Source organism: Schistocerca serialis, chromosome 6 (assembly GCF_023864345.2).
Source record: "Schistocerca serialis cubense isolate TAMUIC-IGC-003099 chromosome 6, iqSchSeri2.2, whole genome shotgun sequence".
NCBI classification, from domain to species: Eukaryota; Metazoa; Arthropoda; class Insecta; order Orthoptera; family Acrididae; genus Schistocerca; species Schistocerca serialis.
Genome location: NC_064643.1, coordinates 184,679,305 through 184,751,393, shown reverse-complemented (window position 1 = coordinate 184,751,393; position 72,089 = coordinate 184,679,305).

Genomic DNA, 72,089 nt, shown 5'->3' with positions numbered 1-72,089 from the left:
CTTCACTTCTTACATATTCCGACCTCACCATCGTATTCTGTGTACCAAGACGTTTCATTCGAGTCCAAACTCGATAGGGTACAGTGAATTTTACATATTTCCGTTTAATCGATAAGCAAATACAATAAATAAATCGCAAGTGCGCACCGAGATTAAAAAGTCGAGGCTGGCGTACACAAACATTCAAGACTCGACGGCCACAGGAGTTTTTGTTCGGCGGAGGCAGCCAGCCCGCTGGAAAGTCCGTAGGACGGTGAGGTAGCATGCAGCTGCACCGGCTGGCCGACCGCCCATGGACCAAAACACTTTTTGCACAGAAAAGTGATAATGGCGTGCATGTTCACCTTAAAAGCAAAATCCGCTGTATTGTTTGGGAGAGCCGTAGCATAATCATTTTTTGACGGGCCTAGTGAGCAGTTTCAGAGTTCTCACAAGTGGACAGTAAACACCTAATGCAGATGCTATATATTTCCGGATTGATCAGCTTAGCCATTTTTCTGTTTGTAAGAGTAACACTGATTGGTGGACTATTTCTGACACAATGACCCGGAGGAGTGAGGGATAGACAGCGGATGATATACCCTTTCGCTTTATGCGTGGACGGAAGTCGTTCCGGCGACGCTGTTGTAGCGGGAACATGTAGCAGGAGCGAGTGCGCTCGTGCGCGTACGCAGAGAGCGAGGAACAAAGTCTCCACTCAGTACTGTATCGGATTGATACTCCATAGTGAGTCGCTTGCGATTAAGTGTTTGTTCACTGTTTGGCCGCGACACTTAATGTACAGTGTGAACACAGAGTATTAGTTAGCACCTGTGAGCAAACATTGAGTGGCATCGTGGTGGACTGGTTATGTGAGCGGTGTACCACGCCAATCGTTAGACAAGGGGAGATAGGAGTCCTTGACTTCATCAAGGCATAGTGAGAGTTCGATTGGCGAAGGTCAATCCAGTTAGAAAGAGATAGTCTTGTTATTCTTCAGTGGCGAGCGACGCAGGCAGCAGTCGTCGCAGCTCGCGGTATTGTGTGCTACAGCGTAGGCGAGCCCCATCTTTCCTCCATTAGAAATAACATACTTCATTCACGTCACTCCGTTACATTTCTGATGCGACAGCCTCGACCGTAATTAGAAAAATTCAATCGGATAATTATTCAAGTTGAGTAGGCGCGGCTCTCAGCCATTCTGCCAAGTAAATAACAGTCTTAAGGAAAACAGATAAAAGAGCTTTCCCACACTTTGTATACAAATGTCATTAACAGGATTCCTAGCCATAAGAGGTGACCTCCTATTCCGAAAAGAACCCGGAAATTTGTGTATAAATAAAAGTTGATTTTCTTAAATTTTGCAATAAATAATATTTTCCGTTCGTTTAAGGTTTTTCTTACACTAGCTAGCAATACTCTAGTACCCAAGTATCCCACTAGTTACGTAAGAAAATAGAATATTTTTGTGTCTTTTCACTACAGTGGACGACTCCAGAAGATATTTATTGCTGAAAGTTTTTCAGGCATTTCTTTTTGGTGCCTTTAGAGCGTCTATTTGACTTCTGTAGTAGTGTGGGGCGGAAATTGCTTCTTGCAGGAGCCAAATGGTACTTGTCAGATCAATCCGTTGCGAACTCGTCAACATAACAGCCACGCACTGACATGGTGTAACAAGGAATGCCATTCATCCCAACAGGAGACACGCTTTCATTGATCTGTTGTCCAGTCTCGGTGATCCCGTGCCTACAGCTGTGGTAACTGGGGGTGTCGTTGGGTCTGTAAGGGAGCACGTCGGTGTTATCTTCTGTGGGACCCCGTGTTCAGCAGTGTGCGCTGAACGATGTGCTCCGAAACACACACTCCAGCAATGTCGTTTGCCTCTTTTTGGTTGTTACAGTATGAGGTATTCGATGAGATCTTTTGTGCAACTGCGGCTTGGCGTGGACTCGCGGTGCCACCACGTGATATACAGTTTTAGTTAGTCTCGTGTATCATCTGTGAATGTGTAGTATACATTCTGGAATGCTCGCGTTAAATTTTATTTAATTTACCGTGCAATTTGTATTTCATCCCCATAGACTTAGTAGCCCTTACTCTGCCGCACCACGTGCCTTTCTCTGTAAACCAGGAGGCTCCAATTCGACGTAACCACCTCTCGTGTTCGAACTGATGCCTCAGTTTCATCGCGGAGTAGATATGCTCATGCTGGATACATTCATTTACAAAATTACGGAATTTCAGAAGTGGATTTTGTTCTCTGAAATTGACTGCTAAAGCCAGTCGCGTTCTGACCCAGTGGGATAACATGCGGAGTAGGGAAGATTTTTTCTAAATTCTGTCTTTCGTTGTGTGAATGATCAGTGTGAACGTATTGTGTGAGGTCTTGATAAATAGTAACGAGTAATGTAGCAGACTTGCCCCACATGTATTGGTCCAGTTGTTGCGATGTATAACGTATCATGTGTCGAGATTCTCGCGCCAGCTTTCCAACTAGATGTGTTTAACTTAACGTCTGTGTGTGTGTTACTTTTAATGAGGAAATAAATCTTCACGGTAAATGATAACAACCAAACAGTTGCAGGATAAAGATGTATTGAAATCCTTGAGTACGGTTTCGGTATATCTAAACATACCTTCATCAGAAGCAAAAATACACTAAAATCACATCATGCAGTGTAGATACATAAACCAGTCGTGCCATAGGCGTCGTCAGTAGTTAAAATTAAAATATCACCTCCATCTGTACAGCATTGTTTTATGTATGTCCACTGCATGATGTGATTTTAGTGTATTTTTGCTTCTGATGAAGGTATATTTAGATACACCGAAATCGTGGTCAAGGATTTCGATAAGTCTTTATCCTGCAACTGCTTGCCTGTTATCATTTACTGTGAAGCTTTTCAACAGTTGCTGCTTCAGCCATGTTTAAAACTTTGAGGAAATAAATGTTAATTATTGCTCAACTCATTGTTATTGAATCTCACTGTCCCATTACGTTCCCTAGTCAGGATCCTTAAAATTGGTCAGTTTGCAGCTCCCTTTAATAATGTTTCAATGAAATTTATCATGATTATTGTACATCAAATACATGGACTGATATGTCAGGAGGCACCTTTTTATGAGTTCAATTAATTAATATCGAAATAAATTTGGCCAACTAATAAGAAATTTTGTGCTTGGTACCTGTTCGAGGCAAGCGAACGTATGTTCTATTTGTATAGTCTTCTTGGCATTTAGAAAATAAGAAAAGAGATTTCGCGAAGCTGATCCTACCATTACCTTGCACTCGTAAAAGACGACAGGTATCACTCAGTAGCTCTTTTCTTCTACTGTTTTTCATTTCAGTTTTTTTATGTGGAATGTTCAAATTGTTCCCGTTCAGATACTGAAAAACTAGAGACGGTACAAAATTATGGCACCTCCCATTTGTTTGCAGCTCGTGTAATGCAAGCCGCGTAGACACGCGTCGTTTACATTCTAATAGCAAAATGTGGGCCAACTCTTTGCATGCGGGTCCCGCGTGTTTCACGTTTACGTCATCGAGTGGGGGCGGCAGTAGAGTCACCTTAACGCAGGGCAATGATTTCTTCGCAGCTACGAAACGAACGGGACAGTTGTGGATTGTTATACAGAGGTATGGAACCCTGTGGGATTATCGCAGTAGCATGAGCATCAACAAATTGAGAGGCCCCCACATGCCTTGCTCATACTGTGGCATCAAGCAGTGAGGCCTGCAAGATGAGTGGTCTGCCAAGCGAGTGGATTTATTCTTATTTATCGCAAAACATCAATGACTGATTATGAGCTCTAGTGCTCACAATTAAGCTAGAAATTATTCTCATGTTTGAATACACTCCTGGAAATGGAAAAAAGAACACATTGACACCGGTGTGTCAGACCCACCATACTTGCTCCGGACACTGCGAGAGGGCTGTACAAGCAATGATCACACGCACGGCACAGCGGACACACCTGGAACCGCGGTGTTGGCCGTCGAATGGCGCTAGCTGCGCAGCATTTGTGCACCGCCGCCGTCAGTGTCAGCCAGTTTGCCGTGGCATACGGAGCTCCATCGCAGTCTTTAACACTGGTAGCATGCCGCGACAGCGTGGACGTGAACCGTATGTGCAGTTGACGGACTTTGAGCGAGGGCGTATAGTGGGCATGCGGGAGGCCGGGTGGACGTACCGCCGAATTGCTCAACACGTGGGGCGTGAGGTCTCCACAGTACATCGATGTTGTCGCCAGTGGTCGGCGGAAGGTGCACGTGCCCGTCGACCTGGGACCGGACCGCAGCGACGCACGGATGCACGCCAAGACCGTAGGATCCTACGCAGTGCCGTAGGGGACCGCACCGCCACTTCCCAGCAAATTAGGGACACTGTTGCTCCTGGGGTATCGGCGAGGACCATTCGCAACCGTCTCCATGAAGCTGGGCTACGGTCCCGCACACCGTTAGGCCGTCTTCCGCTCACGCCCCAACATCGTGCAGCCCGCCTCCAATGGTGTCGCGACAGGCGTGAATGGAGGGACGAATGGAGACGTGTCGTCTTCAGCGATGAGAGTCGCTTCTGCCTTGGTGCCAATGATGGTCGTATGCGCGTTTGGCGCCGTGCAGGTGAGCGCCACAATCAGGACTGCATACGACCGAGGCACACAGGGCCAACACCCGGCATCATGGTGTGGGGAGCGATCTCCTACACTGGCCGTACACCACTGGTGATCGTCGAGGGGACACTGAATAGTGCACGGTACATCCAAACCGTCATCGAACCCATCGTTCTACCATTCCTAGACCGGCAAGGGAACTTGCTGTTCCAACAGGACAATGCACGTCCGCATGTATCCCGTGCCACCCAACGTGCTCTAGAAGGTGTAAGTCAACTACCCTGGCCAGCAAGATCTCCGGATCTGTCCCCCATTGAGCATGTTTGGGACTGGATGAAGCGTCGTCTCATGCGGTCTGCACGTCCAGCACGAACGCTGGTCCAACTGAGGCGCCAGGTGGAAATGGCATGGCAAGCCGTTCCACAGGACTACATCCAGCATCTCTACGATCGTCTCCATGGGAGAATAGCAGCCTGCATTGCTGCGAAAGGTGGATATACACTGTACTAGTGCCGACATTGTGCATGCTCTGTTGCCTGTGTCTATGTGCCTGTGGTTCTGTCAGTGTGATCATGTGATGTATCTGACCCCAGGAATGTGTCAATAAAGTTTCCCCTTCCTGGGACAATGAATTCACGGTGTTCTTATTTCAATTTCCAGGAGTGTATTACGCAACGGAAACGGATAACACACATCTGATTATTAGTAATTTACACAACTGTGATTGTTCACTACGCACTGGCAATACCACATTTTCTTTCTTACTCAACGGCTTTGATCAACACGTGGCCATCGCACTGAATGTGAATGGCGCACACGTTATAAATTCTGGATATCATGACTACACACTATTCGAAGAACAAGGTCACCAATCTTTTTCTTTTCACTATCTTTTTTTTATTCCGATAAATTCTATTATTCTATTATTACATTTTTATACAATAATTACACACGAGAAACTCCGCCCAGTGGGCATGGCCTTACATTGGTGATTCTCTATCTTATGGTCTCGTAATTATCTAACGCTACAGTGCACTTTCTGGATAGGATGGTGGATCTTTTGCTATATCTCACACTTCGACTCTTACACCCATCATCACGAAAATTTACTCCAGACCGAGCGGTACAAAAAGGAACATGCATAACCCACTGCCTCTGAACCTATCTTGCTACTCTCCCATGGAAACCACACATACTTAAATTATATGAAATACATCACACTGGCAACATACATCACAAAGAATAGTCACAACGTTAGAATCACTTCACTTTCAGCTTTCCCACTTCAATTAGTATTCATCCCAGTTTCACACGACACTACCCCACTTCGTAATTCTACTTTCCTACTATGAACTCTGGAGGATATATGCACGTCTTCCTGTGCAATGCAAGCCAAGTGGCGTTGCTGGATAGACGGCTGACTCACCTTGCTTCTCTCTCAGAGTATTAGAGTTTGAATCCGGCGTCACACGGAAACATATCACGCAAAGTAATATTAAGAACGTATTCGACACACACGCAAGTCCTCAACTGATACCATGGACGAGTACTTCTCTTTATCCTTTGTCTCATGGACAGATTGAGACTCACACAGTACTCACCACGTGGAAGTACTCGTCTCTAATTTCAAGTCCTGTACACGCCTTTTCTTAAATATTTCCAACTTAATAGTACACACGCCAGTAATTCACCTTAACTTTAGCACTTAGTACTAGCACTCACAAGTATTTCAACTTATTGCTACATGTGGTTTCATTGTGACCGTTGGTCACTTCCGAAAATTACTACGATCCCCTTAATATTACCTGCCTGTCATTTAATTCTCCACCCAAAAGTTCCTGAAATAGAGAAATAATTATTCCAAACTACTCTTAAATATTTCACATGCATACCATTTTCTACACTCTTTTGTCTTTAGGGAGCACACCTAAGACAGGTCTTACCAACACAAGATCCAGCGCCAGAGTGCTGAAACATGGCCGTTCTTCAGGTCAGCTCACACCTCCTTCGAGGTGGGGGACCACCTTGCTACTGTATTGGTCAGCCACATTTCAGGCGCTCAAAGCTCAGGTAAATTTCATCTCTTTGGTTCCACCAAAGGTGACCAAGGGACCGTCTCAAAGATGATCATATATTGCACATTCACTATCTGCGGCTAGCAGACGACCATACATTCATTCATTTCACAAATCTCACCAAATTGGGTGTAGGGATTTATTTTGTGGGAGTGCACATGTGATCAATTAAATAAATAAATTGTCATTCTTTCCTACACTGGTATCCGGCTTCGGTGTATTAAGTGAAATTGAGTTATTATTACAAACAATATGTTGTTATGACAAGAATAACGAAGAATGTTGTACCTACTTTCAATGTCGGGCGGTACTGTACCCTTTCAAAATAAAAGTTCTGAATCGAACAACAGAAGATAATAAATTGTCGAAACATTCGAGCAATGAAGCTCAAATACGTGAGAAAGGCGTGCAAAAGCAACGGAAATGTTAGAGCAAAAAAGAGCAGAGTGTGAGAAATTGAACAAGTCCAACGCTGCACCGTCGAAGGCGATGGATAAAACTTCCCATTGCACTGAAAGTCACAGTCGATTGTGCGGTTCAGTTACCATTATTTCAAAGTGCACTGTGTGTTCCAATGGTCACGCTAACGTCATCATATGTATTTCGCTGTTTTATATATCACGGAATTTATTTGTGGCAACAGAGTCTGTTTGTCAGATGTAATACTGGAAGAAGGTTGTGTGTCTCTTGCACTAATGATAGAGATGGTTCAAATGACTCTGAGCACTATAGGACTTAACAGCTGTGGTCATCAGTCCCCTAGAACTTAGAACTACTTAAACCTAACTAACCTAAGGACATCACACACATCCATACCCGAGGCAGGATTCGAACCTGCGACCGTAGCAGTCACGCGGTTCAGGACTGCAGCGCCTAGAACCGCTAGACCACCGCGGCCGGCACTAAAGATAGAGAGAGAAAAAACATTTGCATTATTTGAAGCACTGAAATGCGTTTTACACATTTCTGCATGTATGTAGTTGTTGTATTATTTTGTATACTGCGATAGAGCACCCCATGCTTTTGTCAGTATAAAGTTGAAAACGACAGTATTTTGTAGCTCTAGCCGCGCGGGGTAGCCGCTCGGTTAAGGGCGTCTTGTCATGGTTCGTGCCGCTGCCCCCGTCGGAGGTACGAGTCCTCCCTCGGGCATGGGTGTGTGCGTTGTCTTTAGCGTTAAATTAGTTTCAGTAGTGTGTAGGCTTAGGAACCAATGATCTCATCAGTTGGGTCCCGTAAGACCTTACCACAAATTTCCAAACTTTGTAGCGCTACAATCGAATATTTATGGACAATGGCGACTGATGATACATTAAAGATGCTGCGACAAGCGAATGTTCTTGAGCCGTTAGTGTGACATGAGCAGTCGGAAATTGTTTTAAAGTAAAAGATCTGTGATGAGTCTTTATGTTTTAGTCCCAGTGCGTCATGGATTTATTCATTATCCTGTGTTTGTAAGAAATAATTATGAATCTCACTATTCAGGTTATTCACATATCTAACTTTATTATTCTAGATTTTTTATTTCTCCGTTACACGAAGAAATAATACGGTATATTGCGCAACTATACTTGGAGCGTACCCTCTCGAAGTTGCAACAGTGATGCATAACACATCTCCTGTATCATCTGCCTCAGCCTTAAGCTGAGCGTCTAAGTAACGTTTTCGGGCTTACCAAACGATCCTGTGCCGAAACTCACAGCTCTGCCTTATACTGTATACCAAGTTTGTTTCCAAAGTGTGATACGTAGACTTTGGTTCCGAAAGCTTGAGACATCCCCTTAGAAAAATTAAGAATGACTGTGCTGGTAAACGTCTTACGTTATTTGTTTTTCAAACAGCTGAGCAAAACTGAACGTACTCAGACATTTCGCTCTTTACTTATTCTGATCAACACTAAACTGACACACAATATTTTTAGCGCAACGCAATATGACTTTCAAAAATCCCTACAAAAGAATGGCCCTGACTAACAATAACCTATACCTTTCATGAATCACTTACCTCACAAAAATCTTCGTTACTCGAACTACTGCAATACAGCGAGCGCCACTACTGCCAATTAAATGTAAGATTCTAACTACTGAAGGCGCTAACTACTGATAGGCATAGTTAGCAAATGAAAGATTTTGATAGAGAACAAACAATGTATTTACCTTAATAGGGTTCAAAAGTCATAATATATATAGCAGTTCATGACATCCAGTTTTACAAATGTACTGTCTCTGATGGACACACGTCCAGATCATCCGCTCTCAAAATTCCGCCATCCCTCTCCCCACATCCACCACTGCTGGTGGCTCACCTCCAACGGCGCAACGCTACGCGCTATTCACATCCAGCTGCCCAACACTACAATAGCAAATATTCCCACAATGCTAACCAGCCACAGACTGCACACAGCACAGTCAGTGATTTTCATTCAGAGCGCTACGTGGTGTTACCAACATAAAAACCTAAACAGCTCACTTACAGGCTGTTGTTTTCCTCTAGCGACTAGAAAGTCACCGCAAATTACAACAAAGGCCTTCAGGAAAGATTTTACAGTCACTACTAGCCATGTTACGAAAGACAAGCACTAAAAGACAGAAAATAGATGTTATACCGTTACATAACGAACAGCTGTAAATACAGAGAAACGACCAAAAACACATGACGCACTGGTAACAATGTATACGACATCTGCAACCAAACGTCATCCATAATACCTCTTCTTCTCCCTTCACGAACAAGGTTCAGCCATTTTTGCTCTGTCTCGTTCTTCTAGGTTGATGATCAAGAATTTGTTTTGGAAGCCCGTTTTTATGCGTTCTACCAACGTGTTCCCGCCATCTGTTTCTGTTTGGATTTATTTGCTTGTGCTGTAAATCAACTCATAATTCACTTCTAATGTCTTCAGTTCTGAAGCGATCTTCGCTGGGGCACCCTTTTACACTACAGAGAAATATCATTTTCACAGCCTGGAAGCTGCTCTTATGCCTTTGTATGGGAACCGACTTTCCTCCTTAGAGTATAGCACGTGCAGCCATTACTTTGTAAACTTTATCTGTGTCTCTCTCGAGACTTATTTTTTAGGATATTTCTAATTGTTTCATAGATGGCGCTAAATTTAAGCAGCTTGTTATCAATTATGTTTCCGAAACGTGGGTTACCTATATCAGTATTAAATTATTACTTACAATTTTAGATCGTGTACGCGACTTTCCCTTCAATCCAATAACCTATGTTTTATTAGTGGAAATGTTGGTATTGTATGTAAATTATGGCGATAAACAGTTATTTGAAGACTATCTTCTTTTTCTGGGAGCTACGTATAGTAGGGAATTTAAACATGTCTTCCTGCCGATTGTATGCCGTAGATGATACACTACTAGCCATTAAAATTGCTACACCAAGAAGAAATGCAGATGATAAACGGGTATTCATTGGACCAATATATTATACTACAACTGACATGTGATTACGTTTTCATGCAATTTGGGTGCATAGATACTGAGAAATCAATAATCAGAACAGCCTTAATAGCCCTGGGCATTGAGTCAAACAGAGCTTGGATGGCGTGTACAGGTACAGCTGCCCATGCAGCTACAACACGACACCACAGTTCACCAAGAGTAGTGACTGGTGTATTGTGACGAGCCAGTTGCTTGGTCACCATTCACCAGACGTTTTCAATTGGTGAGAGATCTGGAGAACGTGTTGGCCAGGGCAGCAGTCGAACATTTTCTGTATCCAGAAAGGCCCGTAGAGGACCTGTACCTACAGTCGTGCATTATCCTGCTGCAGTGTAGGGTTTCGCAGGAATAGAATCATGGGTAGAGCCACGGGTCGTAACATGTCTGAAATGTAACGTCCACTGTTCAAGGTGCCGTCAATGCGAACAAGAGCTGACCGAGACGTGTAACCGATGGCACCCCATACCATCACGCCGGGTGATACGCCAGTATGGCGATGACGAATACGCGCTTACAATGTGCGTTCACCACGATGTCGCCAAACACGGATGCGACCATCATGATGCTGTAAACAGAACCTGGATTCATCGGAAAAAATGACGTTTTGCCATTCGTGCACCCAGGTTCGTTGTTGAGTACACCATAGCAGGCGCTCCTGTCTGTGATGCCCGTCAAGGGTAACCGCACTCATGATCTCCGAACTGATAGTCCTTGCTGCTGTAAACGTCGTCGAACTGTTCGTGCAGATGGTTGTTGTCTTGCAAACGCCCCCATCTGTTGACTCAGGAGTCGAGACGTGGCTGCACGATCCGTTACAGCCGTGCGGATAAGATGCCTATCATCTCGACTGCTAGTGATACGAGGCCGTTGGGATCCAGCACGGCGTTCCGTATTACCCTCCTGAACCCACCGATTCCATATTCTGCTAACAGTCATTGGATCTCGACCAACGCGAGCAGCAATGTCACGATAGGCTACAATCCGAACTTTATCAAAGTCGGAAACGTGATGGTACGCATTTCTCCTCCTTACACGAGTCATCACAACAACGTTTCTCCAGGCAACGCCGGTCAACTGCTGTTTGTGTATGAGAAATCGGTTGGAAACGTTCCTCATGTAAGCACGTTGCCACCGTCGCCAACCTTGTGTGAATCCTCTGAAAAGCTAATCATTCGCATATCACAGCATCTTCTTCCTGTCGGTTAAATTTCGCGTCTTTAGCACGTCATCTTCGTGGTGTAGCAATTTTAATGGCCAGTAGTGTAGAACACGCGATACAAAGGTTCCAGAACTGATTCGAAAGGATGCGACAGTTCAATAATTTAAAAGGCGAATATATTGAAGAACAATAAAACAAATCCTACAAAAAATCTTGTGCTTGACTTGCTTCGTATACAAAATTCATTGGTGACCTCATGTTCAGAAAAGAAAACAGATTAGGCAAAAGTATCAGAAAGATGGGAAAGGAAGACTCAGGCACAGATCTGAGTTAAGACAGCCATTACGGTCCACTCTTGAAACTTCGCCTCCCCTCCCATGAACGAGGCCTCCAGCCTCGAGCAACCAACGGCCAGGGAGGGATCCTGGATGTCCCGGGACCATAAAACACGCCGTCCTCTCCGCCTAGCGGACAGACACGTCATTGGTTGTCAGCTGCCAGCCATTGCCGGTGGTAAACAACACGTCCAGCGTGTGCCGAATGGACTTCCAAAAACCTTCACGTTTCTGAGAGACACCTCGACGAAGGAGAGCGTTCATACAACTGTCTTTTCTTGCATTCGGCACTGCAGATTTTTGCAGTAGGAGGGAGCGGGGGCAAGTAACGGGAGATGAAAGTAACATTCCACTTCCTCTCCCCCACCTTCCCATGTAGCTCCGAAATCACGTGATTCAGACAATCTATGTTCTTGAAGATTTCCCACTGTCTATCCGTCACTGGCCGGTACTGTGGAGGAACTGTTGAATATACCGTAGTAAAAGGTTTTTTCACTGCCCCGAGACAGTTTTATCTACTTTCGTAGTTTTCTAATAACGGTGACAGGATACTGTAAACCTAATTCTACGATAAAGATTTAACGATGTAAAACTCTCGGTTTTATGCAAGCAATGTAAATGTTTCTATTACTTGCATATACTGTGCCAAAAATACGAAGTAAACAGAAGATCGTGCTTGGGAACGAAAGTAACAGTGTCGCTTTTGTCTCCACCACTGAGAAAATGGTGTGAGACTCTTTCCCATTAGCGATGAGAAAAAATAAGATGTAATACTCTTAGGAGTAATAATATTTCATTATAGAAAATTATTCCACGAACACGGGTTAGGACGACTACAAGAGGACGAATAGATATCTCTCTGTATCAGACTGCTGCTGATGATATTGCAGTTTACAACATAAATGTTAGAGCAGCTATAATGAAGCGCAATATATGCCATGTGACGTTGTATAAAAAATGAAGAAGAAATGGAAGTGCACTATGTGATCAAAAGTATCCGGATACCCCCAAAACCATACGTTTTTGATATTAGGTGCATTGTGTTGCCACCTACTGCCAGGTACTCCATATCAGCGACCACAGTAGTCATTAGACATCGTGAGAGAGCAGAATGGGGCGCTCTGCGGAACTCATGGACGAACGTGGTCAGGTGATTGGGTGCCACTTGTGTCATGTGTCTGTGCGCGAGTTTTCCACATTCCTAAACAGCCCTATGTCCACTGTTTCCGATGATACTGAAGTGGAAACGCGAAGGGGACGTACAGCACAAAAGCGTACAGACCCGCCTCGTCTGTTGACTGTCAGAGACCGCCAACAGTTGAAGAGGGTCGTAATGTGTAATAGGCAGACATCTATCCAGACTATCACACAGGAGTTACAAACTGCATCTGAGTCCGTTACAAGACTATGACTGTTAGGCGGGTGGTGAGAAAACTTGGATTTCTTGGTCGAGCGGCTGCTAATAAGCCACACATCACGCAGGTGAATGCCAAACAACGCCTCACTTGGTGTAAGGAGCGTAAACATTGGACGACCGAACAGTGGAAAAACGTTGTGTGGAGTGAGAAACCAAGGTACACAGTGTGGCGACCCGATGGCAGGGTGTGGGTATGGCAAATGCCCGGTGAACGCCATCTGCCAGTGTGTGTAGCGCCAATAGTAAAATTCGGAGACGGTGATGTTATGGTGTGATCGTGTTTTTCATGGAGGGGGCTTGCACCCCTTCTTGTTTTGCATGGCACTATCACAGCACAGGCTGAAGCTTCCCCTTAAAAAAAATTCATGAATTACTGTGCTGATAAACCTCTACGTTATTTGATTTTCAAACAGCTGAGCAAAACTGAACGTACTCAGACATTTCGCTCTTTACTTATTCTGATCAAAACTAAACTGACACACAATATTTTTAGCACAACGCAATATGACTTTCAAAAATCCCTACAAAAGAATGGCCCTGACTAACAATAACCTATACCTTTCATGAATCACTTACCTCACAAAAATCTTCGTTACTCGAACTACCGCAATACAGCGAGTGCCACTACTGCCAGCTAAATAAAAGACTCAAACTACTGAAGGCACTATATACTGATAGGCATAGTCAGCAAATGAAAGATTTTGACAGAGAACAAACAATCTATTTACCTTAATAATGTTCAAAAGTCATCATATATATATCAGTTCATGATTTCCAGTATTACAAATTTACTCTTTCTGGCGGATACACGTCCAGATCGTCCGCTCTTAAAATTCTGCCATCTCTCTCCCCACATCTACAGATCTACATCTACATCTATACTCCGCGAGCCACCTTACGGTGTGTGGCGGAGGGTACTTATTGTACCACTATCTGATCCCCCCTTCCCTGTTCCATTCACGAATTGTGCGTGGGAAGAACGACTGCTTGTAAGTCTCCGTATTTGCTCTAATTTCTCGGATCTTTTCGTTGTGATCATTACGCGAGATATATGTGGGCGGTAGTAATATGTTGCCCATCTCTTCCCGGAATGTGCTCTCTCGTAATTTCGATAATAAACCTCTCCGTATTGCGTAACGCCTTTCTTGAAGTGTCCGCCACTGGAGCTTGTTCAGCATCTCCGTAACGCTCTCGCGCTGACTAAATGTCCCCATGACGAATCGCGCTGCTTTTCGCTGGATCATGTCTATCTCTTCTATTAATCCAACCTGGTAAGGGTCCCATACTGATGAGCAATACTCAAGAATCGGACGAACAAGCGTTTTGTAAGCTACTTCTTTCGTCGATGAGTCACATTTTCTTAGAATTCTTCCTATGAATCTCAACCTGGCGCCTGCTTTTCCCACTATTTGTTTTATGTGATCATTCCACTTCAGATCGCTCCGGATAGTAACTCCTAAGTATTTTACGGTCGTTACCGCTTCCAATGATTTACCACCTATGGCATAATCGTACTGGAATGGATTTCTGCCCCTATGTATGCGCATTATATTACATTTATCTACGTTTAGGGAAAGCTGCCAGCTGTCGCACCATGCATTAATCCTCTGCAGGTCCTCCTGGAGTACGTACGAGTCTTCTGATGTTGCTACTTTCTTGTAGACAACCGTGTCATCTGCAAATAGCCTCACGGAGCTACCGATGTTGTCAACTAAGTCATTTATGTATATTGTAAACAATAAAGGTCCTATCACGCTTCCCTGCGGTACTCCCGAAATTACCTCTACATCTGCAGATTTTGAACCGTTAAGAATGACATGTTGTGTTCTTTCTTCTAGGAAATCCTGAATCCAATCACAAACCTGGTCCGATATTCCGTAAGCTCGTATTTTTTTCACTAAACGTAAGTGCGGAACCGTATCAAATGCCTTCCTGAAGTCCAGGAATACGGCATCAATCTGCTCGCCAGTGTCTACGGCACTGTGAATTTCTTGGGCAAATAGGGCGAGCTGAGTTTCACATGATCTCTGTTTGCGGAATCCATGTTGGTTATGATGAAGGAGATTTGTATTATCTAAGAACGTCATAACACGAGAACACAAAACATGTTCCATTATTCTACAACAGATTGACGTAAGCGAAATAGGCCTATAATTATTCGCATCTGATTTATGACCCTTCTTGAAAATGGGAACGACCTGCGCTTTCTTCCAGTCGCTAGGTACTTTACGTTCTTCCAGCGATCTACGATAAATTGCTGATAGAAAGGGGGCAAGTTCTTTAGCATAATCACTGTAGAATCTTAAGGGTATCTCGTCTGGTCCGGATGCTTTTCCGCTACTAAGTGATAGCAGATGTTTTTCAATTCCGATATCGTTTATTTCAATATTTTCCATTTTGGCGTCCGTGCGACGGCTGAAGTCAGGGACCGTGTTACGATTTTCCGCAGTGAAACAGTTTCGGAACACTGAAATCAGTATTTCTGCCTTTCTTCGGTCGTCCTCTGTTTCGGTGCCATCGTGGTCAACGAGTGACTGAATAGGGGATTTAGATCCGCTTACCGATTTTACATATGACCAAAACTTTTTAGGGTTCTTGTTTAGATTGTTTGCCAATGTTTTATGTTCGAATTCGTTGAATGCTTCTCTCATTGCTCTCTTTACGCTCTTTTTCGCTTCGTTCAGCTTTTCCTTATCAGCTATGATTCGGCTACTCTTAAACCTATGATGAAGCTTTCTTTGTTTCCGTAGTACCTTTCGTACATGATTGTTATACCACGGTGGATCTTTCCCCTCGCTTTGGACCTTAGTCGGTACGAACTTATCTAAGGCGTACTGGACGATGTTTCTGAATTTTTTCCATTTTTGTTCCACATCCTCTTCCTCAGAAATGAACGTTTGATGGTGGTCACTCAGATATTCTGCGATTTGTGCCCTATCACTCTTGTTAAGCAAATATATTTTCCTTCCTTTCTTGGCATTTCTTATTACACTTGTAGTCATTGATGCAACCACTGACTTATGATCACTGATACCCTTTTCTACATTCACGGAGTCGAAAAGTTCCGGTCTATTTGTTGCTATGAGGTCTAAAACGTTAGCTTCACGAGTTGGTTCTCTAACTATCTGCTCGAAGTAATTCTCGGACAAGGCAGTCAGGATAATGTCACAAGAGTCTCTGTCCCTGGCTCCAGTTCTGATTGTGTGACTATCCCATTCTATACCTGGTAGATTGAAGTCTCCCCCTATTACAATAGTATGATCACGAAACTTCTTCACGACGTCCTGCAGGTTCTCTCTGAGGCGCTCAACTACTACGGTTGCTGATGCAGGTGGTCTACAGAAGCATCCGACTATCATATCTGACCCACCTTTGATACTTAACTTAACCCAGATTATTTCCCATTCGCATTCGCTAATAACTTCACTGGATATTATTGAATTCTTTACTGCTATAAATACTCCTCCACCATTGGCGTTTATCCTATCCTTGCGGTATATATTCCATTCTGTGTCTAGGATTTCGTTACTGTTCACTTCCGGTTTTAACCAACGTTCCGTTCCTAATACTATATGCGCACTATTTCCTTCAATAAGAGATACTAATTCAGGAACCTTGCCCTGGATACTCCTGCAGTTTACCAATATTACGTTAACTTTTCCTGTTTTTGGTCTCTGAGGACGGACGTTCTTTATCAACGATGATAATGTCCTCTCTGGTAAGCCGTCAGGTATTTTATCGTTTCGCCCAAGGGGGGGTCCCTCTAACCTAAGAAACCCCCGTGTGCACGCCACACGTACTCTGCTACCCTAGTAGCTGCTTCCGGTGTGTAGTGCACGCCTGACCTGTCTAGGGGGGCCCTACAGTTCTCCACCCAATAACGGAGGTCGATGAATTTGCAACCATTATAGTCGCAGAGTCGTCTGAGCCTCTGGTTTAGACCCTCCACACGGCTCCAAACCAGAGGACCGCGGTCGACTCTGGGCACTATGCTGCAGATATTAAGCTCAGCTTGCACTCCGCGTGCGATGCTGGTTGTCTTCACCAAATCAGCCAGCCGCCGGAAGGAACCAAGGATGGCCTCAGAACCCAAGCGGCAGGCGTCATTCGTTCCGACATGTGCTACTATCTGCAGCCGGTCACACCCAGTGCGTTCAATAGCTGTCGGAAGGGCCTCCTCCACATTACGGACGAGACCCCCCGGCAAGCACACCGAGTGCACACTGGCATTCTTCCCCGACCTACCCGCTATTTTCCTGAGGGGCTCCATAACCCTCCTAACGTTGGAGCTCCCTATAACTAATAGGCCCGCCCTCTGTGACTGTCGGGACCTTGCCGGAGAATCGGCCACTGGCCCAACAGGCGAGGCATCCTGTGGTGGCACGGAAACGATGTCATCACCACTAGGAAGCACCCCGTACCTGTTGGAAAGGGGTAAGGCAGCTGCCACGCGGCCAGATCCCACCTTCGCCTTTCGGCCAGGCACGCGCGAGCCCACCACTGCCCGCCATTCACCCTGGAGTGATGGCTGACCGGTAAGATGCTCACTGCCGGAAGACGCAGCGACATCAGGGGTTCCATGTGATTCCAAGGCCACCGAAGTAGGCATAGGTCTCACCACAGTTGCCCCAACGCCACTACGAGCCGACGCCTGCGCCTCGAGCTCGATGAGCCTAACAGACAAAGCCTCCACCTGCCCCCGAAGAGTGGCCAATTCTCCTTGCGTCCGCTCACAACAACCACAGTCCCTACACATGACTATGTTTACCCTACTCTATATGGTGACAAATTCCCAAGATAATCTTCTGATGAGCTACTCTGATAATCAAGAAACACTCACTGAAATACGAGACGCGAAAACTACGCTAGGTTTTCCCAGAAAAACTATTTAAAAGCTAAGCGCAGCAAATAAGTACAAAAACGCTTTATACAAACAGTACTCGCTGCTGCTGGTGCTCTCGCTCTGGCTGTCACAAGACAACTGCTGATTCAAGTGACTAGTGGCTAACGGCCGCGAAACAAACAAAAGACGGTTTTAGGGCGCTTTCTGTTCTAAACGATCAAGAAAACACTAAGAAATCTAACACGAAAACTACGTAAAGTTTTATCAAGAACTGTTAGTTACTATGCAGAGCAGATAAACACAAATAGAATCCCTTCCTTAGTGGAAGGTCGTAAACAAAATGCAAAATAAACGCTTTATACAAACAGTACTCGCTGCTGCTGGTGCTCTCGCTCTGGCTGTCACAAGACATCCACCACTGCTGGCGGCACACCTCCAACTGCGCAACGCTACGCGCTATTCACATCCAACTGCCCAACACTACAATAGCGAATATTCCAACAATGCTAACCAGCCACAGTCAGTGATTTTCATACAGAGCGCTACGTGGCGTTACCAACATAAAAACCTAAACAGCCTACTTACAAGGCCTACATTGATGTTTTAAGCACCTTCTTGCTTCCCACTGTTGAAGAGCAATTCGGGGATGGCGCCTGCATCTTTGATCACGATCGAGCACCTGTTCATAATGCACGGTCTGTGGCGCAGTGGTTGCACGACAATAACATTCCTGTAATGGACTTGCCTGCATGGAGTCCTAACCTGAATCCTGTAGGACTCCATTGAGATGTTTTGGAACTCCGACTTCGTGCCAGGCCTCACCGACCGACATCTATACTTCTCTTCAGTGCAGCACTCCGTGAAGAATGGGCTGCCATTCCCCAAGAAGCCTTCCAGCACCTGACTGGACGTATGCCTGCGAGAGTGGAAGCTCCAGCATTACCGACGGAGAGCGCCACGAACTTGTAAGTCATTTTCAGGCGACCGGATACTTTTGATCACGTAGTGTTCGTGAGTGATGGCCGCATACCGGTCCCTCGTGTCGGATATAGAAGAAGAAAACTAGTGTTTTCTGAGGAGCAAGAAAGAAATAACAGCTTAATATTTTATTAATGCGTCGGCCATCTTTTGCGAACTAGGGCTAAGGATTTCCGTAAATTAGTTCATCAACTGGCAGTGATAAAGAGTATACCACAATGATAAAGAGTATAGCAATTCCATCGACTTGGGTTAATAAACTAGTGGCCCACACTGGTTTCCAGCATTCATGAGAGGAATTCCCAGTTGTCTATTCGATCACCTCAGCCCACAAGTATCGCTCGAGCAACTAGTTTTAATCCAGCAAATGTGAATGTGGCTTTTTTTACAGCCTGGCTAAGGTTAGAGAGAGTTACAAGGGGGAGCCTATGGACATCTGGAATATGGACGAGACGCATATCACCACTGTTCAGAAGTTAAGCATCGTTGCCGCTAAACTGGCGATAAAGCAGGTAGAAGCAGCTAGAAGCTATTACTTTGGCAGCCTTGTCACAGTCGCTATTGCTGTCAGTGCTCAGGGAAGCAGTACTACCCCCCTCTTTGTTTTCTTTCGCTTGAGGTATGTAAGAGGTATGCGCTATATGCGCTGCCTGCAACAGGCAAGACTTAAGAGAGTCTCTGACCAGAGAGCAGTATGTAGTTAGTTGTTGCTTGTCGCTAGTCGGCATTTGTCTGTGTTAGTCTTGAGTAGTCTTCGGTAGTCTGCGCGTGTCTGCGCTTGTGTGCAGTCTGCCCTGGTCGGGACTCTGGAGGATGAGTATTATTGTCGAAGGTAAAGAAGCAGCCTTGCGCATATCTAGTAATGTATGTTAACTGTCATCCAATTTCTTTCAAAAAATGCCCCAATAATAATTTTTATAATATAAAGTAATTTTTTTTTTAAAAAGGCATTCATTTCAATTTAAAGATTTTATCCAATGAATAATTATTCCTTTTACGAATCACAAAGCATACGCCAGCGTAGCACGGAGCTGTGCCGAAAATTTTTTTAGGTAAGAGCAGATATATTCGCCGTTTTTATTGAGGTAAGAATTTTTTTTTTTATTCAGAATACAGGGCCGAGGCGCAGCGCCGCTGTCGCCATAAAATCTACCAGGTTACTGAATTTTTTTATTATTTTGTGGTTTCGGAATTTTTCTGTTTCGAACTTAACATTAAATGAGAAAAGAATTTTGTGTGTACATTGAATGTGAATGCATTTCTGCACGGAGATAATAAATGGGAGCCAATTTTGTTCAGAGGTTACAATATTTTAAAATTCATTTAATTATTATTTCCGTGGGAGGTTGCACTTGGTTCATTTAATATTTTTGTGGGGAGGTTACAGGTATCATAGCCGTTTTGTTCGAGATCGTACTGTTGGTTTCACTGGAACATGAAATGCGAATGGTTGGATGCAAGAAGTTGCATTTTTGGTGTTCCTGCACCACTTTAAAAAATTTGCTAAAACAATTCCTGAGCACATATGTTGGCTGCTTCTTGACAGTTACGGATCTCATATGTCCTTACAAGACGGAATTTTTGCAAAAGCGATGGGATTATTATGCTGTCATTTACACCACACCATACGAACAGGATGCAGCCTTCCGACCGTTCAGTTTATTGTCCATTTAAAAAGATTGTCAGCGCTTTTGGCGACAGCTGGATCACAAATCATCCAGGAAAGTGTTACAGCTACTTGCTGTAACACTCAAACACTGTAGCAAGTTTTCATTTGACAGGCGCGGTACCGCTCAGTAGAAATGTCAGTGAAACCGATTTTGCCCCATCTGCTGTCACTGTCTCAGCACCAAAAGCCTCCGACCACGAAAAGCGGACTGCGTCCTTAGCAGAGCAGTTAGCAATTTTCAGTGGGCCATTTGAAGCTATTAGGATTGTAACGCTGCTCCAGTAGCAATATGAGATGAATCACTTTCAGGTGACGCAATCTCGTTTACAATCATCTCCTTCAACCTGCCCAAGCCGGCCGAAGTGGCCGTGCGGTTAAAGGCGCTGCAGTCTGGAACCGCGAGACCGCTACGGTCGCAGGTTCGAATCCTGCCTCGGGCATGGATGTTTGTGATGTCCTTAGGTTAGTTAGGTTTAACTGGTTCTAAGTTCTAGGGGACTAATGACCTCAGCAGTTAAGTCCCATAGTGCTCAGAGCCATTTGAACCAACCCGCCTAGCTATTTCACTTAAAGCTCTTCGTTCGTTCCCAATAATAAGTCCGAGGCAAAACACAAGAAAAGGAAGGAAGAGGAGAAAATCTGCAATTTCGACCGACGCTACAGAGAAATTGGCTGTAGAAGGATAGCTAAAAGTCTGTTTCCAAGCGAAGAAAGTGAAGAAGCTAAATTTAAAAAGCAGCAGGCCATGGGAGCAACAGCAGAAAAAAACCGAAGAAACACCATCGGAAGATGAAGACAGCTACTGCCTTGGATGTCTAGATACTTACCGCCACAGTAATCGCAAAGAGAAGTGGATTCAGTGATGGGAATCTAAGGGCTGGTTTCAAGTTGCTTGTCCCAAAAGGGAGGACATTCGCGCGTGAGTCTCAACTGATAATCTGAAAAGGACTTAAGATAAACATTACTGACCCACTGATCATTTAGTCATAAAGTCTGAATTCATTCAGTGCTGTCAGCCGTTATTTCAGTTAAATTAAAATTGCAGATGTATGCAGAATTGAAATCTCATGCTTTTCTGCAGTTTTTTGATGTTTGTTCAAAGCTTTGTAATGATAGTTTTGTATTGTATTGTATTGTATTTTATGTTAACCGGGAACCTAGAAACGACGGAGAGGCTCCGTCCCCGCTGCAGCCGTAGTGGTCCACAGCCCCACGACGACTACCGCAGTCCACTTCACCCCTCCGCCGCCCCACAGCGAACCCAGGGTTACTGTGCGGTTCGGCCCCCGGTGGACCCAACAGGGAACGTCTCACAGCAGACGGGTGTAACCCCTATGTTTGCGTGGTAGAGTTTTGGTGGTGTACGCTTACGTGGAGAAATTATTTGCGCAGCAATCGCTGACATAGTGTAGCTGAGGCGGAAAAGGGGAACCAGCCCGCATTCGCCGACGCAGATGGAAAACCGCCTAAAAGCCATCCACAGACTGGCCGGTTCACCAGACCTCGACACAAATCCGCCGGGCGGATTAGTGCCGGGGTCTAGGCGCTCCTTCCTGTCCGGATAGCCGTGCGTTAGACCGCACGGCCAACCGGGCCGGTTAATGATATTTTACTTTAAGTTACTCCATAAATCATTTAGATTTTCTATACTCGCTATTCCTCCCCTATGAACCATAGACCTTGCAGTTGGTAGGGAGGCTTGCGTGCCTCAACGATACAGATAGCTGTACTGTAGGTGCAACCACAACGGAGGGGTATCCGTTGAGAGGTCTGACAAACGTCTGGTTCCTGAAGAGGGGCAGCAGCCTTTTCAGTAGTTGCAGGGGCAACAGTCTGGATGATTGACTGATCTGGCCTTGTAACATTAACCAAAACGGCCTTGCAGTGCTGGTACTGCGAACGGCTGAAAGCTAGGGGAAACTACAGCCGTAAATTTTCCCGAAGGCATGCAGCTTTACAGTATGGCTAAACGATGATGGCGTCTTCTTGGATAAAATATTCCGGAGGTAAAATAGTCCCCCATTCGGATCTCCGGGCGGGGACTACTGAAGAGCACGTCGTTATCAGGAGAAAGAAAACTGGCATTCTACGGATCGGAGCGTGGAATGTCAGATCCCTTAATCGGGCAGATAGGTTAGAAAATTTAAAAAGGGAAATGGATAGGTTTAAGTTAGATATAGTGGGAATTAGTGAAGTTCGGTGGCAGGAGGAACAAGACTTCTGGTCAGGTGAATACAGGGTTATAAATACAAAATCAAATAGTGGTAATGCAGGAATAGGTTTAATAATGAATAAAATAATAGGAGTACGGGTAAGCTACTACAAACAGCATAGTGAACGCATTATTGTGGCCAAGATAGATACGAAGCCAATGCCTACTACAGTAGTACAAGTTTATATGCCAACTAGCTCTGCAGATGATGAAGAAATTGATGAAATGTATGATGAGATAAAAGAAATTATTCAGGTAGTGAAGGGAGACGAAAATTTAATAGTCATGGGTGACTGGAATTCGACATTAGGAAAAGAGAGAGAAGGAAACATAGTAGGTGAATATGGATTGGGGCTAAGAAATGAAAGAGGAAGCCGCCTTGTAGAATTTTGCACAGAGCATAACTTAATTATAGCTAACACTTGGTTCAAGAATCATAAAAGAAGGTTGTATACATGTAAGAATCCTGGAGACACTAAAAGGTATCAGATAGATTATATAATAGTAAGACAGAGATAGATTATATAATGGTAAGACAGAGATTTAGGAACCAGGTTTTAAATTGTAAGACATTTCCAGGGGTAGATGTGGACTCTGACCACAATCTATTGGTTATGAACTGTAGATTAAAACAGAAGAAATTGCAAAAAGGTGGTAATTTAAGGAGATGGGACTTGGATAAACTGACTAAACCAGAGGTTGTACAGAGTTTCAGGGACAGTATAAGGGAACAATTGACAGGAATGGGGGAAAGTAATACAGTAGAAGACGAATGGGTAGCTCTGAGGGATGAAGTAGTGAAGGCAGCAGAGTATCAGGTGGGTAAAAAGACGAGGGCTGGTAGAAATCCTTGGGTAACAGAAGAAATATTGAATTTAATTGATGAAAGGAGAAAATATAAAAATGCAGTAAATGAAGCAGGCAAAAAGGAATACAAACGTCTCAAAAATGAGATCGACAGGAAGTGCAAAATGGCTAAGCAGGGATGGCTAGAGGACAAATGTAAGGATGTAGAGGCTTATCTCACTAGGGGTAAGATAGATACTGCCTACAGGAAAATTAAAGAGACCTTTGGAGAAAAGAGAGCCACTTGTATGAATATCAAGAGCTCAGATGGAAACCCAGTTCTAAGCAAAGAGAGGAAAGCAGAAAGGTGGAAGGAGTATATAGAGGGTCTATACAAGGGCGCTGTACTTGAGGACAATATTATGGAAATGGAAGAGGATGTAGATGAAGATGAAATGGGAGATACGATACTGCGTGAAGAGTTTGACAGAGCACTGAAAGACCTGAGTCGAAACAAGGCCCCGGGAGCAGACAACATTCCATTAGAACTACTGACGGCCTTGGGAGAGCCAGTCCTGACAAAACTCTACCAACTGGTGAGCAAGATGTATGAAACAGGCGAAATACCCTCAGACTTCAAGAAGAATATAATAATTCCAATCCCAAAGAAATGAGGTGTTGACAGATGTGAAAATTACCGAACTATCAGTTTAATAAGTCACAGCTGCAAAATACTAACACGAATTATTTACAGACGAATGGAAAACTGGTAGAAGCTGACCTCGGGGAAGATCAGTTTGGATTCCATAGAAATGTTGAAACACGTGAGGCAATACTGGCCTTACGACTTATCTTAGAAGAAAGATTAAGGAAAGGCAAACTTGCGTTTCTAGCATTTGAAGACTTAGAGAAAGCTTTTCACAATGTTGACTGGAATAATCTCTTTCAAATTCTAAAGGTGGCAGGGATAAAATACAGGGAGCGAAAGGCTATTTACAATTTGTACAGCAACCAGATGGCATAAGAGTCAGAGACAGCAAAGGACTTGGAAGAGCAGTTGAACGGAATGGACAGTGTCTTGAAAGGAGGATATAAGATGAACATCAAGAAAAGTAAAACAAGGATAATGGAATGTAGTCGAATTAAGTCGGGTGATGCTGAGGGTATTAGATTAGGAAATGAGACACTTAAAGTAGTAAAGGAGTGTTGCTATTTGGGGAGCAAAATAACAGATGATGGTCGAAGTAGAGAGGATATAAAATGTAGACTGGCAATGGCAAGGAAAGCGTTTCTGAAGAAGAGAAATTTGTTAACTTCGAGTATAGATTTAAGTGTTAGGAAGCCGTTTCTGAAAGTATTTGTATGGAGTGTAGCCATGTATGGAAGTGAAACATGGACAATAAATAGTTTGGATAAGAAGAGAATAGAACCTTTCGAAATGTGGTGCTACAGAAGAATGTTGAAGATTAGGTGGGTAGATCACTTAACTAATGAGGAGGTATTGAATAGGACTGGGGAGAAGAGAAGTTTGTGGCACAACTTGACTAGATTAAGGGATCGGTTGGTAGGACATGTTCTGAGGCATCAAGGGATCACCAATTTAGTATTGGAGGGCAGCGTGGAGGGTAAAAATCTTAGAGGGAGACCAAGAGATGAATACACTAAGCAGATTCAGAAGGATGTTGGTTGCAGTAAGTACTGGGAGATGAAGAAGCTTGCGCAAGATAGATTAGCATGGAGAGCTGCATCAAACCAGTCTCAGGACTGAAGACCACAACAACAACATACTCGCTATTAAATTGTTGCCAACTTTACACTATTATACAGTTAACGTTGGCTTCAGTTCAACAAATCGGAACACAGACTATTGCTTGCGATTCTTCTGCCTGTTCAGTTGCAACTTTGAAGAAACCCTTTGAAAGGGTTATTTACCAGATTGTCCACATTTAGCTATTTTCCGCAGTAATGGGAGCAAAAATAACACATTAATTGACGACTTAGCATTAATTTAACAAATACAAATAATACGTAAAATTAGGAAAAATAAATTCAATTGTGTAAGGAAATCCTCACAGAACGGACATGTTAGTCCGATTTGTTTCGCACATTTATAGGGAGCTAATAAAAATGCAATATGCAAAATGTTACTTTTGTCTCCGGTATCCGCTATAGTAACATTTGTGAACAGCACATAAACTAAAGAACATGCATTAAAATAATTCTCAAGTAATATCTACATCTAGATCTGAGTCTATACTCGAGAGACTACCATACGGTGCGTGGAGTAGGATATCTGCGGTGACACTATCACTTCCAGTTTTCCGAATGCAACGTGGGAAGTATAGCCCGTGCACCAATCCTCAATCTGTTGCAAGTCTTCCAGCAATTTTCGACAGCCTGCTGTAACTGCAACCATCCAGTACACAACTGCATGGACCGCTAACTGCCCAGTTCAGTCGCTGTTGTGGATTGGCAGGAGCCAACCCACGGAGTTGGGAGGAAGCCGAAAGGCACGCGTTTAAGCTCACGCAGGCTGGCGTGAGGTCTGGAACAGGACAAGGAATTCAGACTTAAGAAAAAAGGTGGTACTTGGTGGAATACTTAATTTTAATCCATCAATGTTGAACGTAGCTCTTGTCTGAACATTCTTTACAATATCAATAGCAACTGATAATGGCGCCTTGCTAGGTCGTAGCAAATGACGTAGCTGAAGGCTATGCTAACTATCGTCTCGGCAAATGAGAACGTATTTTGTCAGTGAACCATCGCTAGCAAAGTCGGTTGTACAACTGGGGCGAGTGCTAGGAAATCTCTCTAGACCTGCCGTGTGGCGGCGCTCGGTCTGCAATCACTGATAGTGGCGACACGCGGGTCCGACGTATACTAACGGACCGCGGCCGATTTAAAGGCTACCACCTAGCAAGTGTGGTGTCTGGCGGTGACACCACAGTCGCTATTCACTAGATCAAAAAAATGGTACAAATAGCTCTGAGCACTATGGGACTTAGCATCTGAGGTCATCAGTCCCCTAGAACTTAGAACTACTTAAACCTAACTAACCTAAGGAGATCAAACACACCCATGCGCGAGACGGGATTTGAACCTGCGACCGTAGCAGACACGCGGTTCCGGACTGAAGTGCCTAGAACCGCTCGGCCACTACGACCGGCATTCACTAGATCATTAATATGGACTGTAAATGGAAACGGTCCTATAACACTCGCTTAGCGTGCTCCCAAAATGACCTTCACATCTGGAGATTTTGTCCTGTTAGGAACAACAGATCTACCTGCGGTGAGATTTTTCATTTTTTTTTTTAAATCCATGTGAATAACTACCAGGTCACACACAAAGCCCGGTGAGGTGGAGGGGGGGGGGGGGAGGGGGTCGGAGTTCCGAGAGCCGTAGTTTCGCAAAGCTTGAGCAGTCCGTGACTACTGGTGAAAATTCGTGATAACTCACCAAGGTAACGCATAAATTATACCAAATTCTTATGCGCCAAACTTGCTTATTTGTTAATTACGTGTGTAAAGCAATTCGTTATTAATTGCTTAAGTAATATGCTTCAAGTTTATCTTATTATTTTTGCGTTTCGGTCTGCATACAAAGAACGTTCTTTACAATTCTTGCTTCGTATTTCAAATCATAATATGCAAAAAGAAAGGGCAAAACATCAAAAATATCGGAGAAGTCGAAAGGGGTCAAGTTGCGACAGCACCTAAAGGTGACTGCTTGGTGTAGCTGCTATTTTAAACAGCATCCGACACGACCAACAGTATTGCGTCTTTGCCTGCAATTACTCGTACTTTAGGTATGGTGGCTATGCACGGGCCTGCTTAAACAGAATAGCTCTGTGTAGTCATTGGGTGGAGCAGCGCACGTCTGCTTTGATGCCTAGCATCTAATTCTCTGCAAGTAATAGCCTGTAGCTGTGAACCTGCAGGCAAGCACTCTATGCATTGGCTAGAAGTGCGAGTTAATAAAATGTACAGAAATATTCCAAGATGCTACTCCAGGCGGGTATAAAAAGAATGTGCGCAACGGAAAATAATAAACGCTAAAATGAAGATTTGGCCCTGTCTGACAATCCCCTGAAGCAGATCTTGGGATCTCTTAATTCTATAAATTACAATCTAAACATAAATGAACGATGAAGGCAACTAATCCTACTAAATGATAAACGTTGTTCCTGCTTAATTATTTACTGTAGATTAAAAAAACTTTTATATTACAAAGTTTACATTTCCTAAGTAAAATTACTGATCAATTGGCCAACTGTGCCCCTTATTATGACTGCGTGGTCAACAACGCGAAATGACTGACATCATCTACTGATATGTACCAAACACTAGAAGACACTACCTTCAAAGATGATGATCTACGGTGGGGTGGAACCTCACTGGAAATAAACTAACGTGATAGCAGCTGTTTAACTTTGAAAGCCCTAATAAGCCGAAGCAATTTGCGATATCACCGTATGTACTGTGTCCGGTGCGTCGAAGTGATGGTTCTCGTACATGTCTGCGACGATGAAAGAACACCAAGCATAAATAAACTCTTTCAAACACTAGGACGGCAGAAGGCGGTCCTCTGACTAGTATACTCTAATACTGTCTTCTCCTCTCTGTGCTCTACAGACGAGAAACGCGAACTCCCAGTCACAAGGACGGAGTTCGGATAACGTCTCAACGTACGCATAGGCAGAGGAAGTGCTCTCAATTACTGAACGCTGCGTACTCAACGACGACTTCCAACCCGGAGAATCGTAAATAGGCTCGCAACAGTACAGTTCCTAGCTGTTCTAACTATAAACTCTGCTGAGAGCAAAGACAGGAAATCCGTCTGTATCAACAAAAGCTGACATCGAGCGACCGTCACACACGGGCGCTCACAATGGAAGGCCTCGTCTCTCCACCGTTGGCTTCCCAGCAACACTCGGCTCCCCACCTTCGTAATTCCGAAAACGAATCATATTACCGAAACCACGGAATATTCTCCCTCTCTACAGATTCTTCCTAACGCCGACCAACCATATTTTAGTCTTTTGTCGTCCAGCGCTGAAAGTTTGCGAGGAAAAACCTTTACTCGTACAATGGTACGCTTCTGAGTAAAAATCTTTGGAAATAACCCAGCCTGCGTGCTTTCCAAGGTGACGCTTCCTCGTTCTTCTGAGCTGCGTCCAAGATTTTCTTAGTTTCCGAAGTATAATCCTTCCTGCCCGCCTACAAAATTGGCCGGTCGCGACTCTATGGTGCTCCAGCGCCCAGGTGTCCCTACGTCCGTCTTGCTACTTCCTGTGTTTAGGCAGGACCAACACACCTGTGTGGGCCTTCCACCCAGGGCCTGAGTTACATTTCCACTGTCGTTCCAACCTCTACTAGTATCGGCAATCATTCATTACGCCATTCTGATAATAAAGACACTCCGTCACCTTTCATGCAATAAGCGTTAACAACTATTTACAAGGCGTACGTGACAATGTCAGTCTCCTTTATACACTGCTGGCCACCGTAAATGCAACACCAAGAAAGACAAGAGGTAGCACAACAAAATTTATTTTGTAGATAACATGTTGACCAAGTATCAAATGATTACGTTTACAGACGTCTGTGACATGTGGTTCCTGCCAGAATCAGTAGCCAGAGTAGCCGCCATTGTTGGAGATCACCGCTGCCACACGTCTCGGCATTGAGTCAAAGAGACGTTGGATGTGTTCCTGGGGTACAGCAGCCCAAGCAGCTTCCACACGTTGCCAGAGATCATCTGGTGTGGCAGCTGGGGATGTAATCTGCGTCAGTCGTTGAGCAACCATGGACCACATGTTTTCTATCGGCGAAAGATCCGGAGAGTGAGCCGGCCAGGGAAGCAATTCATTCTGGTTATTGACAAAGAACCTTTGGACAATGCGTGCCACGTGTGGTCGCGCATTATCCTGTTGAAATATGGCTGTGGCCGAGCCCTGAAGGTAAGGAAGGACAACTGGCTCCAGCACCTCGGATATGTAGCGCCGGCTATTTAAAGTACCGGCAATGCGTACTAGAGGCGTGCGAGAGTAATATCCAATACCGCCCCATACCATAATACCCGGTGCAAGACCAGTGTGGCGGTGCATAATGCAGCTGTCCAGCATCCTCTCTCCACGGTGTCTCCACACTCGAATCTGACCATAGTGGTGCTGCAGACAGAAGCGTGCCTCGTCAGTAAAGACAACGTCATTCCATTCTGCCGTCCACATCTGTCTGTCATCACACCATTGGCGACGGAGATGTCTGTGGACGAAGCAATGGACGTCTTGCGGACAGACCACTCTGCTGTAAACGGCGTCGAATGGTACGCGCAGACACTGGATGATTCGTTACAGACGCAATGTGCTGTGCTATGGTTCGGGATGTCACTGAGCGATCCGTCACTGCCATGCGCACAATTTGCCTATCAGCACGTGCAGTGGTGCACCGAGGTGAATGCGATCGACCACGTCGGTCCGTCGTACCCTCCTGCATCCAACGGTCACATATCCGCATTACAGTTGTTTGGTTTCGTCCAACACGACTAGCGATTTCTCTGTATGATAATCCACAATCTCGGTAAGCCACTATCCTTCCTCTGTCGAACTCGGATACTTGATCAAACGATGTTCGCTGTTGTCTACGAGGCATAACTGATCGTCTTGTGAAACAACCACAAGGTAAACACACGTGCCGAACGTACACTCGTCGAAATCGCCAAGCCTTAAATGGCGCTATGAGGTGGCGCCACAGGCGCGCGTGATGTGCGTCTGCGCTGAAATTCTAATCAGTTGCATATCTCATCGCTGCAAACCCATGGTGTAAATTTCACTTGATTCGGATGCTTCCTTCAGGGTGTTGCATTTACGGTGGCCAGCAGTGTATATTCATATATACGATGTACAACCTATCACATGATACCTGATTGTGTTTGTAGTTCACGGCAAAGTATGTGGATGGGTGCTTGTAAGGTGCGAAATTATAGCCACGTTACAATATAAAACAACAGAGAAACGAATAATTTAATAAAAAGTGTTCTACCATCTGCAGTTTATTTAGACAACAGAGAATTATGTTGAATAATGTTTATTCAAGAAATGACATCTCAAATAAACACAAAGTGACCCTACGGTATTCGGTTACACTGCAAAGAGAAAATGCACTAATCAAATACTGTAAAGTTATGGTGAGAGCATTATGAGAATGATAACAAAATCCCCAACTAAATAGTCAACAAAGATACTCGAAAATGAAGTCCATTTCGTGATCACAACATACGAAATATTCATTACCTCATGATGATTCACAAACTAAAACACGTGATACAAAGCGTAGCACCTCATAAACTGTCTATCCTCGGTTCCACGATACGATCGGAAGATGGTGTCCTATACTGGAGCACGTTCAGACCTCTCGGAATATAAAGTCCCTTCATAACGATGATAGCGGCCGTCCACCGCCCAGAGTCAATCACCTCGACGATCGAATCACGCGCGTCACCGCAGGCAGGTCTGCGTTCTTCACGAAGCCGACATAAAGTGTCCAGCATCACACCCTTGTGCTCTTCCCTCGGAAAGTCCCAGTCTCCACTTGACTTAACAGCAGTGTTCCGCCGCCGTCCAACTCTCATTGGCCGTCTCCACCAAAAGCGCATCGTTTTCAGGCACTAAAGACAAGGTATGACTCAACGTGACCATTTCCCGGACTAAAATAATATGGTACTGAAGAATGTCGTTTCCCCTGAAGTACAAAAATTGGCTAGTTAACAGCAGAAAACGTGACCTTTGCAGAAAGACGTTTATCCAACAACGTGAAGTCTTTTCGCTACACTTCCAGTCAGATCAGTGTATGTATAACGTAGGAAACTTGTGTGGTCTACATTATTTAACGTACCAAATAAGCTAACACAACTATAGCTGAAGAACAAAAAACACAGTGATAATAAAGCGTCAAAAGCAATAAAACTGTTCCCGAAACAAAAGGAATGTATCCTGTTGCTTCCAGTGGAGTAAGCTGCAGTTAAACATACATTCTAAAGTATTTCTTCACGAATAATTGTAGCTTATGTCACTGATTTTGTGAGATTCGGCTGTTTTTACACTTATTTCACCATCAATCGTGTCTCTAGATAGTTTACTGATAGAACACAAAAATATTATAACTATTTGAAGACCTCCCTCAAAGAAAGTTGTATATCACGGTTTTGGCTACATTGAGCTTCCACTGGAATAGTGTCGTACGTCACATGAGACATGCCAGCATAGCAACAAATGTCGTTCTTTCTTTTTACAAGTTGAGCTATTTGCAGTTGTAAAATTGACCATCCTGGAAGAACCTTGCATATCAAAGAAAACGGCGTATGTGACTGATGTAATTTTCACTCCAAAGACTATTGAATACTTAAATAACAGCATAGAAAGGAAAATAGAACCATAAACTGGACTCAGTATGTGAAGAAAAGTTGATGGAACAGTGGAAATTCTGATATTTCTACACGTGGTAGAAGCGTGCCCTAAAAAATTACATGACATGAAGTACGTACAAGAACGCTCATATCATTATAATGTAAAAGTTGTACACTACAGTAATTTGTTTGGCCTTGGCATTGGTTTGGGAAAAACAACAACGGGACTATGACACTTTTGTGCAGATACCCTGTTTTGATAGGATCTTTTACAACAGCAGAGCAAAAATGTATTGTTTCGGGACATAGCTTTCTCCCATGGGATCATACTGGAAAAAAAGAAGGGCAATTGATGTCGCTATTGTCTATGAATGGAAGTATAATCCTTGAAGCTCGTTGGGGTACAACTTTCATTATAAAGAAAGTGTGCCAGGATGACTTTGTGGCTGTGAATGTTCTTGAGAGAATTATGAATTGTGGCCCAAAGTTGAAAATGACTAGTTACAGAGCTGAATATCCATGCAGATCATCCATATTTAATGTATCTGCATCTTAGTCATAATGTCATGCACCTCAAGTTAACATCACTATACCTGTTATGAGGTTTCCTTTGTTGTGTACCGAACTGTTTCCTCTGCCGGCAGAGTAAGTGAAGGCCTTGATAAATATGTGTAGATGCCTTGATGTTCAATACAAGTAATTTTATTTGAACTTGCCCTCTGAGTCAACAGTTCAATTTCTTTTCCTCTGTTTCATTTTTTCTTTGCTGTTGTGTCTTGTCCTATATAGAACTAGTTTTGTTTTTAACTTAGAAGTTAATTAAATAAATACATTGTATTATTTCAATATGTCATATAATATGTTCTGTTAACACTTCTCATTATTTTGGCCTTTGTATACAACGTTAATCCACAAGGCACTTTAACAGGAACCCAACATTCTTACACAGAAAGCTACATAAGAATTAAGATAACTTTCTGATTACTGCGAAATATGCTAAAAACGTATTGCTGTTTTGTAATATAGTCCGTGCAGAATAAGTTGACCAGCACAAACACAGTCGCCAGGGCTCATGGGGAAGAGGAATATAGTTAAAAACAATGTTACGGATCGCCACTAGGTACGCGAAGAAGTGTAACAACTGCCACAGCACTGAGCATCGCGACTGCAAATGTTAGACAGTGCTTTGTATTACATTCTGTTTTCTGTATTACAAAGGAAATTGTTGCATAAAAATGAGTAATGAAGTTCATTTCACTGAAGTAACCTAGAGATCATAAGCGGAGGGACTGAGAGACCGGTATTGAGGGCCTAGAAATCGCGGCGGCGCTGCATTTCCGTTGGCTTTCCTTCATTCCTGCTGTAGTTCGCGAATATGACGAGTCTGAGAACTGTGGCGCTGCGGTCGCTCCCCACCTCCAACAGAAGCGTGCAGGAATGTAACACTGTCACGGAAGTGTAACTCACGATCTTTGTAACACTTTCATCTACAAGAAGCTCTTCTTAGAACAGTTGAGAAAGCAGCAGTGGGAAGATGACGTAATGTGGTGTGAGGACCGATGAAAGATTATTTGTTCTTCGGTACGGGTATGGTGAAAAAGACCCTCTAAATTGTGGTTCTTCTCCGCGCCAAAATGATAAACTGGTCTAACAGACCCTCTTAAGAGATTCATAGACAGAGTAGAAGGACTCACGCATCAAAAAGTCTTTCAAACTCTCTTTACACTGTGCTTTATCTGACACCAAGTTTTTGGTGGTTGTTGGCAATTTATTGAAAATGTGTATTCCTGAATATTGGACCCCTTTTTGGGTCAAGGTCTTTATGTAGCTTGTTCTTATTCCTAATATAGATACTATTCACTCAAGTATTGGTTGCAAACAGAAACGTATTACATGCAACAAATTCATTAAGGAATAAATGTACTTAGAAGCAGTGGTTAGAATACAAAGTTCCTTGAACATGTTCCTACATGATGTTTCTGAATTTACACCACAAATGAGTCTTATTACAAGCTTTTGCACGCTAAACACTGTTGTTCGGTTTGACGAGTTACCCCAGAATATGATCCAGTATGACATAGTACATGAAGGCAAGAAAAGTTTGCAAATGTTTTTCGTATGTACATGTCCTGCATGTGACATCATTCTCACTGGAAATACAATCTTGAGTAGTCGTTTCAGCAGTTTTATGGTATGCCCTTGCCAACTGAATTCATTATCGAGTTGTAATACTAGAAATTTAACTCTGTCAGCCTCTTCAGTTGGCATGTCTTCATATGTTATACACATGCTGGAATAAACCTCTTAGAGGTTGTGCACTGCATGTAGTGGGTCTTTTAAAATTTTAATGACGGTGATTTAGCTTTAAACCATTTATTAATGTCAGTGAAAATTCGATTAGCAGCCATTTCTAAATCTGTTCTTGACTTGCTACTTATTGCTTTGTTTGCATCATCTACAAACAAAACAAACCTTGCATTTGGCAATGTAACAGACGAGAGGTCATTAGCGTGCACAAGAAAAACAACAGGCCCAAGATGAAACCTTGATGAACGACACATGTAATTAATTCCCAATCAGATGAAGACTCACTGCTTACTCCACAGGTATTTCACAACAACATCCTTTGTTTCCTGTTAGGTAAGATCCGAACCATTACGCAGCATTGATGGTGACACCATAATATTCTAATTTACGTAAGAGAATGCTGTGGTTCACACTCTCAAAGGCTTTTGACAGGGCACAGATAATGCCAGTAGCCTCTAATTGGTTGTCTAATGAATTAAGTACATTCTTACTGAAGGTGTAAATAGCCTTCTGTACATGGGAACCCTTAAGGAACCCAAACTGTACTCGGACAAACTATTATTTTCAGGCAGGTAGTTAAAGAGATGAAATATTTTTGAAAAAGCCAGCAAAAGTGAAATTGGTCGATAGTTTAATGGTATCGTTTTATCCCCCTTCTTGTAAAGAGGCTTAACTTCAGCGTATTTTAGACAGTCTGGAAATGTTCCGCTGATTTAACAAATAAATTAAGATAGAACTCAGCTCGCATTAGCACTCTTTGATTAACTTCGTTGACATATTATCATAACAATCCGAATATATTGATTTTTAGTATTTTATGTTGGACGCTACTTCTTTGGGAAACATAAGTGTCATTTCCATTTTACTAAAGTTATTCGTAAAGACTGGTCTCAGATACTTCATTGCACTGTTTACTGAAACTTATAACACGAGAGGTTTGCAACAATACATGTACTTGTTACCAATATCTCATTTATTTTTAGAGCTATCTGTTCCTCTTCCTGTTTGGCCCCACATGTCTTTGTCTATCCCATATAGTTTTTATTTCTTTGCCAGATGTAAAGCATATTTTTCTCATAATAAAGCTGCTTAGATTTGTGGATTACTTGCTTCAATATTTTGCAGTATTCTTTGTAAAGCATTACAATGCTAAAATCAGAGCTTTTTCTAGATGGTAGATACTGTCCCCTTTTAGTCCCACGTCTTTGTTCCTTGTGTAATCCATTGTTTACTTTCAGACGTCTGTTTGATTTGAGTTAGCTTTAGGGGAAAACAATTTTGAAAAGAGTCAGTAACTTTATTAATGAATTCTTCGTATTTTGCATGAAAGTCAGAAGTGTTGTAAACATCTATTCTGTTCATGACTTTGAGCAATCTCCTAAAATTCTCAATTTTTGCCTGATTTATTACGCTCCTGCATTCAGATTTAATACATTTTTATGCTGACAAGTTTCAACATTTAACACAAGATGCTGCATGTCATGATCAGATAGTCATTTACTACTGGTTTTGTGTTACGACTTTTTTCCCTAAATTTGTCTACAAATATATTATCAACAGCAGTTTCAGAGCATTTACATACCCTAGCTGGAAAGTTCACAGCAGGAATTAAATTGTATGGCAATATTACTGATTACAATAATTGTTCACTGACAGCCCTTTTCAGTAAAACGACGTTAAAATCACCAGCAACCACTATTGCCTTGTTTTTTACTGTATGATGGGACGACAGAGCTTTCAGATTTTTTTATAGGAAGGTTAAAGTTTCTCGAAGGTGCATACTATTATAAACGACTTAATCCGAAATAGGACTTCTGTTGCACAAGCAAATTTATTAATATTAGTATTGTTGAAATTAAAACATTTTGTGACAAATGTGGCAACTCCTCCTTTCTCCATATTTTCTCTGCAAAAGTAAGAAGCTAACTTGAATCCCGTAACATTTGACATATCTGTACCAGTGATCACATGATATTCTAATTCTCCAACACAAATAAGCACTTCATGAAGCTTACCCCTTAGTCCTCGGATATTCTGATGCAATAAGGATAACTGAGTCGTCACGCGTATTCAGCGAAATGTTTATCGGAAAAGATTCTCTTGTCGAGTCTGCATACGTATGTAGACGGTCAGTTTTCATTGGACCTGCGGGCGAGCCTTAAGTGAGTACAGGGACCTCATTTCTGTGTTGTAAATCAACATGCGCATGAGTGAAACTTAATGTAACAGAAGGGAAAACGGAACTATGTTTGGTCATTCAGAACTAATACTATGTCATATTTTAATGGTTCAAGGATTTCAAGTTGTGTCATCTTTATGCTTTTCTTAACAGTAAGAAAATCATGAAAATTTGCATCGGATGGTGGCTTTCCGTTCAAACATGTTCCGCAAAGGTTGAATCTGTGTCTCCTAGCTTCAATTTTTTCTCATTTTTCAGACTAATGCCAACATGTTCTTTTCCACAGCATGTTCTTTTCCGCAGATTATGTTCTATACACCGCCCTGTGCGAAAGGTTCCGTTATAGAATAACAGCGAAGTTATTTTTACGTTATATTAACGTTTCATAATGCTGGTAACTGCCGGTAAAACCATAGCTACATGGCGTAAGCAAGGTACACGCCGATAATGCCTACCAGAGGTAACAACAGCCATTGGGGCAGGACATGTACTCTTAAGGAAGTACTTTTACGTGACGAGACCACTGTTGTCCAGAGAATGGTTTGCTGCAGCTCTCCATGCTACACTATCCTGTGCAACCTACATTATCTCGGAGTAAACTGATGCAACCTAAATCCTTCTGAATCTGAACGAGAGCATTATTAGTCTTAAATCTTTTCGTCAATTGTTATACGCAGCTGTAGATTTTCTGGTGAAGACACCCATAGTCGGTGTCGAAACATGGTAAAAGCAAAATTTTGTTGGAACCGGTTGGCTGCTTTATACGAGAACCGGTTCATCATTAACTAAGGAGACTACCTACACTACGCTTGTCCGTCCTCTTTTAGAATACTGCTTCGCGGTGTGAGATCCTTACCAGGTAGGACTGACGGAGTACATCTAAAAAGTTCAAAGAAAGGCAGCACGTTTTGTATTATCGCGAAATATGGGAGAGAGCGTCACAGAAATGATACAGGATTTGGGCTGGAAAATATTAAAAGAAAGGCGTTTTTCGTTGCGACGGAATCTTCTCACGAAATTCCAATCACCAACTTTCTCCTCCGAATGCGAAAGTATTTTGTTGACACCGATCTACATAGGGCGGAACAATCACCACGATAAAATAAGGGAAATCAGAGCTCGTACGGAAAGATATAGGTGTTCATTCTTTCCGCGCGCTATACGAGATTGGAATAATAGAGAGTTGTGAAGGTCGTTCGATGAACCCTCTGCCAGGCACTTAAATGTGATTTGCAGAGTATCTATGTAGATGTAGAAATAAGTGATATTTGCAGAACCACGGAAAAATGTTTTCTTTTAGACATTAAATAGTTTTAGCTCTTAACCCTTTGTTGCCTGACGGTACTTAAAAGTACCAGTAAGTTTTGACTCTCATTATTTTCTCGTGGTGCAGTTTCGTGATCTGAGAGCCTGTCGGTACGTAACAGTAACTCTGTTCTACTGTTTCATAAATGTTATTGTGCAATACAGAGACCTCTCTGACGGTCAGAACTTGAAATTGTTTTTCGCGCGCTGCTGTGAAAACAGAAGATTGTATGTGCTTGTTTCCATGGAGTTGCATGAATTTATGCGCAGTTTATTGAAACTTCCGTTGAGTTTTCTATTGTACGTACTTACCTTCTTTGTTTTTTTATAATAGTTTGAAGCATTACGTTACAAGTGAATGAGATAAAGTGGAAAATATAAGGCGGACTTATTAGTACCGTCAGGTTGTGCGAACACTTTATTGTAGCAACAATGCATTACCTCTCACTAGTTGCTCTGTCCACTTTTTCTCACACAGGAATCGGTAAATACATTTGGCTGTGGAACAATTAGAACAAACAGGAAAGGTATGCCAGGGAATTTACCTAAAGAAAAATGTCTAAATCAAATCACAGAGAGTCATCTTTAGACCTAACAGTATTTCAATGGAAGGAAAATAAAGTAGTATATTTTGCGTCAAACTTCCATGGCATTGAACAGAGAGTAGTGAAAAGAAAACAGAAAGGTGGAACTAGTATGTCTATACCATGTCCAGTTATTGTATGTGATTACAATAAAAACATGGGTGGTGTGGATCATGGAGACGGATTACATTCAACTTATGGTCTTGACAAGCGATCAAAGAAATGGTGGCACAGTCTCTTCTGTGGAGCAATAGAAATTGCTTTTGTCAATGCTTACGTCATTTTCAGTGATCTACATGGGGCACTGCCACTGCTGGAATTCAGGTGTGCTGTGGCACCAGGGCTAATGAATGAACAGCAAGTGCCAAATCTCTAAAAGAGAAACTCTGGCAAAGATGAAATAACTCTCCCAAAGAGAAGGAAGGATAACTTTTCTGTTCCGAAGGATGTACGTCTTGGCAACCGAGGAAACCATTTTGTAGTGTTCAGTTGTAAAAGAGGACGATGCGAAATGCGTGCGAAAAATAAAATTCAGTCGAGACCACATTCACAATGTAGTACATGTAAAGTGTATTTGCGCTGCAATGAGGAAAAGAACTGTTTCCTACAATTTCATGAGGTATCACTAAATATGTGATATGTATATACTGTCAAAAATGTATAGCTAAGTTACTATGTATTGTGAAGTTGCTCTAGGATAAATTTATGCGAAATTTAAAAAAAAATAAAAATCAGAAATATCATATTTCGGTTAATTAATTTTCTAATGTAAAAATATTTAATATTTATGTGGAATAAGGTACAAGTTATAAAAATTGGAGCATTTTCCTGCGCATGCTGTGATTCTGTACATGGAGTCTGACGGTAGTTCTAAGTACCAGGAGAGAAAAAAGTTGTGAAAAATAAAATAAAATTTTACAAAAAATCCTACCATCATTTGAGGCCACAATAGCATAAATTCTGCAAAGAAAATGTTAAAAGGTAAATTTTTTCTTATGTCAGGAAACAGAGGGTTAAGCTATGAGCATTTTCAGAAAGTGCTAATCGTTTAGAGGAAATCACCGATTCACTGAACAATCGAACTCCGTTTTAAGAAAAACAAATTTTTCACGCACTTCTTAGTTTGTAAAGTCATATCTTCTGAGCTGTCTGTCGTAATTCTGCAGCTACGGTAAGTGGTGCACGCAAGATGTTTTATGAACAGAGTTAGCAGTAAAGGAGTAATAAATTAAAACGTCATTCGTGACGCTGAAGTTTTACTACGTCAACATCGAAAATGTACTACTGAATAAAGTTTTCTCCTTTCATTATTTTGTGGAAGGGTGTGAAGGAGAAGAAATTTCGTACGCGTTTGAAATCATGTGTGATCTTTGTTCCAAGTTGCTACGTGTTCTCATTCTCGTATACTGGACGAATAAAGTTCGAGTATTTAGCGCGCCATGATTTACGCTACGTCTCGACACAGACAAGGTTGACCTACTGTGTCAGAACGTAATGTATGCCTCTTTATGAACAGATTATAATGATATTTTTTTTAAATTCGGTCAGTAATTGAATGAAATACCGAAACAAAATTTTTGTTGCTCCTGGGAGCTGTTAGATGATCAATTGAGACTGGATTATCGTTTTAGTCTTCTGTTAATGTAGATTTTCAGCCAATAAAATAAATTAATAAGCTAGCGGGGCACGTTATGCAGTTCCGCGCAGAAACGTGTAATTGAAGGAGAAATAAATGAACAGTGTCTTCCATACAGCAGTACTTGTTTACGAGCGGAAAAACACGCGTGAGAGAGAGGGAGAGACGGCCAGATATCGGACACCAGATCCCGCTGTGGCAACACGAGGTAATGAGTATGGAGATACAGCGCCGCTCGTTAGCGTCTAATTGCCGCGCAAACTGCCGGCTGCCGGTGGAGGGAGGGAGGGAGTAAATGAAGCGAGCCAGCGGTCCGTGTGGCAGTCAGTCCTCGGCCGCTTTCTTTCATTCGGCGCGCTCGTGGCCCGGAAAAAACAGACCGTAAATTCCCCGCTGCCAGAGCAACGCCAAGGCCCGGCGCAGTCGTTAAAGGAGGCAGAGGGGCGGGGATGGGCGAGGAGAGGAGGGGGGGGGGGAGCCGGGCGGGGAAGGGAGACGAGACGACTGCGCGCTGCGTGAAAGGAGCGAGAGATAAACGCCGGCCACAGCACCTGGCCACAGAGACGAGCGGTGTAGCGGCAGGCAAATCAAGACCGCTTCCTCGTGCAGCGACACGAAAGCTGTCGTTTAGACGTGCACGAAAACTGTAGTTACGGGCAACTGATTCTCTTTTATTTATTTATTTTTGGCCTGCGGCAGCAAAGAACGTAAGCTAATAACTAGTGCAGTGGTTTCCAGCCTGGGGGTAATTACCTGCTGGGAGATAAAATGGAATTTTCTAAGAGATAAAAACTAAACGATTCGATTCTGTTTCAGTCACGTATCAAAATTATTTTCAAAAGATCATTACTCCTATAACAATTTTTAAGACACTAATGTTGATCACACAATTTATCAATAATTACTTTTTCTCAGTTAGTAGCATTAATGCGGTGGGTGCCACAGGTTCGTCATATAGTCCACCCACTACACATATGTGTTGTGCTTTGTCCCGTATAGCGTTGATGATAAAGGTGAGACATATAGGTATCAAATGCTAAATATCTCAAGAAAATATCTTCTCCCAGTTGTAGATACACTACTGGCCATTAAAATTGCTACACCACGAAGATGACGTGCTACAGACGCGAAATTTAACCGACAGATAGAAGATGCGAATGATTAGCTTTTCAGAGCATTCACACAAGGTTGGCGACGGTGGCAACGTGCATACATAAGGAACGTTTCCAACCGATTTCTCATACACAAACAGCAGTTGACCGGCGTTGCCTGGAGAAACGTTGTTGTGATGACTCGTGTAAGGAGGAGAAATGCGTACCATCACGTTTCCGACTTTGATAAAGGTAGCCTATCGCGATAGCCGGTTATCGTATGGCGACACTGCTGCTCCCGTTGCTCGAGATCCAACGACTGTTAACAGAATATCGAATCGGTGGGTTGAGGAGGGTAATACGGAACGCCGTGCTGGATCCCAACGGCCTCGTATCACTAGCAGTCGAGATGACAGGCATCTTATCCGCTTGGGTGTAACGGACCGTGCAGCCACGTCTCGATCCCTGAGTCAACAGATGGGGACGTTTGCAAGACAACAACCACCTGCACGAACAGTTCGACGACGTTTGCAGCAGCATAGACTATGAGCTCGGAGACCATGGCTGCTGTTACCCTTGACGCTGCATCACAGACAGGAGCGTCTGCGACGAGTGTACTCAACGACGAACCTGGGTGCACGAATGGCAAAACATCATTTTTTCTGATGAATCCAGGTTCTGGTTACAGCATCATGATGGTTGCATCCGTGTTTGGCGGCATCGCGGTGAACGCACATTGGAAGCGTGTATTCGTCATCGCCATACTGGCGTATCACCCGGAGTGATGGTATGGGTTGCCATTGGTTACACGTCTCGGTTACCTCTTGTTCTCATTGACGGCACTTTGAACAGTGGACGTTACTTCAGATGTGTTACGACCAGTGGCTCTACCCTTCATTCGATCCCTGCGAAAGCCTACATTTCAGTAGGATAATGCACGACCGCATGTTGCAGGTCCTGTACGGTCCTTTCTAGATACAGAAAATGTTCGACTGCTGCCCTGGCCAGCACGTTCTCGTGATCTCTCACCAATTGAAAACGTCTGGTCAACGGTGGCTGAGCAACTGGCTCGTCACAATACGCCAGTCACTACTCTTGATGAACTGTGGTATCGTGTTGAAGCTGCATGGGCAGCTGTACCTGTACACGCCATCCAAGCTCTGTTTGACTCGGTGCCCATGTGTATCACGGCCGTTATTACGGGCAGAGGTGGTTGTTATGGGTACTGATTTCTCAGGATGTATGCACCCAAAATGCGTGAAACTGTAATCACATGCCAGGTCTAGTATAATATATTGGTCCAATGAATACCCGTTAATCGTCTGCATTTCTTCTTGGTGTAGTAATTTTAATGGCCAGTAGTGTAGTATCTGAAGTAGTTCAGAAATTGTTTCATGACTTGTTTCGAAACAGATAAACGAAATAATTGACAGCAGGAGGCAGCAGTAACTATGTAAGGGCTACTATAGTGCTGCACACAGTTATATTACTATTATTATTAGCTAATATCCGCAGTAGGGAACGATAAGCAGGTGATTTTCAATCTTTCTTAGGGTTCTCCTCATTTTCGTAATATTTCTTCGTTTTCTCCCCCACGGCCTTCTTTGTTCCTTCGGTCCGCTTCGGTCGGATGGTTTTGGTTCCATCTCTGGAATAAACTTCCACTTATCAATTTTGCTTCTGAATGTATCCCCCTCTGATGTGTTTGTTGCGTCAATTTTTGCTTTTGTCAAATCCTTCTTAGCTTCTGTTACCCAAGGTATTGATGCTTTGAGGGATGTCGCATACTCCAATAGACGGTTAATTAGTATGTTTCCGGGTAATCTGTCTAAGTGTCCATAGAACTTCGTTCGTCTCTTTCTGATGTCAATTTCAATGTCTGATACTTTTCCTGTTGTCTCGATGGTGTGCAGTCTGTATCCACGTTGTGTGTGTCGTGGTCCCAGAATTTTTCTAATAATCTTTCTCTCTAATTTCTTAATTGCTTGTAAACCTAGTTTTCGATTCAGTGAGAGTGTTTCACTTGCATACGTGAGTGGCTGTTTCATTACTGTGTTGTAGTGTCTGATTTTAGTGCCTTTTGAAAGGCATTTTATGTTATACAAATCTGAAACAAGTCCGGACGCTTTCTTGATTTTCCGCAATCTGTTTTCTTGAGCCATTTTTTCACGTCCTGTTGTTTCAATAATTTCACCGAGATACTTAAAAAGGTTTGACTGTTGATTTCACCATAATTTATTTTAAGTTTCGGAATGTCTAACACATGAATTCAGCCAGAAAGGGGATCTGCGGGCCAACATTCTCTGCACATTCTTTGAGGCTCTCGATTTGTTTTACTGCTGTTTCTTCACTGCCGGTTAGAATCACCAAGTCATCTGCAAACGCTAAGTATGGAACGTTCAATTTTCCTTATTATTATTACTATTATTATTCGAGTGGTTAGGCACAAAGCATTAAGAGCCTCCAATTTTCTAATTTATGTCCGATCAGAAGTAAGGAGTGCAGCAACGAAATTATTTGATTTTACATGGGGTTGCAGTGTGCAGATCAAACAAGTGTTGCAATCGAGAGGAGTAATACAGGAGAAGTATGTTCTGTGACAAGTGTCTACCCTCATTATGGATAGTTAGCTTTCTTATTTGAGAAGGGGTTGTGGGTAGCACTTGCCAAGCACCACGAATTCCTTCGTCATTCATTCTAACACACACACACACACACACACACACACACACACACAAACGCGCGCGCGCACACACACACACACACATACACACACAAACATACAAACCAAATATCATCCATCTTTCACCGTTCTAAAGATAAAAGTATTCCAAGAAAAGTCTTTCATTCGACAGTTTAGTTAGGTGCTGGAGTTGGTGATAATATGTAGGAGGGGGCGCCACAGATGGCAGGGGGGGGGGGAGGGAGGGAAAGGGGCAGTGTTAGTTAATGTCTGATTGAACTCAGGGGTAATGGTCGAAGACAGGCTGGCAGCCACTGAAATAGTAGCTACCAAACTGCCATATTATTTCCGCAGTAGAACATTAAAAAGTATTCATTGTGCAAATATAAGTTCTTAATGTAAAATAAAAACACTAAAAGGCGGACACCAGTTTTTATAGTTTCAACAGTGCCAAGTGAATGTTAGTGCAATTTTCACAATGAAAAAATGATAAGAGTGTGAAGTGAAAAAGACAAAATTACAATGCAAGGTTCGAGCCGGGGCAGTTTCGCAGGGGAGTGACATCCACAGCACCGTACAGCTGAAAGGTGGACAACAGCGTCGTTTGCAAAGATAAGTTCTTAATGCAAGGTAATACACAAACAGGCGTACTCTTTGGCGAACCGGGCTGTTTCCAAGGGAGCACAACATCCACGCAACTTATCAGTCATAGCTGGATACCGGTGTCTTTTAAACAGTTCGCCAGCAGATAATACCAATACATACAAAAGCGGTGAGGTGAAGTAGATACATTTGTAAGGAGTTGGTAGCCCCTCGCAACCATTTTCTTTTACAAGACAAATGGTGCTGCCGGGTACTTGGCATATGCCAATATGGAGTTGTTCAGATCCGCCACAATAATTCTAATCCCAAAGAAAGCAGGTGTTGACAGATGTCAAAATTACCGAACTATCAGTGTAATAAGTCACGGCTGAAAATACTAACGCGAATTCATTACAGACGAATGGAAAACCTGATAGAAGCCGACCTCGGGGAAGATCAGTTTGGATTCCGTAGAAATGTTGGAACACGTGAGGCAATACTGACCCTACGACTCATCTTAGAAGCTAGATTAAGAAAAGGCAAATCTACGTTTCTAGCATTTGTAGACTTAGCTTTTGACAATGTTGACTGGAATATTCTCAAATTCTGAAGGTGGCAGGGGTAAAATACAGGGAGCGAAAGGCTATTTACAATTTGTACAGAAACCAGATGACAGTTATAAGAGTCGACGGACATGAAAGGGAAGCAGTGGTTGGGAAGGGAGTGAGACAGGGTTGTAGCCTCTCCCCGACGTTATTCAATCTGTATATTGAGCAAGCAGTAAAGAAAACGAAAGAAAAAATCGGAGTAGGTATTAAAATCCATCGAGAAGAAATAAAAGCTTTGAGGTTCGCCGATGACATTGTAATTCTGTCAGAGACAGCAAAGCACTTGGAAGAGCAGTTGAACGGAATGGACAGTGTCTTGAAAGGAGGATATAAGATGAACACCAACGAATTAAGTCGGGTGATACTGAGGGAATTAGATTAGGAAATGAGACACTTAAAGCAGTAAAGGAGTTTTGCTATTTGGGGAGCCAAATAACTGATGGAGGTCGAAGTAGAGAGGATATAAAATGTAGACTTGCAATGGCAAGGAAAGCGTTTCCGAAGAAGAGAAATTTGTTAACATCGAGTATAGATTTGTCAGGAAGTCGTTTCTGAAAATATTTGTGTGGAGTGTAGCCATGTATGGAAGTGAAACATGGACGATAAATAGTTTGGACAAGAAGAGTGTAGAAGCTTTCGAAATGAAATGCTACAGAAGAATGCTGAAAATTAGATGGGTAGATCACATATCTAATGAGGAGGTATTCAATAGAACTGGGGAGGAGTTTGTGGCACAAATTGACTAGAAGAAGGTATCGGTTGGCAGGACATGTTCTGAGGCATCAAAGGATCACCAATTTAGTATTGGAGGGCAGCGTGGAGGGTAAAAATCCTATAGGGAGACCAAGAGATGTATACTAAGCAGATTCAGAAGGATGTAGGCTGCAGTACGTACTGGGAGATGAAGCAGTTTGCACAGGATAGAGTAACGTGGAGAGTTGCATCAAACCAGTCTCAGGACTGAAGACCACAACAACAACAACAGATCCGCCACTGCCATTGCGCCCTGATCACAGTGTCCAAAGCAATTATTTTCAACCGTTATAGCTTTGCGGCGTAACACCCGTTTCCCCAGTCTTACGCGAATGAGACAGGTCACATGACGTCTGCTGACCATCACAGAGGCGAACTGTGGTTGACAAGAGACATCTGGTTTTATGGCCGCTAGGTGGCTGCCCTTACAGTGCTTGGATGTGTGCCGCTCACAGTTCCAGTCGCGATGAGCAACTGTCTCGATCGTCGAGTTGAAATCCGTGGAAGGGATTGGTGTTGGGCGCTCAATAATTTCATTGTGGAGAATGCCTCGATGCCCTTTCATACATAGTAAGTGGTCGTCAGTGCCCAATGCCTGAGCGTCTGTTGCGGCCACCTAGACATCCGACATATGTGTTAGTCTGTTTATCAAACACTCGATGCTGTAGCTCCTGCAACACGCTTTGGAAGTCCATGAGGATCAATGCAAGCCGGAAAGTGCGTGCCACAATAAATGGCCTGTCGATGGCCAGCAACTCCGCCATATATTCTTGCGTCAAGGCATGCTACCGACCACGTCCCAGTTTCAATTTTTAATCCTTCGATGTGCTTTCCCTTTCTTCCACGATTCCTTCAGCATTTCTCAGTGCCTCTTTTTCCTGTCTTCAGACCACTCTGAGCCAGTTTTCTTATTCTAGCCTTGGAATCCTTCCTTCCAGTTTTTTAAAATATCCCTAAAAATCTCTCTTGCCAGTACTTCTTTCTCTCTTACGTTATTTCTGCCCGAGTCTTTCCTGCCCTCTTCAATCTAGGTGGTTCTTAATTTCTTTTCCCTAAGATACTCGAAGAACTCTGTTCTCATCCATTCTGTAAATATGCCAAAAACGGTCACCTTCTGTTCCTTACTGTTTCTGAAGCGTTTCCTTTCTTCTGATAAATATCACCGCAACTTCCCAGTTTCTTCAATGTTGCGTTCTTTTGAGGACTTCTTATTTTCTATATAATTCTACTTTCTAATATTTCTAATTTTGTCAGGCTTATAATTTGGTACTAGAGATTCGCTGGTTTCGCTGCTGTGTTGTAGTGCTTTATTTTAAGTTTTCAGATCAGTACTTTCCGTTGTGCGCGTTCTTAGACACACCATGCGGTTATTCCATCTTTTGTGTCATTTCTTCTAAAACAGATTTTTCTAAACCGTATTTTCAGTACTGTTACCCAAGTATTTGAATTTTTTACCTTTTCTGTTCGCACATTATTAAATGTTTTGCAGCACTTTTTACTTTTGTCACAGATTTTGTTTTCTCTGCAGAAATTCTTAAGTCTCTCGTGTTGGCTGCCTTTCCCAAAAGATTGATTCCCACTGTTGCATTTGTCATGCTTTCAGACATTATGGCAACAGTTTTTTTTCCTTTCTGCGTATCATTAACAGCGATATTTTGGATTCCAATTTCGTACAATTTTTTCCATGACAAAGTTGAAAAGAAATGGGACATCTGTACTTATTTTCTGAAATATTCCGCTCGTAAATTTTACTTTTGAGGTAATCCGCCCATTAATTTATTTAAGTTCGTTTTATGTATAAAATCTTAAAAGGCGAAATATAAAAAGGTGTGAGAAACAGTGTTGTGTTGTGCGTAACTAGAAGTCAAAAGAGACTTCAGTCAATCCCAACGAAAAAAAAAAAAAAAAAAAGGTTGATGGGTTATACACTGAAGGTATGAATTAAAAAACGCCTTGAGTCACAACTTTTCGTGTTTTATTAAGTATACAATGGATTTCGGACCTTGTGGGTCCAACATCGGATGTAATTTGTCTCAATACATGCTTTATTTTTTCCCTTGAATGAGGTGAAATGCATATTCCTGTCAAGAAAAGGTTTGATGTTAGGTTATGAATTTCGTAATATAAAATTACGTGCCAAATAGTGGAAAAATGAACAGTATAAACTTACCACATAATCCAAGAAAAGCGTTTTTAGCGCCAGCATACAATCTTGTCTCCTTCATGATATGTACGAAAACGAAGGAGAAAAGGGTGTCTGCTGGCGATAACCTCCAACAAAGGATTGCACGTATACGCAAAAAAAGAAAAAACCCTCCTGAGGGATGCCCTTTTAACTGGCTTAAGTTTGAGGCGAATAGTTGTACGGTTTCGTTTGTCTGAGTTTTTGATGGGGAAACTACTATGTGCTCACCCTCTATTTATAAACTTCTTGCAGAAAATGCCCACGGAAACTCGCTTGTATAATTTCGATTGTCAGTGGCTTGGAACACCGAGTATAGCCTTTATTATAGACAGTAGCGGAAAAACAGTGTTGTCAGTATACAAATTTGAGGGGCTGAGAGTGCAAGTGGTACAAGTGCGTGCTGAATCAAACCGAATTAATGACTGCCAAAGCTAAATGGATATTTATGAATTATATTAGTTACTAGCGAAACATCAGCTATTTTTTCCTGGTAGTCAGTTAGTCTGTGTACGTTTGTAGGTGTGGTTAGGCATTGTAGTCACTGAGCCGTGGGCGACTCGCAATCGATTTCGCGTGCCTTCACTTCGGGGCTTATTCCCTGGCGCTACTACTGGCAGCGCGAATCGATTGTAGCTTGTCGCTGATTATTATCTCTGGCAGAGCGAATCGTAAAGTAGGCGCTCAGCAGCGTTGGTGGGGCGGTAAGAGCGAGGCAATGAGTGACAGCGCACTATAGGGCCCCACGGGCCGAGTTCCGGACACAGTGGTCAGTCGGCCGCCAACTGTTTATGTGGAGAATCGGCGTGGCTGGAGAAGTCCGAATTACGACACTGAGCTGAGTACAGCGTCCTTCCGCGCGAGCCCGCTGGTTTGTCCCGCTTTGATATTTCATGTTGTGCGGGACAGGGTACTGGGAGCCGTACTGGATATTTCCAGGAATATCAAATATCTGCCATATCGTGCATTTATGGACAGTATTTCTCACACTGCCACACGCCCATCTCTACTGGGTACGCTTGGTGGCTTACTGAAATATAGGGTGTTTATAAATGAATATTAGAGCTTTAACGCTTTATACTATTTATTACATTAAACTTACAGCTATAAATGATATGTCAAATGAAATAGCAACTCAAACAGTTTTACCAAGAACCTTATAAATGTTCGATGTGCGCACCATTTGTCACACGGCACACATCAGGTCTATAGCCGAGTTCTTCCCAGACGACAATGACAGGGCCTGCTTTGCATGGCCTGCACGTTCACCCAACCTAACACCATGTGGTTTTTTCCTTTGGGGATTCATCAAGGATCGTTTGTACGTGCCTCCGCTACCAACAGACCTCCCTGAATTAAGAAACCGGATTGAAGCAGCAGTTGCTACAATCACTGAAGACACAGTTACCAACGTTTGGGAAGAGCTCGGCTACAGACTTGATGTGTGCCGTGTGACAAATGGTGCTCACATTGAACATTTATAAGGTTCTTGGTAAAACTGTTTGAGTTGCTCTTTCATTTGACAAATCATTTATAACTGTATGTTTAATATAATAAATATTATAAAGCGTTAAAACGCCGATATTCATTTATAAACACCCTGTATTTGTTTGAGCCTAATTATCTCAGCTAAGGCTCTGTTGCTTCAGATTATTTATATTTGGTTGTGTATGTAACTGTGCCTCTGTTAGGAATTCCTGTGAACCACTGACAGCTTCATGGTAGTGTACTTATGTTGGCTGTACGCAGTGTGAAATACTAAATTCATCGGTTAACCGTAATGTTAGATTTTTCCATTGATATGGCCATCGGCTTTCTTATGTCGTATTATTCTATGGTTTTGGCAATGCGCTGTGACAAAAAAATTTTGCAAGTTTAATTGTGTTCTTAAACGTTGTTAACGATTTTGCATTTACTCTTTCGCTGTATATTTTCCTTGCTTTAACAGACATTCCCTGATTATACAGGGTGATTTTTTTCTACCGTGTACAAATTCTAGTGATTGATCGATGAGAGGATACGAAACCAAAACGGGCTAATGAACTTGTGTTCGGAAATGCATGGTTTCCGTGCTAGAGACCATTTATTCACACATTGTTACAGAGACTGTGGTCTGATACGCGCTGCACCATGCAGCCACAGTTACAGTATGTGTTGAAAATGGTCTCCATGTGCCTCAACGCATGCATGTAGCATCTTCTGTCTCACACGATCACACCGACCAGGCTGCATCCCGACAGTGTGAAAGTGGGCATGAATACGCTAATCCAGTGTCTCCGCACCTGGAATGGGTTGTGCATACATGATACTTTTGAGATAGCCCATAACCAGAAATCGTGCAGGTTGAGGTCCGATAAACGAACAAGCCATGCAATTTGACTTAAAAATTGTTCAAATGGCTCTGAGCACTATGGGACTCAACTGCTGTGGTCATCAATCCCCTAGAACTTAGAACTAGTTAAACCTAACTAACCTAAGGACATCACACACGTCCATGCCCGAGGCAGGATTCGAACCTGCGACCGTAGCAGCAGCGCGGCTCCGGACTGGAGCGCCTAGAACCGCACGACCACCGCGACCGGCTCAATTTGACTCCCTCGCCGGGTCCATAGACCAGGCATGACATGGTTGAGATGCGTCCAGACGTTGGGCTGGAGCACCACCATGTAGCAGCCACATAACCCTCCGAATCATCGATTGCACATCTTCCAGAAGAGGAGGCGAAGTTGCCCACAAGAAAGGCCAATCGTTCCGGCTGTTACGCGACGTGGAAAGAAGACTGGTAACAGAGTACGGTCGCCAGTTATCCCCTCCCACACATTCCGGCTGCACCGATGCTAGTGATTCGCTGTCACCATACCATGGGTGTTCTGTATACTTTCGCAAAGATGAGAGTTATGAAAGTTGAAGATACCACTCCGCGTAATGGTGGCCTCATCTGTGAATGGGATGGATGACACAAATCCCGGGATAGGGGCTGCCTGGTGAAGAAACCAGCGACAAAACGGCTCCCGATGCGGAAAGTCTGTCGCTAGTAAGCCCTGCACACGTTGTAAGTAATAAAGTATGTACGTACATTACTGGCCATTAAAATTACTACACCACGAAAATGACGTGCTACAGACGCGAAATTTAACCGACAGGAAGAAGATGCTGTGATATGCAAATGATTAGCTTTTCAGAGCATTCACACCTACAACGTGCTCACATGAGGAAAGTTTCCAACCGATTTCTCATACACAAACAGCAGTACACCTGCGTTGCCTGGTGAAACATTGTTGTGATGCCTCGTGTGAGGAGGAGAAATGCGTATCATCCCACACTGATAAAGGTCGGATTGTACCCTATAGCGATTGCGGTTTATCGTATCGCGACATTGCTGCTCGCGTTGGTCGAGACCCAATGACTGTTAGCAGAATATGGAATCGGTGGGTTCAGGAGGGTAATACGGAACGCCGTGCTGGATCCCGACGGCCTCGTATCACTAGCAGTCGAGATGACAGGCATCTTACTCGCATGGATGTAACGGATCGTGCAGCCACGTCTCGATCCCTGAGTCAACAGATGGGGACGTTTGCAAGACAACAACCATCTGCACGAACAGTTCGACGACGTTTGCAGCAACTCGGAGACCAAGGCTGCGGTTACCCTTGACGCTGCATCACAGACAGGAGCGCCTGTGATGGTGTACTCAACGATGAACCTGGGTGCACGAATGGCAAGACGTCATCTTTTCGGATGAATCCAGGTTCTGTTTACAGCATCATGTTGGTCGCATCCGTATCTGGCGATATCGCGGTGAACGCACATTGGAAGCGTGTATTCGTCATCGCCATATTGGCGTATCACCCGGCGTAATGGTATGAGATGCCATTGGTTACACGTCTCGGTCACCTCTTGTTCGCATTGACGGCACTTTGAACAGTGGACGTTACATTTCGGATGTGTTACGACCCGTGACTCTACCCTTCATTCGATCCCTGCAAAACCCTACATTTCAGCAGGATAATGCACGCCTGCATCTTGTAAGTCCTGTACGGGCCTTTCTGGATACAGAAAATGTTCGACTACTGACCTGGCCAGCACGTTCTCCAGATCTCTCACCAATTGAAAACGTCTGGTCAATGGTGGCCGAGCAACTGGCTCGTCACAATACGCCAGTCACTACTCATGATGAACTGTGGTATCGTGTTGAAGCTGCATGGGCAGCTGTACCTGTACACGCTATCCAAGCTCTGTTTGACTGAATTGCTTGAAAATGTTATCACATCTCAGTTCTGGTATAATATATTTGTCCAATGAATACCCGTTTATCATCTGTTCTTCTTGGTGTAGCAATTTTAATTTCCAGTAGTGTAGTTTGTGAATCATCATGTTGAACATTGAACTGTTTTGAGGTAATGAATATTTCGTATGTTGTGATCACGAAATGGACTCCATTTTCGCGCATCTTTGTTGACTATTTAGTTGGTGATTTTGTTATCAATCTCTTAATGCTCTCAACGTAACTTTACAGTATTTACAGTATTTACTCATCTGCACGAAGAGTTCGACGACGCTTTCAGCAGCATGGACTATCAGTTCGGAGACCATGGCTGTGGTTACCCTTCACGCTGCATCACAGACAGGAGCGCCTGCAATGCTGTAGTCAACGACAACCTGGGTGCACGAATGGCAAATCATTTTTTCGGATGTATCGAGGTTCCGTTTACAGCATCATGATGGTCGCATCCTTGTTTGGCGACATCGCGGTCAACGCACATTGGAAGCGTGTATACGTCATCGCCATACTAGCGTATCACCTGGCGTGATGGTATGGAGTGCCATCGGTTACACGTCTTGGTCGCTCCTTGTTCGCACTGACGGAACTTTGAACAGTGGACGTTACCTTTCAGGTGTGTTACGACCCGTAGCTTAACCCTTCATTCGATCCCCGAGAAACCCTACATTTCAACAGGATAGTGCACGACCTGTACACGCCATCCAAGCTCTGTTTGACTCAATGCCCAGGCGTATGAAGGCCGTTATTACGGCCAGAGGTGGTTGTTCTGGGTACTGATTTCTCAGGATCTATGCACACAAATTGCGTGAAAATGTAATCACATGCCAGTTCTAGTATAATATATTTGTCCAATGAATAGCCGTTTATCATCTGCATTTCTTCTTGGTGTAGCAATTTTAATGGCCAGTAATGTAGCTTTCTTATCTCTTTGTATGCTGGCAGCGCTTTAGACTGCATTGATATCACTGACATCGCTGTGTGCCCTCTGTAAGAGACTCTGTGGCTGGTCGGACTCGCAGTTAGAAGTTAACAGTTAGCAGTGATGGGTGTTAGAAGCAGCGTTATCGCGAGCGAACGGCCTGGACGTGTGTGCGTCATGGAGATTTAATATTGGTTGGTCACGGATTGTAGAATGTGAGTAATGGAATTATTGACGATTATATAATTTTTGGAACTGGATGTCACATCATTAAGGTAAAAATCTGCTAAATATATAGTTTGCTGTGCAATAAAATCTTTTCTTTGCTTACCACATGCCTACTAATAGTTAGAGCCTACAGTAGTTAGAATTCTTTTATTTAGCTGGCTGTATACTTGCTGTATTTGCTGTAGTTCGTGTCATTAAGATTTTCTGTGAGATAAGTGACATACGAAATTGAAACGTCCCCTTAGAAAAATTAATGAATTACTGTGCTGATAAACCTCTTACATTATTTGATTTTCAAACAGCTGAGCAGAACTGAACATACTCACACATTTCGCTCTTTGCCAATTCTGATCAACACTAAACTGACACACAATATCTTTTAGCGCAACACAATCAGACTTTCAATAATCCCTATGGCCCTGGCTAACATTAAACTATGCCTTTCACAAATCACTTACCTCACAAAAATCTTCGTTCCTCGAACTACTGCAATACAGCGAGCGCCACTACTGCCAGCTAAATAAAAGATTGAAACTACTGAAGGCACTAACTACTGACAGGCATAGTTAGTAAATGAAAGATTTTGATAGAGTCAAACAATGTATTTACCTTAATAGTGGTCAAAAGTCATAATATATATATCAGTTCAAGACATCCAGTCTTACAAATTTACTGTGTCTGATGGACACACGTCCAGATCATCCGCTCTCAAAAGTCCGCCATCTCTGTTCCCACATCCACCACTGCTGGCGGCTCACCTCCAACTGCGCAACGCTACGCGCTGTTAACATCCAGCTGCCCAACACTACAATAGCCAACATCAATGCCAACCAGCCACAGACTGCACTCAGCACAGCCAGTGATTTTCATACAGAGCGCTACGTGGCGTTACCAATAAAAAAATCTAAACAGCCTACTTACATAGCCCCCAGGTTCCCCACAAAAAAATTTACAAATTGTTTTGGGCAGTGGCCAATACAGATTTGAAGAAATTTTTCATAATTACAATAACAAAGATATCAAATGCACACACTTATTGATACAATGTTGGTCAAAAGCTAAAATTTTCTCACAGTCCATAAAGACAGTCCTGATCATTCATCACAGTAAAATTGCAGTTTTTTTTTCTCAAAGTCTGAGCAGTAAAAGAAAATGCACATGGAAGTAGTGGAGTTCCATGCAGTCTTGAAGAACTAGTGTTGTCCTTCCAATGGAAAGACAGTGCTGCCTCTTGAGATGCAGACAGGTAATGGTCCACAACAGAGCAAACCCACAGCAGAGTCAGTCGAAGTATTAAAGAATATTGGTAGGCAGGTCATCACAGAGCAGACCCACTGTAGTCCTGGTAGAGTGTGGTATTGGTGGGCCACCAGAGGTGCAGACCCACAGCAGTCCTTGTAGAAATAATTATATTGGTGGGCCATCAAAGATGCAGACCCACTGTAGTCCTTGTAGAGATGGCCAGCAGCCATCTGTTGCGACTGTGCAGGTGCACAATCACCACTGAAGAGTCTTGCAGACAATATAGCAAGTCCATAAACCACCACTTGTGCACTCACAAAGTTTTTGGAATTGTCCTTAGAACCAGCAATGCTGTTAATCAGTCCCTTGCTGAATTATTAACACACATGCAAACACTAACAGTCCCAATTTGTCACATATTGTGCATATACTATGACCAACAAAAATGTGTTCTGTGAAATGAATGCTTACAAGTTACTTAATCTGATGAACTGGTGTCCATTACAATTTTATAACATGAGAATACAATTACAAAGATACAGAAAACATCATTAAAAAACGTAATAATACAGATAACATTTGTAGTAATACAGACTTTACAAAAGAATAGAAATAAACATATACATCAGTGTTACAGGAATTATGACATAAGTAAATACATAAAAGATCAGAATAGCTTTCGAACATAATGCCTAAACATCTTTACAAAGTAAATAACATATTATAAATGCAAACTATATTTGAGGATAACAGTATTCCTCATCATAGTGAATGTAGCTGAGTACTAGAAAAATTCTACAACATAAATTTTATGAGATAAACACATAAAGACAAGAAGAACACAAATACACAAGGGTACACAAACACCGGAATAATACAAAAAGAAAGGACAGGGTTTGTTTTACTGCAGTATTTTGCAAACAAAACTTTCTTTACTTCTTGGAGATCTCCCTTCATTCATCATTATTCCCAAAAAGTCCTATCTATACCTGCTTTCTGTATTCTATTCATATTTCTTTCAAATTAATTATTTCTCAGCGTAGAATTCTCATTTTGGGCCAAATCTTTTTCATATAACTTCTCAATGCATTCTTTCCCTATTCTCCATAGTTAGTTTCTTATATATTCTAACTAAATCTACTGAGCTCAGATATATATACTAAGAGACAAGGCAATGCAGCAACACAGAACAAATTAACCCAAACAGCAATGACAAAAAATACATATTTGCAAAGCTAGCAGCAATAAATCTAAATTAGCAAAGCAATTGCAATATTACAACTAATATAAGGCACTGTGCAGCAAACAAGAAAAATAAATCAGTAGTAAAACTGGCTTAACAGAGTAATACAAAGTGAAATTCAGTAACACTATGCCTGGCAAACAACAGCAGCAAATGCTATAACTTATATGTAAACATGGCAAAGCTCAAGCAGAAAAAATATTACACTAAAGATAACAATGCAGATAAGGGAAATGTCTATTCACATCTTAATGTCTATGTAATTAAAGTGGTGCTCCACAAAAACTTATTCTACAAAAAATTACCAAGTAATTGAAAAGATTATTGTGTATGCATTTACTGTTATTAGTCCCTTCTTATTGTTCTTTCCTTTCCAAGAGCTCCTTTTTCGAAGAATGTGGATCATAAAATCATTATTTAATAGGTCTGTTGACAGAAAGAGTTCACATTAGCAAATGCATTTAATTTTATTTTATGAAACCAATGCTGCAAGACAGCGGGAAACCAGATATCAAATGAAATAAGCAACTATGTACAAAGTGAAGCATAAAAATATCATTCAATAGTCATGTGGCATTTCATAAGTTAGTAGAAATTCTCTCAACTCTCATGGAAACACGCTTCTCATAATCAGGTGTGCAGATGTAAGTATCTTTCCAAGTAATGAGCGTGTCGTATTTGCGATGCTTTCTAGAAAGGAATGTCAATAGCGAGGTTAATGGCCTCTTTTTTTCTCCACCTAATGGCTTTCTTTTGTCAGACGACTATCTCTCAGCTGGGCGCCCAAAACGCATTACATCAAGGTCACTTACCTTTCTTTCCGAAATATTTACGACGCCAGTTTGCACTACAGCGACAATCTCATATAAAAAAATTTCACAGGTCGAGAATTTGCGTTGCAAATGTGTAGAAACAAAATACTATAAATATAACAGTGTCCAAAAAATTTTCGCCAGCATTGTGATACATTCACGCATTTACACACATTTCATATCTCTTAAAGTACGATTCTTGGTTTCCAACATCCTTTTTCACAAATCAGAGTCCGTAACCACTACCCATTACTCCTTACCTTATTACACATATACATATTTGTCGAAACTTCTTCAATATTTCATCATAATAAATACACAGCATAACCAAATTCCTCATATAACATCAGCTTATTGATCATAAACATACCTCAAGAGCATAATACACATCGTCGTCATAATACAAACATCATAACACCTCAGTCAAATCTCAAAAACGTCGTAGCTTTCTGCAATAATGTCAAAACCTAAAAAAAATTCTCTGCTCATTTCAATAGTGTCATCTACCTCCAACGTACTTTAAAAATCATGATCCCATACCAAATACATCATTCAAAGCTCTCATAGTATCACAATGTTTCCGAAAAATATGAAGGGTTCACACAGTAAAGACAAAATACAATTTCATAAGTGTGAAGTTATCCAGCTGTGTAATTGTGCATATATCTGTCACTGACGTAGTAAAAAAAATGTTTGTCTCTCTCAGTTAAGTGATCAGATAGCTGTGTATGTTATGTTTTAGAGAAATATGGTACCGATGTGTAAAGTTGTATAAGCAAATACCATATTAGCTAGGGCTTCTTGTGCTTGCCAAACACATGGTACACAAAGTAAGCGTGTACCCCCCTGAGGATTAATGTAATTATACCCTCAGGTGTTACAGATTACAGCAATGGAATGAAATGTATCACGGAAAACCTTTGTATCATTGTAATTCAAAAATCTTTAAAAATAAATGTTTTAAGTACAAAATTAATCACTCAAGTGCGTGTCCTGTAGCGCTAAATGTGCGTCTTGCTCTAAGATAATTCTGTGGAAGTGTCGTAGTTATCGTCCTCTGTAAGTAAAGCTCTGCTGAAGTCAATGTACTCACCTCATCATAAACAAAAGTGAGATGCTTTGCGTATAGTAGTTGCAGGGGCAACAGTCTGGATGATTGACTGATCTGGCCTTGTAACAATAACCAAAACGGCCTTGCTGTGCTGGTACTGCGAACGGCTGACAGCAAGGGGAAACTACAGCCGTAATTTTTCCCGAGGGCATGCAGCTTTACTGTATGATTACATGATGATGGCGTCCTCTTGGGTAAAATATTCCGGAGGTAAAATAGTCCCCCATTCGGATCTCCGGGCGGGGACTACTCAAGAGGATGTCGTTATCAGGAGAAAGAAAACTGGCGTTCTACGGATCGGAGCGTGGAATGTCAGATCCCTTAATTGGGCAGGTAGGTTAGAAAATTTAAAAAGGGAAATGGATAGGTTGAAGTTAGATATAGTGGGAATTAGTGCAGTTCGGTGGCAGGAGGAACAAGACTTCTGGTCAGGTGACTACAGGGTTATAAACACAAAATCAAATAGGGATAATGCAGGAGTAGGTTTAATAATGAATAGGAAAATAGGAATGCGGGTAAGCTACTACAAACAGCATAGTGAACGCATTATTGTGGCCAAGATAGATACGAAGCCCACACCTACTACAGTAGTACAAGTTTATATGCCAACTAGCTCTGCAGATGACGAAGAAATTGAAGAAATGTATGATGATTCAGATTGTGAAGGGAGACGTAAATTTAATAGTCATGGGTGACTGGAATTCGAGTGTAGGAAAAGGGAGAGAAGGAAACATAGTAGGTGAATATGGATTGGGGGACAGAAATGAAAGAGGAAGCCGCCTTGTGGAATTTTCCACAGAGCACAATATAATCATAACTAACACTTGGTTTAAGAATCATGAAAGAAGGTTGTATACATGGAAGAACCCTGGAGATACTAAAAGGTATCAGATAGATTATATAATGGTAAGACAGAGATTTAGGAACCAGGTTTTAAATTGTAAGACATTTCCAGGGGCAGATGTGGACTCTGACCACAATCTATTGGTTATGACCTGTAGATTAAAACTGAAGAAACTGCAAAAAGGTGGGAATTTAAGGAGATGGGACCTGGATAAACTAAAAGAACCAGAGGTTGCACAGAGATTCAGGGAGAGCATAAGGGAGCAATTGACAGGAACGGGGGAAATAAATACAGTAGAAGAAGAATGGGTAGCTTTGAGGGATGAAGTAGTGAAGGCAGCAGAGGATCAAGTAGGTAAAAAGACGAGGGCTAGTAGAAATCCTTGGGTAACAGAAGAAATACTGAATTTAATTGATGAAAGGAGAAAATATAAAAATGCAGTAAGTGAAACAGGCAAAAAGGAATACAAACGTCTCAAAAATGAGATCGACAGGAAGTGCAAAATGGCTAAGCAGGGATGGCTATAGGACAAATGTAAGGATGTAGAGACCTATCTCACTAGGGGTAAGATAGATACCGCCTACAGGAAAACTAAAGAGACCTTTGGAGATAAGAGAACGACTTGTATGAATACCAAGAGCTCTGATGGAAACCCAGTTCTAAGCAAAGAAGGGAAAGCAGAAAGGTGGAATGAGTATGTAGAGAGTCTATACAAGGGCGATGTACTTGAGGACAATATTATGGAAATGGAAGAGGATGTAGATGAAGATGAAATGTGAGATATGATACTGCGTGAAGAGTTTGACAGAGCACTGAAAGACCTGAGTCGAAACAAGGCCCCCGGAGTAGACAATATTCCATTGGAACTACTGACGGCCGTGGGAGAGCCAGTCCTGACAAAACTCTACCATCTGGTGAGCAAGATGTATGAAACAGGCGATATACCCTCAGACTTCAAGAAGAATATAATAATTCCAATCCCAAAGAAAGCAGGTGTTGACAGATGTGAAAATTACCGAACTATCAGTGTAATAAGTCACAGCTGCAAAATACTAACACGAATTCTTTACAGACGAATGGAAAAACTAGTAGACGCCAACCTCGGGGAAGATCAGTTTGGATTCCGTAGAAACACTGGAACACGTGAGGCAATACTGACCTTACGACTTATCTTAGAAGAAAGATTAAGGAAAGGCAAACCTACGTTTCTAGCATTTGTAGACTTAGAGAAAGCTTTTGACAATGTTGACTGGAATACTCTCTTTCAAATTCTAAAGGTGGCAGGGGTAAAATACAGGGAGCGAAAGGCTATTTACAATTTGTACAGAAACCAGATGGCAGTTATAAGAGTCGAGGGACATGAAAGGGAAGCAGTGGTTGGGAAGGGAGTAAGACAGGGTTGTAGCCTCTCCCCAATGTTGTTCAATCTGTATATTGAGCAAGCAGTAAAGGAAACAAAAGAAAAATTAGGAGTAGGTATTAAAATTCATGGAGAAGAAATAAAAACTTTGAGGTTCGCCGATGACATTGTAATTCTGTCAGAGACAGCAAAGGACTTGGAAGAGCAGTTGAACAGAATGGACAGTGTCTTGAAAGGAGGATATAAGATGAACATCAACAAAAGCAAAACAAGGATAATGGAATGTAGTCTAATTAAGTCGGGTGATGCTGAGGGAATTAGATTAGGAAATGAGGCACTTAAAGTAGTAAATGAGTTTTGCTATTTCGGGAGCAAAATAAACGATGGTGGTCGAAGTAGAGAGGATATAAAATGTAGGCTGGCAATGGCAAGGAAAGCGTTTCTGAAGAAGAGAAATTTGTTAACATCCAGTATTGATTTAAGTGTCAGGAAGTCATTTCTGAAAGTATTCGTATGGAGTGTAGCCATGTATGGAAGTGAAACATGGACGATAAATAGTTTGGACAAAAAGAGAATAGAAGCTTTCGAAATGTGGTGCTACAGAAGAATGCTGAAGATTAGATGGGTAGTTCACATAACTAATGAGGAAGTATTGAATAGGATTGGGGAGAAGAGAAGCTTGTGGCACAACTTGACCAGAAGAAGGGATCGGTTGGTAGGACATGTTCTGAGGCATCAAGGGATCACCAATTTAGTATTGGAGGGCAGCGTGGAGGGTAAAAATCGTAGAGGGAGACCAAGAGATGAATACACTAAGCAGATTCAGAAGGATGTAGGTTGCAGTAGGTACTGGGAGATGAAAAAGCTTGCACAGGATAGAGTAGCATGGAGAGCTGCATCAAACCAGTCTCAGGACTGAAGACCACAACAACAACATGCTTATTGCCATGACGAAGAAAGTACTGTACTGTAACGTATTGCTGTGCTACGGAAAAGGCTGTCTCATTGTAGCTGTACCACAAAAGTTACTACTAAAACAAGTTTTACTTTCCACAATAATACATAAAAACTGTGCCGATATAAAACAGATACACCGCAAAAGCAACAATGTAAATTGTGTCACACATTAGTAGCGTCGTGATATAATCGTGTAGCTCTGAAAGAAACCACATACTAAGTCATCTTTAATCCCACAGAAAGTACTTCAAATAAAGAATGTCTTTTCAAGTAAACCAAAATGTTGCATGAAAATCTCATTAGCAGTGCCAGTATATGTTCTAAGTATGTGAGCTTTATAGTCGTTACGTGATCGTGCAACTAACAAGCAAGAATGTACACACACAATAACACTGTGTCGTCTGTTCACTATAACAATGCAATCGTAATTTCTGTTTAAAAATGTTCCCTAGGTTCTAGACTGGATATTTAACTTCAAACATTGTTGCATGTTAACAGTTTCTTAAGTCTGACAAAGCATACTAGAAATGTGAAGTGAAAAGTTTTATGGCAAAGACAAAGTTAAAAAGCAGATTATCTCCCAATAAATGGTTTTACATGTGAAATGTGGTGTAAACCGTTACTCTTACTAGTACGCAGAGTTTCAACTTCAACGCAGTTATCATGTGGTATACGTCGGATTCTGTAAGGTCCATTGTAAATCAGAAAGAATTTGTGACTGAAGTGTTTCTTCTTATGTGACAATGAATGAGCTTTAATGAGAACTTTCTGACCAATATACAGATTCTTTGCATTTGCTTTACTGTGTAGTTTTCTCCTTTTGTCTGCAGCAGAATTTATATTTTTAATAGCCAAATCAATAATGTCTCTGTGTCGAAGTTGTATTCGAAAAAAGTACAAGCTCTCTGATTCTGTTCGGTGGTTCTTTATTCTTCAGTACAAGAATAGGTGGTAAAGCAGTGGAGTCATGAGGCATTTCATTCAGCACGTTTTGAAATAAGTGTAAATATCTGTCCCAATGCTGACGCTTTCTGTGACAATAAAGTCTGCAAAGCTTATTAATTTCTTTCATAATCCGTTCAGACGGGTTACAGTGTGGTGAGTACAATGAAATAAAAACATGTTTGATTTTATGGTTCTGAAGCGCGCGTGACCAAACAGCACATCTGAATTGCGGTCCGTTATCTGAAATGACTTTACTAACGTGTCCAACTTCAGGTAAGAAATTTTTAACAAAGGCGTTGGATACAGACCGTCCAGTGGCTTTACGTAACGGAGTGATAGAAACAAATTTTGAAGTAAGTTCAACAGCGACTAGAACGTACGAAAATCCATTCGATGTTCTGACAAGGGGTCCTAAGAGATCAACAGCAGCAAATTCTTTTAATTTAGAAGGAATGATAGGAAACAACGGAGCACGATGTGAGGTAGTAGATGGTTTCGCCTTTTGACAAAGTTTACAAATAGACAAGACTCTTCGAATGCTCTTTTTCATATTGTTAAAATAACAAGTCGTTCGAAAAATATGATAACATTTTCGTGGACCAAAATGTGCATAGCTGCTATGAATGTACCAAATGAGCTCATTAACAAAATCGTCTGGAATGCAAAGTATCCATAGCTTGTCATCAACAGTGCAGCGTTTGAAGAGTATGTAGTTTCTAACCAGATAATAATGCCGAATCTGTGTGTCTTTTCATGCCATTTACTTTTGATGTCTTTCCAAATCGGATCTTTATCTTGTTCATGAGCAATGTCCATTAAAGATGTGGAGATGAAGTTTTCTAAAGCGACTTTCTGAATGTAAAGAATACTGAAATTTTTCTCGAGGTTGCCTTCTATGTTACTTTTCTCAAGCCCAGCCGGTGCGCGTGACAGTGCGTCCACAACAATGTTCTCCTTGCCGGGAATGTAGACTATTGTGAAGTGGAATTCTTGCAGAAACAATGCCCAACGTTTTAACCGGTCATGATTTAATTTTGAAGACATAAGAAATTGTAATGCACGATGATCACTGTATACTTTTACGTGCTTACCAGAAATAAAGAAACGGAATTTGTTAAATGCCCAAACGATAGCTAAAGTTTCTAATTCAGTAACGGAATAATTTTTTTCAGATTTTGTTAGCACTCGGCTAGCAAAAGCAATGGTTTTCTGAACAACAGTGTCATTTTCTGTGGCTTCTTGAAATAAATGGGCACGAAGACCGACTTTAGAAAAATCTGTGCTAAGGCAAAAATCTTGTGACAGATCTGGATGAGCTAGTATTGGCGCGTTAAGTAGCGATACTTTCAAAGAATTAAACTCTAACTGTGCTTGTTCGTCCCAGTTCCAAATAGTATTTTTTCCAGTGAGAGAACAAAGTTTTGGTGTCACTAGAATTTGCATATTCAAAAAACGACGGTAAAAATTTACGAGACCTAGAAAATTGCGGACTTGTTTTTTTGTGGATGGAACTGGAATGGCTCTGATTGCTTCTAACTTTTCAGGATCCGGCTGAATGCCTTCAGAAGAAATAATATGTCCCAAAAACCTCACCTTTAACCTACCGAATTCAGACTTTTCCAAGTTAACTGTAATTCCAGATTCTGCAAAAATACGTAACAAACTGTTGAGGATGCGATTGTGTTGTTACCATGAGGCTTCTGCTATTAGAATATCATCCACGTATAACGTGACGTGATGTTTTAAGAACTCAGGTAATACGGAATTTAGCCCGCGAATGAACGCTGACGAAGAAATGTTCAAACCAAAAGGAAGTTTCCGAAACTGATAACAAACGCCGAAACAAAGGAAAGCTGTGTATTTTCTACATTCTGGATGAAGTTCGATCTGTTAATAGCTGGATCTGAGATCAATAGAAGACAACACTTTTACACCATTAAAATTTTGGAGAAGTTCTTCCATCGTTTGCGGCCTGTCTGTTTCAGGAATGATGATAGTATTGACTTGTTTCGAATCTAAGACAAGCGTGATCGATCCATTTTTCTTCTCAACAACATGTAATGGATTGTTGTATGAGCTTACTGCAGGCTCAATAATGCCCTCGTCAAGCATAGATTGTATTTCTCTTCTAACACGGTCCCTATAATGTGCCGGAATGACGTATGGTCTAACACAAAATTTAGTATGCTCACGAACACGAAATTGATATTGAAATACCTTGATTGTTCCTGTTTTGTGAGTAAATGTGCTTTAAAATCACAAAAAGGTCCTGCCTATCAGTGTCATTACAATTCTCAATTGTTTGAATTTTATTCTGAATTAACTCATTAGTATCAAATATGCCGTCGATATCATCCCTGTCAGTACTTGCAGAGTGATTGTTAGTGTATAGTTCCGTAGAAAATTCCGAACTGTTGTCTAACAGAAGGTAAAGCCGATTAATTTCCTCGTCAAAGCTATTGACTTTCCTTCTTTCTCTAAACTTATTTCAGCATTGTGAAAGTTTAAGATTGCTTTGTATTCATTCAAAAAGTCTACTCCCAATATAATTTCCGTCGACAATAATGGAACAATGAGAAAGTTCATAGAGAAGCTGTGGCTTTGACAAAAGAATTCTAAGTTGGTTTGTTGACGTACATCTACACTTTTTCCAACGATTGCACCTTGTAATTTAATCTTACGTAACGGAAGTGTGGGGCAATCGTTCGATTTGTTGCATTTGCTAAAGGCTGTTTCACTAATTACTGAAATGGGACTGCCAGAGTCAAGTACTGCCATAAATTTTACGTCATTTGCTGTAATGTGTATTACAGGATATGCAATGTTGTTATGTTTTACGTCGTGTTCCTGGAGTAAGATGTCCCTAATGTCTTCCATTTTTACATAATTACTAGCCACAGCAGCTACGTCATCAGCTTCATAAGTATGGTTTGTGGCTGCCAGCGGTGTAAGTCATTGCCTATTGTCTCTTTGTTGGCGCACGTCGTTACTGGGAACTTCTTCAAATTGATCTTGTCGAGAGGGCCCTGCCCTGTTTGAATCCCGCCAGTTCTGATGGAATTCAGGTCTGTCGTTTTGTCGGTAGTTTACATAGTTTCTTGTTTGTTGGTCATGTGGTGGAGAATTTCTCCCGAAATCATAACTGCGCGGTGGACCGTTGCTTCTGAAGTTATTCTGTCTCCCTTGATAATAATTATTTTGGTTCCCATATTGTCTGTTTTTCTGATTGTCTCTGTGTTTGTCATTACTGCGGAGAGGTGATCTTTCCCTGTAATTATTACTACTCTGCCAACGGATGTCATATGGGTGGTGTCAGTTTTGGTCACGATTTACGTTGTAAGAATAGCCTTGTCGTGTCCAGTTATTATTTCTGTCGTCGCGGAATTGTGACGGATGTGACCTATAATTGTTGTGTTCCTGTTTTCGCGTCCCGCGGCCAAAATAATATGTCGTAAATGTTCAGGCAATTTGATTAAGCAAATGCGGATGAGTTCTGAGGGGCTGTAAGGATTTGACAGGTACTGATTCTTGTGCAACATGTCTTCAAAATATTTCACAAGACTGGAAAATTCAGATTGTTCGAAATGTTTCATCATTATGATGCTATGTTTTACTTGGTCTTGTGTAGCTGGAGACCAATATGCTGAGAGGAAGGCATGGTAAAATTCTCCTTCACTGTGACAATCGTGAATGACCGATCGCATTCTTTGAGCTGGTTCTCTAAGTAGCCACACATAAATTCCAATCTGTGCTCTAATGACCAGTTGGAGGAAAACAATGAGAGAATTGATGAAGCCACGCTTGTGGATGAATGTCGTTGCCGGAATTCTTAAATGTTTTGAATTTACGTATAGTAATAAACAGCTTATAGTCAAAATCATCGTCTCGGCGAGTCGCATATCGGTCATTGTTACGTCGTGTCGGCGGTTCCATCTAAAAATTCGGTGCACCTTGCCAATTTCTTTCATAATTTCCGAAATGCCCTGTGTTATTCTTTTGCGGCTTTTCCGTATTTCTAAGTCCCTCTTGCCGTGTTGGCGCGTGAGTGTCCTCTGAAATATGTAATTTTTGTATTACATGTGCCAACTGATCTTGCACTTCCCGGATTTCTCTTTTGTGTTGCGTATTAATTTGATTCTAATTTTGTTTGAATTTCCTAATTTGTTTGCACTCATCTGTGTCATTAAAGACTACCGGTTTTGTGTCATTCAGATTATCATCTACCTTCGTAGATAAATTATTTAGCTGATCCGAAAGTTCAACTACTTTCTCTGATAATGAACTAATTTTCTCCATGTGTCTTTCTGAACCAATTTTCAGAGTATCTACTGTGTCCTTTAAGTTTTCCTGAGTTTTTGCAAGTTGCGTAACCGAAGCAGTAGATGCAACTGAGTCAATTTTAGCTTGCAAGGTCTCATGATTTTCATGAACAATAGTTTGCAGTTCCTTTATGGCTGCTTCGTGATTCTGTAATGCATTTTCATGACGTGAAAAAATAGGTTGGAAATGCTCACAAATTTGTGTTTTTACGTCATTGCAGACTTTTTGACATTTCGATTCGATTTTATGTAACTCAGTAGTTAAATCTTCACGTGTTTGTTCAAGTGTGGTGTGAAGATTTTGTTCCATTGCGTCTAACTTTTGAAGATTTTGTCCCGTTTGTTTCCGATTTTGTTCAAGTGTTGTGTCTAACTTTTGTAGCCTTTGTCCCATTTGTTCCATTAACTGTAATAACAATGCACTGGTGTCTGAAACATGTTCCTCAGTGCTATTCGGCAGTGCATTTGAACCGGCAATATTCGCATTTTGAAAAGCAGAAAATGTGTCTTGACTTATTTGAGAAAACCTAATCTACAGTATTTGCAAGATCGTGTCCTGTCATTTCGGATTCCTGAGGAGAGCTGTTGCCGACCGATCGATCGATAATGCTTCGCTGTTCACTATTTGTTTCACTGTCTACGGCATTATTTGCCGCCCTCTCCATTTCCCTATACACAATTACCAAATTGCTACTTTGAATGTCTGTTAATTCATTACATGGAGGTGCTGATAAGCTACGCTCATCGTCACTATTATTTCTCAGTTTACTTTGGAGCCTAGTGTTACGTTTTTCATACGCCATAATTATCACGTACTTCACACGATACATAGAAAAGCACAATTTGAAGAGCAAAAATAAGAGAACACATTAACATAGCACTGAAAATAATATCTAGTTAATTACAAGCTCAGCTGCGAAATAGTTGGTGCAAATCCACATGTATGCCACAAATGTTTTACTGTACACCAATGAAAAACTACAACTACAAAGGAAATTCTCTCTATAATTACGCGCTAGCAATAAACAATAGCTACACTAATTACAGAAACTACAAGAAAAAATCAGATTCCAGTGAGGTATCCTCGGTTAAGGGTCGACATATGAAACGTCACCTTGGAAAAATTAATGAATTACTGTGCTGATAAACCTCTTACAATTATTTGATTTTCAAACAGCTGAGCAGAACTGAACATACTCAGATATTTCGCTCTTTGCCTATTCTGATCAACACTAAACTGACACACAATGTTTTTTAGCGCAACGCAATCAGACTTTCAATAATCCCTATGGCCCTGACTAACATTAAACTATGCCTTTCACAAATCACTTACCACACAAAAATCTTCGTTACTCGAACTACTGCAATACAGCGAGCGCCACTACTGCCAGGTAAATAAAAGATTGAAACTACTGGAGGCACTAACTACTGATAGGCATAGTTAGTAAATGAAAGATTTTGATAGAGTCAAACAATGTATTTACCTTAATAGTGTTCAAAAGTCATATCAGTTCAAGATATTCAGTCTTACAAATTTATTGTGTCTGATGGACACACGTCCAGATCATCCGCTCTCAAAAGTCCGCCATCTCTCTCACCACATCCACCACTGCTGGCGGCTCACGTCCAACTGCGCAACGCTAGGTGTTTATTATGATGAAGTATTGAAGAAGTATCGAATGAGGCAATGAATAATGAGTAGGGGTTAGGGACTCTCGTTCGTAAAAAAAAATTGGAAACCATGAATTGTACTTTAAGAGTTATGAAAAGTGAGTATGCATGTGAATGCGAGTACCAGAATGCCTGCGGAAATTTTTGGACATTGTTATTCGTGAGATTTCGTTTCTACACAGTTTTGCTGTAATTTTTCAACTTGTGAAAATTTTTGTTTGTATGAAACTGTCATTGTAGCTATAACTGTTGTCGTAAACATTTTGGAAAGGAGTGTATGTGACCTTCAGGTAATGTTCTGCTACACCTTGGTGCACTCTAGTTGCCTGGAAGAACCCATTGTTGTGTTGCCTTTCAAATGCACAGCTGTAGAAAAGAGAGGCCGTTGACCTCGCAATTGACATTTCTTTGCAGAATGCACCACAAACCCGACACACTGTTTCTTGGAAACATGTGATTACACTTTGGAGCAAGTACTTTATGCTACTTACTGAAATGCTTATGAAGTGATGAGAAATATTCTTATGTCTACACACCTGATTATGGCAAGTGTCTTTCTACAAAGTTGACAGAATTTATACTGACTTACGAAATGCCATATGGCTTGTGAATGATGCTTTTAAGCTTTATTTTTTATATATTTGCTTATTTTATTTGATATCTAGTTTCTAGATGCGCTGCAGCATTGATCTTATAAAATAAAATTCAATACATATGCTGATTATACACTTTCTGTCAACATATCTATTAAATAATAATTCTATGATCCACATTCTTAAAAAAGAGCACTTGGAAAAGGAAAGAACAATAAAGAACGAGAAGGGACTAAAAACAGGAATTGCATACACAACTTTATTTTCAAGGACCTGGTAATTTTTTTGGTAGAATAAGTTGTTGTGGTGCACCACTCTAGTGTTAAGATGTGACATAGATATAAAGATGTGAATAGACATTTCCCTTATCTGCATTTCTGTCTTTACCTTAATATTTTTGTGCTTGTGCTTTGTCATGTTTAGGTATAAGTTATTGTGTTTGCTTCTGCTATTTGTCCTACTGAATTTTACTTTGCATTACTGTATTAAGCCAGTTTTATCAGTGACTTATTTTCTCTTATTTGCTGCATGTTGACTTATATTAGTTGTAGTGTTGCATTTTCTTTCTAATTTAGATGTGCTGCTGCATGCTTTGCCAATTTTCATTTTTGTCATTGTTGTTTGTGTTAATTGTTTTGAGCTGCTGCGCTGCCTCGTTCTCTAATTTATGCATCTGAGCACAGTAAATTTAAGTTAGCTTAAGAAGGAGTATGCTAGATAAGTAAATGAGTTGTGATGAGTTGGAAAGAAATGCATTGAGAAGCTATAAGAAAACGGTTTAGCCAAAGCGTATTGTACAATGAGGAATAATTATTTTGAAAAACGAAATGAACAGGTAAGTTGGGTATAGTGACAACAGGTTTAGGTAGAATTTTCTTGGAAACAAATGATGAAGTAAGAAAAACGTGAAACTATAAAAACAGAAAGCGTGCTTAGATAGGATATTTTTTGGGAACAAATGTTAAACTAAGGGGGATCTCCGAGAATTAAGTGACGTTTTAGCTGAAAATGAAGTAGTTTTGGCTGAAAGTTGTAGAGAGATCAGCATGAAGAAAACATGAAAAAAGAGGTATAAATTGAAGTACCACAAGTACTGCTGTACCAAATGTTACACTGAAAACAGACCCTGTCCTTTCCTTTTGTGTTATTCCGCTAATGTGTAGCTTGTGTGTTTGTGTTCTTCCTGTCTCTCTGTGTTTACCTGATAAGATAAAGTTGGTAGAATTTTTTCCTTCTAATAGTAAGCTGCATTCACTACGATGAGGAATACTGTTATCCTCAAACCTCATCTGTTTTTATAGCATATTCTTTACTTTGGAAACACGTTCAGACATTGTTTATTGTGTTGTGTTTTCTTTTAATCCTCATGTTTCTAAGGATATTCTCATTTTTCATTTATTTACTTAGTGCATGCACGTGTATTGATAATTCAGCAAGGGACTGGTTAACGGCATTGCTGGTTGTAAGCACATTTCGAAAAAAAAAAATAAAAAAAATAAATAAATAAATTTGTGAGTGCACAAGTGGTGGTTCATGGACTTGCTATATTATCCTCAAAACTCTTCAATTGTAATCATCTTGTGGTGCAGTTCTTCTTGTTGTGTCCGTGCTTGTTACGAAAATGGGATAAGAAGTTCCGTCTTAGGCAAGACACCTTTTTTGTTTTGTTTCACCCATCGTCAGTGGGTTCAGTTTTTTTATTTTTAACTGTAAAATTGTTGTTACATATTAACATCTGTGTTTTTTACAACATTATGTAGAAGTTGCATTTATAACTTAATTGGTGAAAAGTGGGTATAAGCATTAGTTAACATACCTTACATGATGTTATTGTCCATTTATTTTGGTAGCTATTCTGCTACACAATATACAACTTGTCATCTGCAAACAGCAAAACGTAATATATTTTTCTGTTTGTTATGCATTTGCGAACGCAAATAAGACTGTATCACGTTTTATGACTGCAACTTACAGCTTTGAAGTTGTGGTGCGTTCTCCTGTGTTGTTGGCGAAGTAAATAGGCTTACTTCTTAGCCTATTGTCACGTGGCAATGCACTTTTTCCGATTACTCAAAACATAGGCGGAGTTTTCGCTGCCATTACGTGTTGTTGTTGCTGTATGGTGTTTATTTGTTTCGTAGCGTGTTACAGACGAATGGAAAAACTGGTAGAAGCTGACCTCGGGGAAGATTAGTTTGGATTCCGTAGAGATATTGGAACACCTGAGGCAATACTGACCCTACGACTTACCTTAGAAGCTAGATTAAGGAAAGGCAAACCTACGTTTCTAGCATTTATAGACTTAGAGAAAGCTTTTGACAATGTTGACTGGAACACTATCTTTCAAATTCTGAAGGTGGCAGGGGTCAAATACAGGGAGTGAAAGGCTACATACAATTTGCACAGAGACCAGATGGCAGTTATAAGCGTCGAGGGGCACGAAAGGAAAGCAGTGGTAGGGAAGGTAGTGACATAGGGTTATTCAATCTGTACATTGGACAAGCAGTAAAGGAAAAAAAAGGAAAGTTTGGAGTAGGAATTAAAATCCATGGAGAAGAAATAAAAACTTTTCGGTTTGTCGATGACATTGCAATTCTGTCAGAGACAGCAAAGAACCTGAAAGGGCAGTTGAACGGAATGGACAGTGTCTTGAAAGGGCGATATGAGATGAACATCAACAAAACCAAAACGAGAATAATGGAATGTAGTCGAATTAAGTTACGTGATGGTGAGGGAATTGGATTAGGAAACGAGACACTTAAAGTAGTAGACGAATTTTGCTATTTGGGGAGCCATGTAACTGATGATGGTCGAAGTAGAGAGGATATAAAATGTAGACTGGCAATGGCAAGGAAAGCGTTTCTGAAGAAGAGAAATTTGTTAACATCGGGTATAGATTTAAGAGACAGGAAGTCGTTTCTGAAAGTATTTGCATGGAGAGTAGCCATGTATGGAAGTGAAACATGAATGATAAACAGTTTAGACAAGAAGAGAATAGAAGCTTTCGAGAAGTGGTGCTACAGAAGAATGCTGATGGGTAGGTCACGTTACTAATGAGGAGGTACTGAGAAGAATTGGGAAAAAGAATTTCTGGCACAATTTGACTATAAGATGGGATCGGTTGGTAGGACATATTCTGAGGCATGAAGGGTTCACAAATTTAGTATGGAGGGCGTTTAGCGTGGAGGGTAAAAACCATGGAGATGAATACACTAATCTGATTCAGAAGGATGTAGTAGGTTGCCGTAGTTAGTTGGAGATGAAGAGTAGAGTAGCATGGAGGGCTGCATCAAACCAATCTCTGGACTGAGGAGCACAAGAACAACATGCTGATTCTGCCTCAAGGCGTAGAAGCAGCATTTCAAAATATGGCCTATCTGAACTGCATTAAATATTGCACTGAGCATACACATTGGGCTATTGCTGTAATTTCGCAAAAAAATACGTAACTGAACTTTCATACAGCAGCACTTTCGCGTCTTCTCTTTCACTTGTACCAGTTGTATTCTCAGTGCACTCCAGGCATTGGCTTAGGGTCTAAACTTTATCATCACAGGGTGCGGCACTGCACAGGAAATCGCTTCTACTTCTTTTACTCAGAAGAGCAGCACACAGCAGTTGGAATTTTTTAAATTCGCAATCGGTAAAACCGGAATCCTTTTAGGATCCCTTGGGCGTCCGTATGTCTGTCCAACCGTTCAAAACCCTTTTTCTCTGGAAGGGGT